Source organism: Phocoena phocoena, chromosome 9 (assembly GCF_963924675.1).
Source record: "Phocoena phocoena chromosome 9, mPhoPho1.1, whole genome shotgun sequence".
Lineage (NCBI taxonomy): Eukaryota > Metazoa > Chordata > Mammalia > Artiodactyla > Phocoenidae > Phocoena > Phocoena phocoena.
This window is the reverse complement of record NC_089227.1, coordinates 6,955,745-7,020,488: the sequence shown is the minus strand read 5'-3', so window position 1 is coordinate 7,020,488 and position 64,744 is coordinate 6,955,745. Positions and strand designations below refer to the sequence as shown.

General features: G+C 38.3%; 1 pseudogene; it reads left to right on the top strand.

Moving 5' to 3' along the window:
• Positions 1-34,143: 34,143 nt before the first annotated feature.
• Positions 34,144-34,690, top strand: LOC136128088 (ADP-ribosylation factor 4-like; annotated as a pseudogene).
• The last annotated feature ends 30,054 nt before the right edge of the window (positions 34,691-64,744 follow it).

The following is a 64,744-nucleotide window of genomic DNA, read 5'->3' as shown; positions in this document are numbered from 1 at the left end:
AATTTTGCTGCCAGTGTTTCATTATTATAAAGAATGTGGACAGTAAATATTCTTATAGCCAAAACTCCGCATATACATCCATGAGTATTTCCTTAAGCTGAGTTCCCAGGAGTCAGATGATACTAGTATTTTAAGTCTTTTCAGATACATATATAATCTCTGTATGTGTTTGTGTACTTATACACACATACACAAACACACATATACTAATATACATATATACATATACTTACATATATACATACATGTATACGTATACACACACGTATATATACACACACATAGAGACTGCTGTCCCAGTACGGTCACCAACACTGATGATAGTGCCAGTTTGCCAAAAGTCTCAATAAATTTCACAGTTTCTTTATCACTGCAAATTTGATAGGTTAAAAAACCGTATTTTGGCAAAATGGCAGGCTAGGAAGTTCCAAGCTCACCTTTTCCCACGGAAACATGAAGAAAACAACCAGAAGCTGTCTGAACTAATTTTGTAGCGTCTCTAAAAAAGTTAAAGGTTTACAGCAACCAAGCAAACATTCAAGCAAGAAAAAGCCATCCTAAAAGTGACAGCAAAGTTTTGTGGCATTTTCACTTGCCATCGCCCCACTCCGTCCCCAGTGTGGCAGTGGTCCTGTTCTTGAGAAGGTAGCATCCTGTTTCCCAGTCCCCACATTCCTGTCACCTTGAACTGGAGGGAGCAGAGCAGACCTTATTTGTATACTACCTGACCTGTAAGAAATGGTAAAGGTAGTCCTTCAGTTTGAAAGGAAAGGATGCTAGACAGTAACTCAAAGCAGTATGAAGATGGAAAGATCTGACAAAGAAATACATGGGCAATATAAAAGGCAGCATTACTTTAATTTTGGTAGCAACTCCACTTTTTTATTTCCAACAGGACCTAAAGGACAAATGCATTAAAATACTTATAAGTTATAAATCTATACTATTGGACACACAACATATAAAGGTATAATTTGTGACATTAATAACATGAAGGGGAAACAGAAATGTATAGGAGTAGTAGAGTAAAACATGTCATTACAAAAAAAAAATCAGCTGAACACAAAAGAAGGCAGTAATAGAGACAAATACTGTAAGACTTTTTTATTAAGTAGCAAAGTGACAGTAGTAAGTTCTTCCTTAAGTGTAGTTACTTTAAATGTAAATAGATTAAACTGTCTGATCAAAAGGCAGAGAAAGGCAGAATGGATTAGAAAAATGATCCAAATATATACAGTCTATAAGAGACTCACTTTAGCTCTAAAGACAGAAGATTGAAAGTGAAAGGATGGAAACATATTCCCTGTAAATATTAACCAAAAGAAAGCTGGGTAGGCTATACTAATTCAGACAAAATAGACTTCAGTTTAAAAACTTACAAGAGATAAAGAAAGACATTATATATTAAACAAAAGTTAATCCAACAAGACAATTATAAACATGTATGTATCAAAAAGAGCCCCAAATATAATGAAGCAAACATTCACAGAATTGAAGGGAAAAATCATTCCACAAAAATAGTTGAATACTTCAATAATCATTTTCAATAGTAGATAGGAGAACCAGACAAAAGATCAATAAGAAAATAGAGAACCTAAACAATACTACAAGTCAATTGTACCTAACAGATGTCAACTGAAAAAAATGCACATCCTAAAAGCTGACAGTTGTGTTTTATTAGGACTTTCTGAGGACTTAAGCCCAGAAGACAGCCTCTCAGATAGCTGTGAGGGGCTGCTCTGAAAGGGTAAAGGAGGAACCAGGATACATAGAAGTTTTGCAACAAAAACCAGGTAGTTGGAACATCAAAAGATTACTGTTAATTAAAGAAAATCCAGACATCTCAAGTTAATGAATTTAGCACTTTTCTATGTATGGCAAGATGCAAGACTACAGACTCATTGAAATCATTCCTTTGACATTCACCTTAACTATCTAAGGCCAGTATCCTGTTTTTAACAATCCTGAATTTCCTCAGGGTACACAGTCTGGGACGGCTGCAGGGGCTGATGGCTTGGTGGCTGCAACACACTTTGTTTACTGTTATGGCAGTCCACACAGACATATACAGAACACTCCACTCAATAACAGTAGAGTACACATTCTTCTCAAGTGCACATGGTACATTGTTTGGAATAGACCATACGTTAGGCCACAGAACAAGTCTTAATAAATTTTAAGAGACTTAAATCATCTTTAAAGATCTTTAATGATACTACAAAGTTACTTTTCTGATCACAGTGGAATGAAACTAGATACCAAAAAAGAAGGAAAACCAGAAAATTCACAAATATGTGGAAATTAACACACTCTTTAAAATCCAATGGATTAAAGAATAAATCATAAGGGAAATTACAAAATACCTTGCTAAAAATAAAAACAATATATCAAAGCTTATGTGATGCAGCAAAGTCAAGGCTAAGAGAGAATTTTATACCTGTAAACATCTATGTTAAAGATGAAGAAAGATCTCAAATTAATAACCTAATTCTACGTCTTAAGGAACAACAGCAACAACAACAAAATGAAGGCAAACCAAACTCAAAGCTAGCAAAATGAAGGAAACATTAAAGTTTAGAGCAGAGAAAAAATAGACTAGAGGATAAACAATAGAGAAATATCAATGAAGTAAAAAGTTGATTCTTCGAAAAGATCAGCAAAATTAACAAATCTTTCGCTCAACTCACTAAGAAAAAAGGAGGGAAGACTCAAATTACTAAAATCAGAAATAAATGTGAGGACATTACTACTGATTTTACAGAAACAAAAATAATTTTAAGAGAACATTATAACAGGTGTACACCAACCAACTGGATAACCTAAATGAAAAAAAATAATTTCCTGGAAACACACTATCAACTATAACTCAATAATGAAGAAAGAAAAAATCTGAATGAATCTATAACAAGTAATGACTTTGAGTTGGTAGTCAAGAAACCTCCCAACAAAGAAAACTGTTGACCTGGTGGCTTCACTGGTGTATTTCACCAAATATTTAAAGAAGAACTAAGTCAAATACTTCTCTAACTCTTCCAAAATGTTAAAGAGCACCTCTGATTTTATGAGGTCAATATTACCCTGATACCAAAGCCTGACAAAGAAACTATAAGAAAACTACAGATCAATATCCCTTATGAATATTGATACAAAAATCCTCAACAAAATACTAGCAAACAGAACACAGAAACATAGAAAAGGATTATACATCATAACCAAGTGAATTTATTCCTGGAATGCAAGGATGCTTCAACACATGAAAATCTATCAATGTAATATATCACATTAATATGATGAGGGAAAAACACCACATGATCATCTCAATTCATGAAGAAAAAAAAATTTGACAAAATTCGACAATCTTTCACAACATAATACACTAAAACTAGGAATAGAAGAAAACTTCTTCAGTATGGTAAACGTCATATATGAAAAACCCAAAACAATGATGAAAGTCTAAAAGTTTTTCCCTAAAATCAGAAACAAACAACAACCACCAAAAACAAGAATGCTCTCTTTTGCCACTTCTGTTCATCATAGTGCTATAAGTCCCAGAAAGAGCAAATAAGCAATAGGAAGGGGAAAAAAAGGCATCCAAATCAGAAAGGAAGAAGTAAAATTATCTCTGTTTGCAGATGACATGATCTTCTATGTAGAACATCCTAAAGACTCCACCCAAAACTGTTAGAACCAATATATGAATTCAGTAAATTTGCAGGATACGAAAGTCAACATAAAAATCAGTTGCATTTCAATACACAAATAAAAACCTATCCAAAAAGGAAAGTAAAAAAAAAAAAAAATCTCATTTATGATAGCATCAAAAAGAATAAAATACTTAGGAATAAGCTTAATCAAGGAGGTGAAAGACTTGCACACTAAAAACTATAAAACATTGGTGAAAGAAATTAAAGAAGACACAAATAAATGGAAGGACATCCCATGTTCATGGATTGAAAGAATATTGTTAAAATATCCATACTACCCAAAGTGATCTGTAGTTTTAATGCAATCCCTATCAAAATCCCAATGGCATTCTTTACAGAAATAGAAAAATAATCCTAGAATTCACTTGGAACCATAAAAGACCCTGTATGTCCAAAGCAATTTTACACAAGAAGAACAAAGCAGGAGGCATTACACTTCCTGATTTGAAAATATATTACAAAGCTATGGTACTGGCAATAAAACAATGGAACATAGTAGAGAGCTCAGAAATAAGTCCACACATCTACAGGCAACTGATCTTTGAGAAGTGTATCAAGAATACTGGGAATTCCCTGGCAGTCCAGTGGTTAGGACTCTGTGCTCTCACTGCTGAGGGTCAAGGTTCAATCCCTGGTTGGGGAACTAAGATCCCACAAGCCAGGTGGTGCAGCCAAAAACTAAATAAATAAATAATACAAAATTGGGAAAGGATAGTTTCTTCAATAAACAGTGATGGTAAAACTGGATATACACATGCAAAAGAATGAAGTTAGATCATTGTCTCACACCGTATAGAAAAATCAACTCAAAATGCATTGAAGACATAAACGTGAAACCTTTATACATAAAACTCTTAGAAGAAAACATGAGAAAAGCAAAATATTGGACTTTGCGATGATTTATTGGATATGACACCAAGAGCTCAGGCAACAAAAGCAAAAATAGACAAACAGAATTATATCAAACTAAAAAGCTACTGCACAGCAAAAGAAATAAATAACAAAATGTAAAGGGAAACTATGGAATGGAAGAAATATTTGCAAAAGACATATCTGATAAGAGGTTAATACCCAAAATATAGAAGGAACCGTTAAAAATTGGGCAAAGAACCTGAATAGACGTTTCCCAGAAGAAGACAAACAAATGTCTTCTGTTATACAAACAGGCATATGAGAAGGTGTTCATCAGGGAAATGCAAATAAATTAAAAAATGAGATATCACTTCACACCTGTTAGAATGGCTATTACCAAAATAAATTAAAAATGAAAGATAACAAGGATGGTGAGGATGTTGGTGAGGATATTGAGAAATGGGATGCCTTGTACACTGTGGCTGGGTATGTAAATTTTTGTAGCCACTATGGAAAACCTATGGAGGTTCTTCAAAAAGCTAAACATAGAAATACCTTATGATCCAGTAATCCCACTTCTGGGTATATATCCAAAAGTATTGAAGTCAGAGTCTCAAAGAGATATCTGAACTCCCATATTCATTACAACATTATTCACAATAATCAGGATATGGACACAGCCTAAATGACTGTCAATAGATGAATGGGCAAAGAAAATGTGGTATATAAATACAGAATATTAGCCTTTAAAAAGCAGCAAATCCTGCCATTTGGAACAACCTGGATGTAACTGGAGGATGTTATGCTAAGTGAAATAACCAGACACAGAAAGACAAATCCTGGGACCTCCCTGGTGGTCCAATGTTTAAGAACCCACCTTCCAACACAGGGGAAGCAGGTTTGATCCCTGGTCAGGGAACTAGGATCCCACATGCCGCGGGGGCAACTAGGCCCGCACACTGCAACTACTGAGCCCGTGTACTCTGGACCCTGTGTGCCACAGCTACTGAGCCCACACTCTCTAAAGCCCGCACACCACAACTAGAGAGAAGCCCGCGTACCAAAACGAAAGATCCAGCATGCTGCAACAAAGATCCCATGTGCCGCAACTAAGACACGACGCAGCCAAAAAAATAAAAATAAAAAGACAAATATTACGTTATCTTACTTTTATGAGGAATTTAAAATAATCAAATTCAGAACCAGAGCATAGAATATTGGTTACCAGGGGCTGATAAGAGGGAAAAATAAAGAGGTGTTGGTTGGTGAAAAGGCACAAAGTTTCAGTTACAGAAAGTGAGTAGGTTCTGGAGATCTGCTACACAACTTAAGGCCTAAGTAAACAATAATATATGGTATACTTAATCTGCAAAGAAAGTAGATCTTACGTTAAGTGCTGTTACCACAAAAGAAAAAGAAATGTATGATAGGGCTTCCCTGGTGGCGCAGTGGTTGAGAGTCCGCCTGCTGATGCAGGGGACATGGGTTCATGCCCCAGTCCGGGAAGATCCCACATGCCGCGGAGTGGCTGGGCCCATGAGCCATGGCCACTGAGCCTGCGCGTCCAGAGCCTGTGCTCCACAACAGGAGAGGCCACAGCAGTGAGAGGCCCGCATACCGCAAAAAAAAAAAAAAGTATGATAAATATATAAGTAAACAAATAAATAAATAATAAAATTAATAAATGAATGGAGTGAGAGGAAACTTTAGGAGGTGATGCATAAGTTTATGGCCTTGATTGTGGTGATGATTTCACAGGTGTATACTTATCTCCAAGCTGATCAAGTTGTATACATCAGACATATACGGCATTTTTAAGACAATCATACTCAATCAAGAGGTTAAGAAAAGGTCAGCTGCATTTCCATACACTAACAATGAGTAATCACTAAAATTGAGAAACCAATTCTGTTTATATTAGCATCAAAAAGAAAAAATATTTAGAAACAAATTTATCCAAAAAGGCAAAACATGTGAACACTGAAAACAACAAAACAATATTGAAAAACATTAAAGAAAATATAAATGGAAAGACATCCCATTTTCATATTGGAAATCTTAATATTGAGATGTCAGTACTAACAAAGCAATCTACAGATTCAATGAAACCCCTATGAAAATTCCAAGCATTTTCTACAGTAATAGAATAATCCACCCTAGACTTCATAAGGAATCTCAAGGAACACTGAATAATCAAAACCGTTTTAAAATAAAGTACAAAATTGGAACTCACACATCCTGATTTGAAAACTAATTACAAATCTACAATGATCAAAACAGTGTAGTACTGGCATATAGGACAATGGAATAGGATAAAGAGTCCAGAAAATCTCAAATATATTGTCATATATATAATTGAAATATATTTGATTTACAGTATTGTGTTAGTTTCAGGTGTACAGCAAAGTGATTCATTTATATATATATAATAATCATTTATATATATATTATGTATAATATATTTTTTTCTGATTATTTTCCATTATAGGTAACTACAAGATATTGAATATAGTACCCTGTGGTATACAGTAAATCTTTGTTGCTTATCTATTCTATGTAGAGTAGTTTGTATCTGTTAATCCCATACTCCTAATTTATCACTCCCCCCTTCCCCTTTGGTAAATATCAGTTTGTTTTCCTATGTCTGTGAGTCTCTTTCTGTTTTGTATATAGGTTCATTTGTATTATTTTTTATATTCCACATGTAAGTGATAGCATACAATATTTGTCTTTTTCTGTCTGACTTACTTCACTAAGTATAATATTCTCTAGGTCCACCTATTTTGCTACAAATGGCAATATTTCATTATTCTTTATAGCTGAGTAATATTCCTTTATATATATATATATATATATATATATATATCACATTTTCTTAAGCCAATTGTCTGTTGATGGGCACTTGGGTTGTTTCCATGTCTTGGCGTGGGGTGCATGTATCTTTTTGAATTATAGTTTTTGTCTTTTCTGGGTATCTACCCAGGAGTGGGGCTGCTATATGATAGCTCTATATTTAGTTTTTTAAGGAACCTCCACTGTTCTTCATAGTGGCTGTACCAATTTACATTCCCACCAACAGTGTAGGAGGGTTCCCTTTTCTCCACATGCTCTCCAACAGTTGATATTTGTAGACTTTTTGATGATTGCCATTTTGACCTGAGTGAGGTGATAACCCATTGTGATTTCGATTTACATTTCTCTAATAATTAGCGATTGTGAGCATCTTTTCATGTTGCCCATCTGTATGTCTTCTTTGGAAAAATGTCTATTTAGGTCTTCTGCCATTTTTTTCATTGGGCTGTTTGGGTTTTTTTGTTTTATATTTAGTTGTATGAGCTGTTTGTATATTTTGCATATTAACTCCTTGTTGGCTGCAACATTTGCAAATATTTCTCCCGTTCTGTAGGTTGTCTTTTCATTTAGTTGATGTGCGAAAGCTTTTAAGTTTGATGTAGTCCAGTTCGTTTACTTTTGCTTTTATTTTTTTGCCTTGGGAGACTGATCTAAGAAAATATTGCTACAATTTATTTATGTTCAAGAATTTTATGCCTGTATTCTCTTCTAGAAATTTTATGGTATCATGTCTTGTACTTAGGTCTTTAAGCCATTTTGAGTTTATTTTTGTATATGCTGTGAGGGAGTGTTCTAATTTCATTGATATACACGTAGCTGTCCAGCTTTCCCAACACCACTTGTTGAAGAGACTGTCTTTTCTCCGTTGTATATTCTTGCCTCTTTTGTCACAGATTAATTGACCATAGGTGTGTGGGTTTATCTCTGGGCTCTCTATTCTGCTCCATTGATCCATATATCCCTTATTGTACCAATATCACACTGCTTTGATTACTAGAGCTGTGTAGTATAGTCTGAAGTCCAGAGGACTATGCCTCCGGCTTTATTCTCTTTCCTCAGGATTGCTTTGGCAACTCTGCGTCTTTTCTTGGTCCAAATAAATTGTAGGATTATTTGTTCTATTTCTGTGAAAAATATCATGGGTATTTTGATAGGGCTCACATTAAATCTGTAGATTGCTTTGGATAGTATGGCCATTTTAACAATATTAGTTCTCCCCATCCAAGAGCATGGGATATCTTTCCATTTCTTCGAATGGTCTTCATTTCCTTTATCAATGTTTTAGACTCTTCAGTGTATAGTTACTTCACTGCCTTGGTTAAGGCAGTGAAGTAACTTCCTCAGAGAGGCCTCGCCACCCCCTGCCCACTGTGGACCCGCTGGTACATGTGAGGTGATGCTCTGTCCTTTCCCACAGCGCTCACCACCTTGGCAATGACTGGATCTCCACTTCTGCCTCCCCAACCAGGTGGTGAGCCCCCGGAGGGCCAGGCTGGCTGTCTTGTTGACAATTGTGTCCCCAAAGGCAGTGAAGTAATGAGTAATAAGTATTTTATTTTTTTGGACATGATTTTAAGTGGGATTTTTTTTTTTTGGCTGTCTCTTTCTGACATTTCATTGTTAGTGTAAAGAAATGTAACAGATTTCTGCATATTAATCTTGCATCCTTCTACCTTGCTGAATTCATTTATTCTAATAATAGTTGTGTGGACACTTTAGGGTTCTCTATATGGAGTATCATGTACTCTGCAAATAGTGACAGTTTTACCTCTTCCCTTCCAAATTGTACTCATTTTATTTCTTTTTCTTGTCTGATTTCTGTGGCCAGGACTTCCAGTAGAAGTTGAATAGAAGTGGTGAGAGTGGGCATCCTTGTATTTTTCCTGAATTTAGCATAAAGGCTTTCAGTTTTTCACTCTTGAGTATTATGTTGGCTGTGGGTTTGTCATAAATGGATTTTATTATGTTGAATTATGTTCCCTCTATACCCACTTTGGTGAGTTCTTAATCATGAATAGATGTTGAATTTTGTCAAATGTTTTTCTGCATCTATTGAGATGATCGTATATTTTTTGTCTTTCCTTTTGTTAACGTGATGTATCACATTGATTGATTTGTGTATGTTGAACCATCCTTGTGAACCTGGGATGAAACCCACTTGGTTGCAGTGTATGATCATTTTGTTTTGTTGGCTTCAGTTTGCTAATATTTTGTTGAGAATTTCTGCCTCTATAATCATCAAGATATTGACCTATAATTTTCTTTTCCTTTTTTATTTTGTTTTTGTTTCTTTAGTGTCTTTGTCTGCTTTTGGTAACAGGGTGATGGTGACTTCATAGAATAAATTTGGGAATGTTCCCTCCTCTTCAATTTTCTGGAATAGTTGGAGCAGGATAGGTGTAAATTCTTTGTATGTTTGGTAGAATTACCCAGAGAATTTGTCCAGTCCTGGAATTTTGTTTGTAGGGAGTTATTATTATTATTATTACAGAATCTATTTCACTTCTAGTGATTGGCCTGTTCAAATTACCTGATTTTTCTTGACTCAGTTTTAGCAGGCTATATATTTCTAGAACCTTGTCCATTTCTTCTAGGTTGTCCAATTTGTTGGCATATAACAATAGTATTCTCTTATGTTTATTTTATATTTCTGAGGTATATGTTGTGATTTCTCCTCTTTCATTTCTTATTTTGTTTATTTGGGTCCTCTCTCTTTTCTTCTTGGTGAATCTAGCTAGAGGTTTGTTGACTTTACCTTTTGAAAGAAAACCAGCTCCTGGTTTCATTGATCATTTTTATTGTTTTTAATATATATTATTTATTTCCACACTTACCATTATTATTTCCTTCCTTCTGCTGACTTTGGGTGTTGTTTATTCTTCTTTTTCTAATTCTTTTAGGTGGTAGGTTAGGTTTTGTGTTTGAGACTTTTCTTGTTTCTTGAGGAAGGCCTATATCACTATGAACTTCCCTCTCAGAACTGCTTTTCTGCATCCCATAGATTGTGTAATGTTGTATTTTCATTGTCATTTGTCTTGAGGTATTTTCTGATTTCTCTTTGATTTCATTGTTGACCTGTTGGATTTTTTAGTAGTGTGTTGTTTAGTTTCCTTATGTTTGTTATTTCCCCATATTACTTTTTGCAGTTGATTTCTAGTTTCATATCATTATGGTCAGAAAACATGCTTGTTGTAATTTCTATCCTCCTGAATTTGTGAGGCTTGTTTTGTGACCTCGTACGTGGTCCATCCTAGAGAATTTTTCTTGTGTGCTTGTAAAGAATATGTATTTGGATGTAGTGTCCTGTAGATATCAGTTAAAGCCAACTGGTCTATTGTGTCATTTAGGACCTCCATTGCATTATTGATTTAATTTCTGGAAGATCTGTCCATTGGTGTCAGTAGATTGTTAAAGTCTCCTACTATCATTGTATTATTGTCCATTTGTCCCTTTATGTCTGTTATTATTGTTTTAGTATTTAGGTGCTCCTCTATTGGGTGCATATGTTAATGAGTGTAACATACTATTCTTCCCTTTATCATTATATAATGTCCTTCTTTGTCTTTCCTTATGGACTTTGTTTTAAAGTCTATTTTGTCTGATATGAGTATTTCTATCCCCAGTTACCTGTCATTTCCATTTGCATGAAATACATTTTCTCATCCCCTTACTTTCACTCTGTGTGTGTCTTTCGCTGTGAAGTGAGTTTCTTGTAGGCAGCATATTGTAGGGTCTTTTTTTTTTCAGTCAGCCACTCTGTGTCTTTTGATCAGAGCATTTAGTCCATCACCATTTAAAGTAATTATTTATTGGTATATACTTATTGCCATTTTAAACTTTGTTTTCCAGTCATCTTTGTAGTTATTTTTGTTCATTTCTTCTTTTTGTTTTTCCTTTTGTGGTTTGTTGATTTTCTTTTGTAGTATACTTGAGTTTCTTTCCTTTTGTTTTTTGTGAATGTATTGTCCGTTTTTGATTTGTGATTACCATGGAGTTCAAGTATGTTGACCCATACTATATATATTTGCTTTAAACCAATAGTTGTTCAACTTCAAACACATTCTAAAAGATGTACCTTTTTATATACCCCTTTGCCACATTTTGTGATTTTTATGTCCTATTTTACAACTTCATGTTTATTCTTTTGCTGTTAATTGTAGTTATCATCACTTCTACAGATTTTTTGTTTTTTAAGCAATCCTCAATCCTTTCATATGTTTGTCTTACCTATTGTGATTTCCCCTTTCCTCTATTCTTGTTTCTTTTCTTTCTTTTTTTAATATATTTATTTATTTTTGGCTGTGTTGGGTCTTCATTGCTGCGCGCGGGCTTTCTATTGTTGCGGTGCATGGGTTTCTCATTGTGGTGGCCTCTCGTTGCAGAGCATGGGCTCTAAGCGTGCAGGCTTCATTAGTTGTGGCACACAGGCTCAGTAGTTGTGGCTCACGGGCTCTAGAGTGCAGGCTCAGTAGTTGTAGCACATGAGCTTAGTTGCTCCGTGGCATTTGGGATCTTCCGGTACAGGGCTCGAACCCATGTCGCCTGCCTTGGCAGGAGGATTCTTAACCATTGTGCCACCAGGGAAGCCCCTTGTTTCTTTTCTATTTGGAGAAAACCCTTAAATATTTCTTTAGGCTAGGTTTAATATTGCTGAATTCTTTCAGTTTTTGCTTGTCTGAGGAATTCTTTATCTATCCTTCTATTCTAAATGATAATCTTGTTGGGTAGAGTATCCAAAGTTGTAGGGTTTTTCCTTTCAGGAATTTGAATTTATCGTCCGACTCCCTTCTGGCCTGCAAAGTTTCTGCAGCAAAATCAGCTGATAGTGTTATAGGCGTTCCCTTGTGACCTACTCTTTGTTTTTCTCTTGCTGCCTTTAGAATCCTCTTTTTATCTTTAAATTTTGCCATTTTAATTCTGATATGTCTTGGTGTGGGTCTGTTTGGGTTCACCTTGTTTGGGTTCTTCTGTGCTTCCTGTCCCTGGATATCTGTGTCCTTTTTAACACTTGGGAAGTTTTCAGCCATAAGTTCATCAAATACATTTTTGATTCCCTTCTTTCTCTTCTCCTTCTGGAACCGGTATTATGTGTCAGTTGACATGTGTTGTATTATCCCATAGATCTCATATATTGCTTTTTTTTTTTCTTTTGTCTTTCTGTCTGCTGTTCTAGCTGGGTGCTTTCCATTATTCTATCATCCAGATCACTTATTCGTTCTTCTGTGTCATTTAGTATGTTATTCATTGCTTCTAGATTGGTATTTATCTCAGCAACTGAATTATCTAATTTTGGTTGGTTCATCTTTATAGTTTCTTGTTACAATGATATGCATTTCTAATGATAATCTTTCTTAATTCCTTTAGTATTTTTAATACCTCCTTTTTAATTGGGTTCTAGTAAACTGAGGTCTATTTCATTATTTGTTCTTTCAGGGGATTTCTCTTCTTTTTTTTCTTTTTTTTTTTTTTGCGGTATGCAGGCCTCTCACTGTTGTGGCCTCTCCCGTTGCGGAGCACAGGCTCCGGACGTGCAGGCTCAGCGGCCATGGCTCACGGGCCTAGCCGCTCCGCGGCACATGGGATCCTCCTGGACCAGGGCACGAACCCGCGTCCCCTGCATCAGCAGGCGGACTCTCAACTACTGTGCCACCAGGGAAGCCCCTCTTGTTCTTTTAATTGGGAATAATTCCTCTGCCTTTTTATTTTGCTTAACTTTATCTCTATGAATTTAGGAGAAACAGTTGTCTACTGTAATCTTGAAGGGGAACTTCTATGTGGGAGCATCCCTGTGTAGACTGTGTGTGTCCAATATTTTTGGTGCAAGGGCTGGTTTTGGTATGGATACCAGCCACGTCTTTCCTCCGAGTGTGCTGGCTGTTATCCCCTTGATAGGGGGTGTGGTTGGTGTTTCAGTGTCTAGAGCCTGTGCTGGATATGAGGTGGTTCTTTCTCTTTGTTCATGGCTGTCACTGCCCTGCTGGGGGCAGGGTCCATTTCCCAGTTGGAATAGAAGCCTTGAGGGTTGGGTTTCATCAGGCTCTGTTACCCTCGAGTGTGTCATCTGCCCCAAAGTTTGTAATTGCTGAAGTAAGTGAGGCCTGTGTGGTCACAGCTAACCTATGGGTCACCCATGCAGGTGTCCATGGTTCCACTCAGAAGCATCCCAAGGTTCTGTTCCTTTCTCTGTTAAGTTCGTCCCACATTTAGTGAAGGGCTGTGGTGTGGAGTAGGCTGGGACTGGGGGTTGGGGCATTGTGGCTGCAGGAACTGAGGTGGCTGTGCTTCATCTGAGATCTGGGCTGCCTCTGTGGAAGACTTCTCCAAGGACCCGTCTGCCCCAGATCTAGTGCTAATCTGTGGTGTGGAGTGGGTGGGGTTAGAGCACTCATGCTACGACATAAACCACTGTGCACTCCTGCCCAGGACCAGTCTGCCTGAGAGTCAGTGCTTAGCGTTTGTGCATTCTTATGGCATCCCCCAGTGTGTGCACTGACAACGTCTGCCCAGCCAGGCTTGGTGCCCCAGTGCATGTGCTGACAATGGTCTCTGTGGTTCCACCCAGATCACACCCCAGGTGCCCTGGTCTGTCTCTGCATAGCTAGACTGATCTTTGCCCTGATCTTGTGCCAGGCTGTGGTGTGGAGTGAGCAGGAGTGGGGTATTCATCCTTTTGGACTGGGAAGTGTGGCAAGATAGCAGCAGCCAGTACAAAGCTCTCTCCACCCTGATTCTTATCAAGCCAACATGCAGGCACTGCTCACAAGTAGAGTCTAGGCTTTCTCAGCCCTTCTATCTGTCTCAGCGGATTTCCCAGCAGACAAGGGGGCTTGTCTCCTCCCTGCAGGACCCCAGTACTGGGATGCCCATATTTTTAGTCACCCTGCTCCCCAGGGTGAGAATTCACCTATGTGGACTTCTGTTCCTTACAGATCCCTGCCAGGGGTGCACCTTCTGACCCAATGCCTTTTTTCCCCATCCTGCACGGTTACATGGACATCTTTCTTCCAGCTTTGGCTGTATAGGAGGAGTTCTTTTGCCAGTTTCCAGTTAGTTTTCCATGATTATCGTTCCACGTGTAGATGTACTTTTGATGTGTTTGTTGGGGGAGGTGAGCTCCATGTCCCCCTACTCTTCCATCTTGGTCCCCCTTGGCCCAATATATTTTTGACTTAAGTACTAAGGCCATTTAATGTGGAAAGGATGGTCTTTTCAAAAATGGTGCTGAGAAAACTGAATATCCACATACTGAAGACTAAAGTTGGATTCATACCCCACATCATATACAGAATTACTCAAATGAATCTAAGACCTAAACATACAAGTTAAAACAATAAAACTCTTGGAAGAAACATAGGGGAGAAGCTTCAGGGCATTGGATTTAGCTATAATATTTTGGATATGGCACTGCAAGCCCAGGCAACAAAAGAAAAAATAGATAAATTGAGCTTCATCAAAATTAAAAATTTTTGTGCATCAAAGGACACTTTGAAAAGAGAGTGAAATGGCAACCTACAGACTGGGAGAAGATGTTTGCAAATCACATACCTGATAAGGCATTAATATCCAAAATTCATAAGGAAACCCTACAACTCAACGACAAAAAAACAACCCAATAAAAAATGGGCAAAGGGCTTGGCGAGCATTTCTCCAAGGCAGATATACTTATAGCCTCCGAGTATATGAAAATATGCTCAACACAATTAGTCATTAAAGAAATGCACATAAAAACCACAATGAGATCCCACTCCCCACGTACTAAAATGGCTACAATCAAAACAACAGAAAACCCCAAGTGCTGATGAGAGTGTAGAGAAATTGGGACCCTCGGACACTGTTGGTGGGAATGTAAAGTGGTTCAGGCACTGTGGAAGACAGTTTGGCAGTTGTTCAAAAAGCTAAACATAGAAATTCCATATGATCCAACAGTTCAGCTTCTGGGTATATGCTCAAAAGAATTCAAAAGAGGGACTCAAACAGATACACACACACCAATATTCACAGCAGCAATTAATCACAATCGCTAAAAGGTAGAAGTAACCCAAATGTCCATCAACAACTGAGCGGATAAACAAAGTATGATATAAATATAAAATGGAATATTATTCAGTCATAAGAAGGAATGGAATTCTGGATCATGCTACCACATGGATGAAGCTTGAAAACATGCTAGGTGAAGTAAGGCAGACACGAAAGGATAAATATTGTATGATTCCACTTAGATGAGATAACAAGAACAGGCAAATTAATAAAGAAAGTAGATTAGAGGTTACCAGGGCAGAGGTATATGGGGAATGGGGAGTTATTGCTTAATTGTTACAGAGTCCCTAGAGATGATAAAAAGTTTTCTTTGGAAATAGATATAGTGATGTTGTGGTTGCACAACCTTATGAATGTAGTTAATGCCACTGAATTATACACTTAAAAATGATTAAAATGGTACATGTATATGTTACCACAAAAAAAATTATAAGAGAATCAATTACATATCTCAGAGTCTTTTAAATATATTGTTGAAATTAAAGGCCTGAAAGAGTGGATTTTAATCATCCGAAAATGCAGGCTAATAAAAAGAAACGAAATTGAGTTATTTGTAGTGAGGTGGATGGACCTAGAGTCTGTCACACAGAATGAAGTAAGTCAGAAAGAGAAAAACAAATACCGTATGCTAACACATATATATGGAATCTAAAAAAAAAAAACCAAAATGGTCATGAAGAACCTAGGGGCAAGACGAGAATAAAGACGCAGACCTACTAGAGAATGGACTTGAGGACACGGGGAGGGGGAAGGGTAGGCTGGGACAAAGTGAGAGAGTGGCATGTACATATATACACTACCGAACATAAAATAGATAGCTAGTGGGAAGCAGCTGCATAGCACAGGGAGATCAGCTCAGTGCTTTGTGACCACCTAGAGGGGTGGGATAGGGAGGGTGGGAGGGTGGGAGGGAGGGAGATGCAAGGGGGAAGAGATATGGGAACATATGCATATGTATAACTGATTCACTTTGTTATAAAGCAGAAACTAACACACCACTGTAAAGCAATTATACTCCAATAAAGATGTTTAAAAAAAGAAAAAAGAAAATGCAGGCTATATATTTGCTTTGACCCTAGTGCTATAAAGAATTTTAAAACTCTGGACAATTTAAAAAATATTAAACCTCTCCAACGAGTTTGTAAGAAAGTTAGGAATTCTCGGGTTCGAAACAAAGAAGTGAACCTAGAGAGCAACTTCAGCCTCCTTCTCTTTGGGGATCTTTGCCTTACCAAGTGAACATGAGTTTGGGTTTTCATAGGCTCAGGTGTTTGAGAAAGAGAAAACAAATCTCAGGACCCACCCAAGGCAAGGACTGTAAAAGAAAAGCCTCCATCCCTAAAGCTGCAATGCCAAAGGGCCACACACATAGTATTGGGAGTGAAATAGAAGTAAACTGGCCTCCACCTCAGAGGAGAGTTGACTGTCTCCAATTTGGCTTAGGAGGATAACCTCTGAGAATATCAAAGTGATAAGTGATCCTCACATGAGTTTACAGCCTGAATTCATACTGTCTGGGTAATCTGAAAATTGAGAAGTAAATTTAGAGTAATCCTGGACTGGGAGTCCTTCCAGGAGCCTGGAAGACACAAACAGAAATCCTCTCTGGAAGAATACACATTTATTCCAGGCCTCAAAGAATTTCTGAAATAAAATTCCAAGAAAAATGAGCATCTGATAGTCAAAAATAAAACAAACAGAAACAAGGCCCCATGAATGCAAAAAAAAAAAAAAAAGCTGGAACAGACCTTCAAGAATTTTAAATAAATGGAATTATTAGACACAGATTTTACAGTAACTATGTTTAACACTTTGAAAGAAATAAAAGATAATCTTGAATATATATACAAAAAATGACGAATGAGATTTGGAAGAGAATCAAAACAAAATATAATTAAAATCACAAGTGTAATGGATGGGTTTAACTGCAAATTAGACACACTGAAAAGAAACTGGTGAACTGGAATATAGAACTGAAAAGATTATCTAGAATGGAGCAAAAGGTCAAAGAGATGGAAAATATGAAGAAGGGTTAAGAAACACAGAAGATGGAGAAAGTTTAACATATATGTAATTGTGGACCCAGCTGGGAAGGAGGAGAAAATGGAGAAGCAATATCTGAAAAGATAATGACTAAGAATTGATGAAATACAACAACTCACAGATGCAAAGAGCTAAACAAATATCAAGCAGAAGAAACAAAAAAAAAATCCATACCTGGTTAGATAAGAATGAAATGCGTAACACCAAAGAATGTACTCTAGGGAAGAGGAAAATTGGCAGATGGAATATCTGGGCTGCAAGAGTTAGTAAAGAGCACAGAAAATAGTAACTGTGTGGGTAAATTTAAACAAACATTGGCCTTAAAAACAAAAACAACAATAATAATGTATTTTAGGTTAAATAAAACAATTCTAAGGCAAGATTAGTAGGCAAAGTAATGGTGCCCCAAAGATGCCCACATTCTAATCCCTATAACCTGTGAACATGTTATGTTACATGGCAAAGGGAAATTAAGGTTGCAGATGGAACTAAGGTTGGTAATCAGATGATTTTAATATGGGAAGAGGAAATGGATCACTGGGGGAGGAGCAGTGTCCACCACAAGGGTCCTTAAAGGTAGAAAAAAGTTAAAAAAAAAAAAAGAGAAGTTCAGAATGATAGGATACAAGGACTTGACCTGCTGTTGCTGGATTTGAACAATAAGGAAGGGGCCCTGAGCCAAGATATACAGGCCACCTCTAGAAGCTGAAAAAGGCAAGGAAACAGATTCTCCCCTAGGGCCTCTAGCAAGGAATACAGCCTTGCCAACACATTGATTTTAGCTCAATGAGGTCTGAATTGAACTTCTGGCCTACAGAATTGGAAGATAATAAATTGTGTTGTTTCAAGCCACTAAGCTTGTAGTGATTTGTTACAGCAGCAGGAAAAAACTAATACAGAGAGTTAAAATACATGTCAACAATAGCATAATAGTAAGTGGAAGAAAAGTATTCTAAGACCCTTTAATTGATTGAGGGTGTAAATGGTGTGCAGGCAGCTCAATGCCACTTACAAGCCATTTCTGGACATTTCTTTCTGACTCCACATTCAATGATGCTAGCTTGAAATCAGCCATGATGGGAGCACTTACATCACAGAAATAGGCAAATGCTACAAACCAGATTTTTATTTATTATTTTAAAATTTATTTATTTATTACTTCTTGTTAAAGAGAAACAGCATATTTTAATTCTTGGAGTAAAAAAGTATTATAGCCCTAACCCTAACTTCCAGACTAATCTGGGCATGGGGGAGAGGGACATAACAAGGGGAAGATGAGAAAAAATACCGAATATATCCAAAATAGGGCAAGAAAAGGGGAAAATACATATAAAACAGGTGGGAGAATAAAAAGTACAAAGATGATTTTTGTAAATTGAAACATTAGTGATTACAATCATAAAAGGCAAAGGTTGTCAGATTGGATTTTTTTTTAAGTGTACTACGTGCTTTAAAGAGACACTTTTCAAGCACAAGGATGCTGAGATGTTGAAAGTAAAAGGTTAGAAAAAGATATTTAGGGAAATTCTAACCAAAAGAAAGTTGCTAAAGTTACATTGATACCAGACAAAATAGACTTCAAGGCAAAAATCACTACAAGTGATAAAGAGGAAAACTTCATAAAGTATTATTTCACCAGGTAGATACACAATTTTAAATATGCATGTGCCTAGTAATATAGCATTAACTATATAAAGTAAACACTGATACAATTATGAAGAGTAATAGACTAATCTGCCATCATGGTGGAAGATTTTAACACATTCAATACTTGAGAAATGCACAAAAAATCAGTTAAGCACATAAAACATTTTCACAAAAACTTGGCTTAAGGAACATTTTCAATATACAGAAAATTTGCAATGATTGCATAATTCGCTATGTTCTTCACCCAGCATCCCCTAATGTCAACATCTGTATAACCATAATACAATTGTCAAAATTAAGAAATTAACATTGTTGCAATACCACACTAACTAAACTACAGACCTTACTCAGACTTTACCAATTTTCCCACTAATGTTCTTTTTTTTCTTCCAAAATTCAATCTAGGATTCCACTTTGCATTTAGCTGTCATGTTTCCTTACTTTCTTCTAATCTGTGACAGTTCCTCACTCTTTCCTTGCCTTTCATGACCTTGACATTTTTGAAGAGCACAGGTCAGGTATTTCGAAGAATGTCCTTCAATTTGGGTTTGCCTGATGTAATCTTGTAAGTAGACCGAGGTTACAAATTTTGGAGAATACCACAGAAACGTTGCTCAAATTTTTCCAGCTGTGACAATAGGAGCTCTTTCAGGTTGGCTCCTGTGTCTTTCTATGTGCTCCCATTTTTTTCTCTCATCACCATTGGTGTGTCACTGCTTCTAGGTCCTCTCAGCTGGCAGAACAAGGAAATATGTGAATGTTAAGTCATATATACACACATCTGTATTTTAAAATCTATCTGTACAGATATGTATTTTTTCAGCTGAAAACAAGAAGTGTTGGCAAGGATGTGGAGAAATTGGAACTTTTGTGCATTTATAGTGGAAGTATAAAATGGTGTAGTCAGGGGCTTCCCTGGTGGCACAGTGGTTGAGAGTCCACCTGCCAATGCAGGGGACACGGGTTCATGCCTCGGTCCGGGAAGATCCCACATGCCGCGGAGCGGCTGGGCCCGTGAGCCGTGGCCGCTGAGCCTGTGCTTCCGGAGCCTGTGCTCCGCAACGGGAGAGGCCACAACAGTGAGAGGCCTGCGTGCCAAAAAAAAAAAAAAGAGACACTGATGAAAGAAATTAAAGATGATACAAATAGATGGAGAGATATACCATGTTCTTGGATTGGAAGACTCAACATTGTGAAAATGACTCTACTACCCAAAGCAATCTACAGATTCAATGCAATCCCTATCAAACTACCACTGGCATTTTTCACAGAACTAGAACAAAAAAATTCACAATTTGTATGGAAACACAAAAGACCCCGAATAGCCAAAGCAATCTTGAGAACGACAAACGGAGCTGGAGGAATCAGGCTCCCTGACTTCAGACTATACTACAAAGCTACAGTAATCAAGACAGTATGGTACTGGCACAAAAACAGAAAGATAGATCAATGGAACAGGATAGAAAGCCCAGAGATAAACCAACGCACATATGGTCACCTTATCTTTGATAAAGGAGGCAGGAATGTACAGTGGAGAAAGGACAGCCTCTTCAATAAGTGGTGCTGGGAAAACTGGACAGGTACATGTAAAAGTATGAGATTAGATCACTCCCTAACACCATACACAAAAATAAGCTCAAAATGGATTAAAGACCTAAATATAAGGCCAGAAACTATCAAACTCTTAGAGGAAAACATAGGCAAAACACTCTATGACATAAATCACAGCAAGATCCTTTTTGACCCACCTCCTAGAGAAATGGAAATAAAAACAAACATAAGCAAATGGGACCTAGTGAAACTTAAAAGCTTTTGCACAGCAAAGGAAACCATAAACAAGACCAAAAGACAACCCTCAGAATGGGAGAAAATATTTGCAAATGAAGCAACTGACAAAGGATTAATCTCCAAAATTTACAAGCAGCTCATGCAGCTCAATAACAAAAAAACAAACAACCCAATCCAAAAATGGGCAGAAGACCTAAATAGACATTTCTCCAAAGAAGATATACAGACTGCCAACAAACACATGAAAGAATGCTCAACATCATTAATCACTAGAGAAATGCAAATCAAAACTACAATGAGATATCATCTCACACCAGTCAGAACGGCCATCATCAAAAAATCTAGAAACAATAAATGCTGGAGAGGGTGTGAAGAAAAGGGAACACTCTTGCACTGCTGGTGGGAATGTGAATTGGTACAGCCACTATGGAGAACAGTATGGAGGTTCCTTAAAAAACTACAAATAGAACTACCATATGACCCAGCAATCCCACTACTGGGCATATACCATGAGAAAACCATAATTCAAAAAGAGTCATGTACCAAAATGTTCATTGCAGCTCTATTTACAATAGCCCAGAGGTGGAAACAACCTAAGTGCCCATCATCGGATGAATGGATAAAAAAGATGTGGCACATATATACAATGGAATATTACTCAGCCATAAAAAGAAACGAAATTGAGCTATTTGTAATGAGGTGGATAGACCTAGAGTCTGTCATACAGAGTGAAGTAAGTCAGAAAGAGAAAGACAAATACCGTATGCTAACACATATATATGGAATTTAAGAAAAAAGAATGTCATGAAGAACCTAGGGGTAAGACAGGAATAAAGACACAGACCTACTAGAGAACGGACTTGAGGATATGGGGAGGGGGAAGGGTGAGCTGTGACAAAGCGAGAGAGTCATGGACATATATACACTACCAAATGTAAGGTAGATAGCTAGTGGGAAGCAGCCGCATAGCATAGGGAGATCATCTCAGTGCTTTGTGACCGCCTGGAGGGGTGGGATAGGGAGGGTGGGAGGGAGGGAGACGCAAGAGGGAAGAGATATGGGAACATATGTATATATATAACTGATTCACTTTGTTATAAAGCAGAAACTAACACACCATTGTAAAGCAATTATACCCCAATAAAGATGTTAAAAAAAAAAAAAAGAATGGTGCAGTCATTGTGGAAAAAGTATGGCTGTCCTCAAAATATTAAACATAGTCTTAACATTTGATCTAGCCATTTTCCTTCTGAGTATATAACTAAAACAACTGAAAAGATGAACTCAAGCAATTGTCTGTAATCAGTGTTCATAGAAGCATTGTTCACAATAGCCAAAAGGTGGAAACAACCCAAATGTCCATCAATGGATGAATGGATAAACAAAATGTGGTATATATAGTCTTTAAAAAAGAATGAAATTCTGATACATGCTACAGTGTAGATATACCTTGAAGACATTATGCTAAGTGAAATAAGCCAAACAAAAAAATACAAAGATTGTATGCATCCACTTATATGAGGAAGCTTGAAGAGTTAAAAACATAAAGAAATGAAGTAGAACAGAGATTATCAGGGGCTGGGGGAGGGAGAATGGGGTGGCATTGTTTAATAGGTGCAGAGTTTCACTTTGGGATTATGAAAAAGTTCTGGAAATTGATAATGGTGATGCTTTCACAACATTGTGAATGTACTATTTCCACTGCACTGTATACTTAAAAATTATTAAAATAAGGACTTTTATGTTATGTATTTTTACCCCATTAAAAATGCATATAAAAAAAGGTCAAACTAATACCTCAGAATCTAATCCAGGGACTTCTCTGGTGGTCCAGTGGTTAAGAATCTGCTTTCCAATGCAGGGGACGCAGGTTTGGTCCCTGATCGGTGAACTAAGATCCCACATGCCGTGGGGCAACTAAGCCCACACACCGCAACTACTGAGCCCGCACGCTCTGGAGCCCACACACCGCAACTAGAGAAGCCCACGCACTGCAACTAGAGAAGCCCATGCGTCGTAACAAGGAGCATGTGCACAGCAACGAAGCAAAGACCCAGCACAGCTAAAAATTAAAAAAAAAAAGAATCTAATCCAGCACAACAGCATAGAATTTTTCCTTTGTGTATCTGTAACTTCTTTCTCTGACAGTAAGAAACATGACTCTCGTTATCATAATATATATATATATTTACCTGTTTGTCATATATGTAAAGTAGTTTTAGAATTGCTAACCCATTTCCTGTGGGTTAAAGGATGTGAGAAATAAATTTAACAACCCAATTCAGTGTTTATTATACAGTTCTTTTGATTATTAGCCTTACAGTATTCAGTCAGAACACTGTTGTTCAAAGTTATATAGGTTAGCTCTTTTCTACCCTTTTCAAGTGTGGAATGTCATACGTTTGTAATACAGTTAGATTCATTTGTCATACTCTGCTTTTCATCTTGGGTTTCCCCAACAGCACTGTTTCCCCAACAGACAAAAAGCAGTAAGTGTTGGTGAAGGTATGGAGAAATCAGAACCCTCATACACTGCTTGTGGGAATGTAAAATGGTACAGCCACTTGGGAAACAGTTTGGTAGTTCCTCAAAAAATTAAACACAGAGTTACCATAGGACCTAGCAATTCTACTTTTAGAGAAATAAATTTCTACTCAAAAGAAATAAAATCATAAATCCCCACCAAAACTTACAGACTAATGTCCATAGTACCATTATTCATAATAGCCAAAAAGTGGGAAAAAAACAAATTTCCATCACTGAGAAACTATATGTATATATAGTTTATAAACTATATATATAAGCTATATATATAAATTTGGCCATAAAAAGGAATGCAGTACTCATACATGCTAGAAAATGGATGAACCTTAAAAACATTATGGTAAGTAAAAGAAACTAAAGACAAAAGGCCACATATTTTATGATCCATTTATATGAAATATCCAGAATAGGCAAATCTATAGAGACAGGAAATAGATTAGTTGCAAGGGGCTGGTGGGGGGTTGGGCAGTGACTTCTAGTGGGTCTGTGGTTTCTGTCGGGGGTGATGAAAATGTTCTGGAATTACTAGAGGTTATGTTTGCATAATCTTGTAAGTATACTAAAAACAATGGAATTGTATACTTTTAAGTGGTGAATTTTACAGTATGTGAATTTTATATCGATTTTTTAAATTAACCATATATATGTCTATAAAGTCATTCTCAAAATATTTCAGATTAAAACAATATGGACCACATCTCTGACCACAATGTAATTAAATTAGAAATTAATAAGACAACTTAATAATATTTCTATGTTTAGAAATTAAGAAACTCACTTTTTTTAAGTGAGGTTTTTTTTTTTGAAGTTAGTTTCTGATGTACACAAAAGTGATTCAGATATATATTCTTTTTAATAGTCTTTTGCATTATAATTTACCACAAGATATTGAATATAGTTCCCTGTGCTATACAGTAGGACCTTGTTGTTTATCTATTTTATATATAGTAGTTTGTATTTCCTAATCCCAAACTCCTCTAATTCCCTCCCCCTACCACCCCACTTTTCCTGTCGGTAACCACGTTTGTTTTCTATGTCTGTAAGTCTGTTTGTTTTGTAAATAAGTTTATTTGTATCATATTTTAGATTCCACATATAAGTGATATCACATGATATTTGTTTTTCTCTCTCTTACTTCACTTACTATGATAATCTCTAAGTCCATCCGTGTTGCTGCAAATGGCATTATTTCATTATTTCTTGTGGCTGAGTAATATTCCATTGTATATATGTACATCTTCTTTATCCATTCATCTGTCAATGGAAATTTAGGTTGCTTCCATGTCTTGGCTTTTATAAATAGTGCTGCTATGAACACTGGGGTGCATGTATTTAAGAAACTCACTTTTAAATAAAGTTTGCATCAAAAGAAATTATAATGTAAAATATAATATATTGAATTAAATAAAAATGTAAAAATCTATTGATACCCTGTTTTAAGAAATAGAGTTCAAGGGCTTCCCTGGTGGTGCAGTGGTTAAGAGTCTGCCTGCCGAGGCAGGGGACACGGGTTTGTGCCCTGGTCCGGGAAGATCCCATATGCCGCGGAGCGGCTGGGCCCGTGAGCCATGGCCACTGAGCCTGCGCGTCCAGAGCCTGTGCTCCGCAATGGGAGAGGACACAACAGTGAGAGGCCTGCATACCAAAAAAAAAAAAAAAAAGGATTATTTTAGGGTAAGTTAATAAAATTGTCTCACAAAAAGAGAAAACCTGGATCGACCAACAAGTATGGAATAATTTGAAAATATTTTAACCCTAAAAATGATACCAGTTCAGCACTTTATGGAAGAGCTTTTACTACATCGTTTTATTGTGAGATCATTCTCTTACATTATGATCAGAGAATGAGAACAGAGAAAAAATGATGGAAATCTTCCAAACTATTCTTTGATGATAGTGTAACCTTTAATTTCAAAATCAGACAAAAATAGTACAAACAATGAAAACCGGAAACCAGACTTGTGAGCTTAAATGCAAAAATCCTAAGTGAAATCTAGGAATCTATTGTAAAAGAGTAACATATCATGACCAAGCAGGTTTTTCCTAAGCATTCAGGGATGATTAAATATTATCTCAATGTAATAATCTACCTTAACTTTAGCTACATCCCACAAACTTTGAAATACTGTGTTTTTATTACTAGTCAGTTAAAAATAATTTTGAGTTTTGATTTTTACTTGTGCATTATTTAGAACTGTGTTAACTTCCAAATATTTGTGCTTTTCAAGTTTAACTTTATAATGGTAAAAAAAACACAGTCTGTGAGAACTCAGACTTTTGAATTTTATTGTTTGATGGCCCAGACCAGAGTCTGTCTTAGTCTGTTCAGACTGCTATAACAAAATACCATCAGCTGGGTACCTTATAAACCGATATTTACTTCTCACAGCTCTAGAGGCTGCAAAGTCCAAGATCAAGTCTTCAGCAAGGCCCCATTCTGGTGAAGGCCCTCTTCCTGATTCACAGCCAGTGCCTTCTCACTGTGTCCTCACATGATGGAAGGGAGCTAGGAAGCTCTCTAGGGTATCTCTTTATAAGAGCACTAATCTCATTAATGAGGATTCCACCATTATGACTTAAGCACTTTCAAAAGGCTCCAAGTTCCATCAGCATTATATTGGGCTTCAACATATGAATATGTCAGGGATACAAACATTCAGACCACAGAGTGGTCTATCTCAGTGAATGTTTCCTGTGCACTTGAAAAGATGTGTATTCTGCAGTTATTGGGTGAAGTGTTCTATAAATGTCAATTAAGTCAAAGTCATTGGTGGTGGCGTTCAAGTCTTGTATTGTACCTGACTTTTTGCCTAGCTGTTCTATCAGTTACTGAAAGAGGGGAGTTAAAATCTTCAACTCTTGTTGTGGATATGCCCATTTTCCCTTTCATTTCTGTTAGTTTTTGCTTTATATATTTTGAAGTTCAATTATTCGGAGCATAGACATTTATCATTGTTATAGCTTTCTGACAGATTAATCCTTTTTCCACTACTAAATGCTCTGCTTTAATTCTGGAAATACTGAAGTGTGGATACTCCAGCCTTCATATGTTTAGAGTTTGCATGATATATCTTTCCTATCCATTTGCTTTCAACTCCCTGTGCGGTTTTATAAAACTATGGCTTTATTGAAGTATAACTGACATACAATAAATAAACTGCATGTAAAGTATGTAATTTCATGTTTTGATATATGCATAAACACACAAAACCACCACAATCAAGATAATGAACATATCACCTCCAAAGTTTCTTCATGTCCCTAGTAATCCTTCCCTCTTCCCTCTCCCCCATCTTCTTCAAGCATTAACCTGCTATCACTATAGTTTATTTTGCATTTCCTAGAATTCTGTATACATTGAACCATTTTCATATAAACAAAAGCAGATTTCTTGAGCCAAAAAGACAAGAAGCCAACAGTTACTGAGGTCCATAGGAAGGCTGGGTGCTACCTCCAGAATGTCCCCCACGCAATGGGCTCGATGCAGCCTAGGCCCCAGGTCTCAGCTATCCAGTGAGAATCTGGGAGTAGTTTATATACAGTTTGGGGATTCACTCCCTCAGCATGGCCCTACCCCAGGATTTCACCATGATTTCTGGACTTCTGTCCATTGACACTTCAGCTTTCAGCTTCCCTACAGGCAAAGAGCCAGGGTAATGTAAACCCTGCCCTGGGCTGTTCAAGGGTAGACTTCCCTCCAAGTTCTACCTGCTTTTGTTTGTCTCCAGAGCCTTCAAATAATTTTTTTGAATTTTCCCCATATTTTGTAATTATTATCTGTGGGAGGGTTTTGGTTCAATCAAGCTACTATGTCAATTACCAGAAGTCACTGCCATCTGAACATTTGATTCACGGGTATACCTCAGAGATATAGCAGACTTGGTTCCAGACCACAGCAATAAAGTGAATATTGCAATAAAGTGAGTCACACAAATTTTTTAGCTTCCCAGTGCATATAAAAGTTATGTTTACTATACCATAGTCTATCAAATGTGCAGTAGCATTATGTTTTTTTAAAAAAACAATGTCCATACCTACATTAAAACATGTTTTAGGGACTTCCCTGGTGGAGCAGTGGTTAAGAATCCACCTGCCAGTGTAGGGGACACAGGTTCGATCCCTGGTCCAGGATGATCCTACATGCCGTGTTGCAACTAAGCCCGTGCGCCACAGCTACTGTAGCCCACTCTGTAGACCCACGAGCCACAACTACTGAAGCCCATGTGCCACGACTACTGAAGCCCATGCGCCTAGAGCCCGTGCTCTGCAACAAGAGAAGCCACCGCAATAAGCCCACGCACTGCCATGAAGAGCAGCCCCTGCTTGCTGCAACTAGAGAAAGCCCGTGTGCAGCAACAAAGGCCCAATGCAGCCAAAAATTAATTAATTTAAAAAATATAGCAAAGATGTCAATTCTAAAAAAAAATACTTTATTGCTAAAAAATGCTAACCATCATCTGAGCCTTCAACAAGTCATAATCTTTGTGCTGGTGGAGGGTCTTGCGTTGGTGGCTGCTGACTGATCAGGGTGGTGGACGCTGAAGGCTGGGGTGGCCGTGGCCATTTCTTAAAATAAGACAACAATGAAGTCTGCCACATCGATTGACTGCTCCTTTCATGAACAATTTCTCTGTAGCCTGCAATGCTGTTTGAGAGCATTTTATCCACAGTAGAACTTTTTTCAAAATTGGAATCATTCCTGTCAAACCCTGCTGCTGCTTTATCAACTAAGCAACATTCTAAATCTTTTGTTGTCATTTCAACAATCTTCAGAGTCTTCACCACAAATAGACCCTACCTCAAAGAAGCATTTTCTTTGCTCATTCATAAGAAGTAACTCCTCATCTGTTAAAGTTTTATCATGAGATTGCAACAATTCAATCATATCTTCAGGCTCCAGTTCTAATTCTAGTTCTCTTGCTGTTTATAACACATCTGCAGTTACTTCCTCCACTAAAGTCTCTAACCCCTGAAACTCATCATGAGGGTTAGAATCAAGTTCTTCCAAACCCCTGTTAATGTTGATATTTTGAGCTCTTCCCATGAATCACAAATGTTCTTAATGGCACCTAGAATGGTGAATCCTTTCCAGAAGGTCTGCAATTTACTTTACCCATATCTATCAGAGGAATTTCTATGGCAGCTATAGCCTTATGAAATGTACTTCTTAATAAGACTTGAAAGTCAAAATGACTCCTTGATCCACGGGCTGCAGGATAGATATTGTGTTAGCAGGCATGAAAACAATATGTATCTCATTATACATCTCCACTAGAGCTCTTGGGTGACCAGGTACATTGTCAATGAGCAGTAATATTTTGAAAGAAATCATTTTTTCTGAGCTGTAGTTCTCAACAGTGGGCTTAAGATATTCAGTAGACCATGTTGTCAATAGACGTGCTGTCATGCAGGCTTTGTTGTTTTGTTTATAGAGCATAGGCAAAGTTGGTTTAGCAAAATTCTTATCGGCCCTAGGATTTTCAGAATGGTAAATAAGCATTGGGTTCAACCTAAAGTCACCAGCTGCATTAGCCCCCAGCAAGAACATCAGCCTGTCCTTTGAAGCTTTGAAGCCAGGAATTGACTTCTCCTCTCTAGCGTAAAAGTCCTAGATGGCAACTTCTTCCAATATAAGGCGGTTTCCTCTACACTGACTCATTTGTTGTTTAGTGTAGCCACCTTCACTATCTGAGCTAGATCTCCCAGATGAGATGCGGCAGCTTCCGCGTCGGCACTTGCTGCCGTGCCTTGCTCTTTGAAGTTATGAAGATGACTTATTCTCTTAAATCTCATGAACCAACCTCTGCTAGTTTCAACTTTTTCTTCTGCAGCTTCCTCGCCTCTCTCAGCCTTCACAGAATTTAAGAGAGTTAGGACCTTGCTCGGGTTTAGTTGGCTTAAGGAAATGTTGTGGCAAATGTTGTGATCTGATCTTCTATCCAGACCACTAAAACCATCTCCATATCAGCAATAAGGCTGTTTTGTTCACATGTTCACTGGAGTAGCACTTTTAATTTCCTTCAAGAAAGTATCTCTTGGAGGAGGAGGAGACAAGATGGCGGAGTAGAAGGACATGAGCTCACTTCTTATGGAAACATCAAAATCCCAACTGACTGCTGAACAACAATCAACAAAACAAACAAAAAACAAACAAACAAAAACACTGCAGCCTACCAGAAAAGATACCCTACATCCAAAAACAAAGGAGTCACAGGGACTTCCCTGGTGGTCCAGCAGTTGAGGACATGAGGCAGGGGAAGGGTAAGCTGGGACGAACTGAGAGAGTGGCATGGACATATATACACTACCAAACGTAAAATAGCTAGCTAGTGGGAAGCAGCTGCATAGCACAGGGAGATCGGCTCGGTGCTTTGTGACCACCTAGAGGGGTGGGATAGGGAGGGTGGGAGGGAGACGTGAGAGGGAGGAGATATGGGGATATATGTATATGTATAGCTGATTCACTTCGTTATAAAGCAGAAACTAACACACCATTGTAGAGCAATTATACTCCAATAAAGATGTTAAAAAAAAAAAGACTCTGTGCTCCCAATGAAGGGGGCTCAGGTTTGATCCCTGGTCAGGGAACTAGATCCTGCATGCCACAACTAAAAGATCCCACATGCTGCAACTAAAGATCCCGCACACAGAAACGAAGATCCCATGTGCCTCAATTAACACCCAGTACAGCCAAATAAACAAATAAATAAAAATTTTTTTAAAGAAAGAAGAAGCCAGGGCTTCCCTGGTGGCGCAGTGGTTGAGAGTCCGCCTGCTGATGCGGGGGACACGGGTTCGTGCCCCGGTCCGGGAAGATCCCACATGCCGCGGAGTGGCTGGGCCTGTGAGCCATGGCCACTGAGCCTGCGCGTCCAGAGCCTGTGCTCCGCAACGGGAGAGGCCGCAACAGTGAGAGGCCCGCGTACCACAAAAAAAAAAAAAAAAAAGAAGAAGCCACTAAATAGTAGGAGGAGCAAGACTGCAATAAAATGAAATCCCATACACCCTAGGTGGGCAGCCCACAAACAGGAAAATAATTATACCACAGAAGTTCTCCTATAGGAGTGAAAGTTCTGAGCACCACTTCAGGCTCGCCAGCCTGGGGGTCTGGCAATGGGAGGAGGAGCCCCCAGAGAGTCTGGCTTTGAAGATGAGTGGGGTTTGAGTGCAGGAATTCCACAGAACTGGGGGGAACAGAAACTCCACTCTTGGAGTGTGCACACAGGGTCTCATGTGTGCCAGGATCCAGGGAAAACAGCAGTGACATCATAAGAGACTGGGCCAGATCTACTTGCTAGTATTGGAGGGTCTCCTGCAGAGGTGGGGGGGGGGTGGCTGTGGCTCACTGTGGGGACAAGGCCACTAGCAGCAGTAGTTCTGGGGAGTACTCATTGGGGTGAGCCCTCTTGGAGGCTGCCATTTTCTCACCAAGACCTGGTTCCCCCCGCAACAGCCTGAAGCCTCCAGTGCTGGGATGCCTCAAGCCAAACAACCAACAGGGTGGGAACACAGCCCCATGCCTCAGCAGACAGGCTGCCTAAAGTCTTCTTGAGTACACAGCTGCTGGATAATGAACACACACCCAGACATGACCCTGCCCACCAGAGGGACCAGACCCAGCTCCACCCACCAGTGGGAAGCTACCAGTCCCTCCCACCAGGAAGCCTGCATAAGCCTCTTAGACAGCCTCATCCACCAGGGGGCAGACAGCAGAAGCTTGAAGAACTAAAACACTGCAGCCTGCGGAACAAATCTGCAATCACAAAAATGAGACAAAATGAGATGACAGAGGAATATGTCCCAGATAAAGGAACAAGATAAAACCCCAAAAGAACAACTAAGTGAAGTGGAGATAGGCAATTTATCTGAAAAAAAGAGTAATGATAGTGAAGATGATCCAAGATCTCAGAAAAAGAATGGAGGCACAGATCGAGTAGACATAAAAAATGTTTAACAAAGACCTAGAAGAACTAAAGAACAAACAAACAGAGATGAACAATACAATAACTGAAATGAATAATACACTAGAGGGAATCAATAGCAGAATAACAGAGGCAGAAGAACAGATAAGTGACCTGGAAAGCAGCATGGTGGAAATCACTGCCACAGAACAGAATAAAGAGAAAAGAATGAAAAGAAATGAGAACAGTCTAAGAGACCTCTGGGAAAACATGAAATGCACCAACATTTGCATTACAGGGGTCCCAGAAGGAGAAGAGAGAGAGAAACGGCCTGAGAAAATATTTGAACAGATAATAGCTGAAAACTTCCCTAACATGGGAAGGGAAACAGTCACCCAAGTCCAGGAAGTGCAGAGAGTCCCAGGCAGGAGAAACCCAAGGAGGAACACACTGAGACAGATAGTAATCAAACTGACAAAAATTAAAGACAAAGAAAAAATATGAAAAGCAACAAGGGAAAAGCAACAAACAATATACAAGGGAGCTCCCAAAAGGTTGTCAGGTGATTTCTCAGGAGAAACTCTGCAGGCCGGAAGGGAGTGGCACAATATACTTAAAGTGATGAAAGGGAAGAACCTACAACCAAGAATACTCTACCCAGCAGGGCTGTCATTCAGGTTCAACATAGAAATCAAAAGCTTTACAGACAAGCAAAAGCTAAGAGAATTCAGCACCACCATCCAGCTTTGCAACAAGTGCTAAAGGAACTTCTCTAGGTGGAAAAGAAAAGGCCACAACTAGAAACAAGAAAATTATGAATGAAAAGCTCACTGGTAAAGGCAAACATACAGTAAAGGTAGGAAATCATCTGCACACAAATATGATATCAAAATCAGCAACTATGAGAAGAGGAGAACACAAATGCAGGATATCAGAAATGCATTTGAAATGAAAAGACTAGCAACTTAAAACAATCTATATTGTTGTTTATATACAGACGTCTATATCAAAACCTCATGGGAACAGCAAACTGAAAATCTACAATAGGTACACACAAAAAGGAAAAAGCAATCCAAACACAACACTAAAGTAAGTCATTGAATCACAAGAGAAGAGAATGAAAGAGGAAGGGAAGAAAAAAAACAAATCCAAAACAATTAACAAAATGACAATAAGAACATACATATCGATAATTACCTTAAACGTAAATGGATTAAATGCTCCAACCAAAAGACATAGACTGGCTGAATGGATACAAAAACAAGACCCGTACATATGCTGTTTATAAGAGACCTGCTTTAGATCAAGGGACACATACAGACTGAAAGTGAGGGGGTGGAAAAATGTATTCCATGCCAATGGAAATCAAAATAAACCTGAAGTAGGGCTTCCCTGGTGGTGCGGTGGTTGAGAGTCCGTCTGCCGATGCAGGGGACACGGGTTCATGCCCTGGTCCGGGAAGATCCCACATGCCGCAGAGCGGCTGGGCCCGTGAGCCATGGCTGCTGAGCCTGTGCGTCCAGAGCCTGTGCTCCGCAACGGGAGAGGCCACAACAGTGAGAGGCCCGTGTACCGCAAAAAACAAAAACAAAAACAAAATAAACCTGGAGTAGCAATTCTCACATCAGACAAAATAGACTTTAAAATAAAGACTGTTACAAGAGACGAAAAGGACACTACATAATGATCAAGAAATCAATCCAGGAAGATATAACAATTGGAAATATATATGCACCCAACATAGGAGCACCTCAATTTATAAGGCAAATACTAACAATCATAAAAAGAGAAATCAACAGTAACAATATATATAATAGTGGAGGGCTCTAACACCCTACTTTTGTCAATGGACAGATGATCCAGGCAGAAAATCAATAAGGAAACACAAGCCTTAAATGACACATTAGACCAGATGGACTAAATTGATTTATAGAGCGTTCCATCCAAAAACAGCAGAATACACGTTCTTCTCAGGTGCACATGGAATATTCTCCAGGATTGATCACAAGCTGGGCCACAAAGTGAGCTTCGGTAAATTTAAGAAAATTGAAGTCATATCAATCATCTTTTTCCGACCACAACGCTATAATATTAGAAATCAACTACAAGAAAAAACTGTAAAGAAACTGAGTCTTAGCCTAGGAAGCTTTACTTGTTCACTTCCGATACTAAACCTATTAAATATTTTTTAAGGATAAAAGGAATCTTTAATAAAATCATTATAAGGCTCAAACAGAAATTTAGAGTTCAGAGAGAAAACTACCATGTATGGCAATAAAGCTGAAAGAATTTTTAGCAACAGAAACATAACTGTAGTGCCAGAAAAAGAGTTCAAAAGCTTTTTTCATGAAATGATCAGATACGGGCAAATAGATTTATGTACCAAGAGGTTCATCAAGGTATTTTGTATAATTGCAAAATCACTGGAAACAACCTAACTTTTTAAAACTAGGGGAGGGGGAGGTGGTGGCGGTGACGCGATTCTTTCCACGTTGGAGGGGCCGGGCTGCTGCCGGAGTCGCCGCGGCTGCCACGTGACATGGCACAGCTAAAGATTTAGCACCAGAGCCAGAGCTGCCCCGCCAGTCGTCGAGCAGGTCATCACCCGCTAATTCCTGTCCCGGAGGGCAGCTCCAGCCTGCACAGCAGTTAGTGAGCTGTCCCTGCCAACCTCATCTCCTCTTTCCTCCCTGAGTTTGCCAGAAGCATGAAAGAAGGCCCAGGGACGCCCTAAACCCCTTCTGCTCCTGCCCATTGCAAGTGCCACTACCACCATGGGCCTCACCTTCTTCTCCCTCTTCTCGCATCTCTTCGGCAGGAAGCAGATGTGTATTTTGATGGTTGGATTGGATGCTGCTGGCAGGACGACCATTCTGTATAAACTGAAGTTAGGAGAGATAGTCACCACCATTCCTACCACTGGTTTTAATGTGGAAACAGTAGAATATAAGAACGTTTGTTTCACAGTATGGGATGTTGATGGTCAATATAAATAAAATTAGGCCTCTCTGGAGGCATTACTTCCAAAATACCCAGGGTCTTATTTTTGTGGTAGATAGCAATGATCGTGAAAGAATTCAGAAAGGAGCAGAAGAGCTGCAGAAAATGCTTCAGAAAGATGAGTTGCGAGATGCAGCGTTGCTGCTTTTTGCAAACAAACAGGATTTGCCAAATGCTACGGCCATTAGGGAAATGACGGATAAATTAGGTCTTCAGTCTCTTCGTAGCAGAACATGGTATGTTCAAGCCGCTTGTGCTACACAAGGAACCGGTCTGCATGAGGGACTTGACTGACTGTCAAATGAGCTTTCAAAACGTTAAATGAAACTAGATATCTAACCAAGGACACATTTGATAGAACTGGTCTAGGCTTGTTACAACAAAATTAGTTTGCATCTTGGTTATTAAACAGTATCTGGGACTGGTTTGGGCAGAATATTACAGCATTTAAACGTATTTTGTTGCCAGCTATTGTTTACCAAGTATAATGTTGCCATTTAGCAATATGCTTGGTTTTAAAGAGATTCTCCTTAACTTGGGGGGAAAATGGTGTCCTCTTTTAATTTTACTTCCCTTAAGCCTAAACGCCTGGACATAGCTAATGTGACACCTTTAAATCAATCCATTTTGAATGTGTTTCTGAGCCCAGAGTAAATAATGTTTTAAAGTTGTCCCCTTGCTATTTTATTGATACCTTTATCATTCCTGGGACAGTCTGCTGATTTAAAAAATGTAGTATTCCATGTGTATTTATTTTTCTCCCTTGCCAAAAAGATTTTTTAATACTGCTTGTACCAGCCAGGGAAATGCTCCAAAACACTGTCCAGATCTTTTGCACTGAGGAATTTATATTTCGCCCCCATTATTGACCCCTGGCTTCCATCAGCAAAGCTTACCTTGGTGTGGTTTGGATTTGTTAGCTAATTAATTCCATGCTAGTTGCAAAGAGTTCATATTGAGATGATTTTTAGTACTCAGCAGGTTGTCTTCCTTTACGTTGGATCTTTCTGATGTTGCATGTTGCTTTGGGTATCTGCCGGACTCTTTGCTCAGTATATGATAGCTCTGCTGCGTGTTTTATTGTTTATTGGTGAACATGTCTCCATTAAGGGTTTTTGGAAAAGTCATCAAACTCAATGAATAAGTTTTCTCCATAACCCATTTGGAATTCTTCCTAATAAAATGATAAAACATGAAAAATAATTAATTAATTAATTAAAAAAATAAAACTAGGGGATTTGTTAAGTAAAATAGAAATTATTATATGGCCATTAAAAACTATATTTTGAAACCTACTTAGTTATGTGGGAGAATGTTAATAACATCATTAAAAAGTGGTTTCTAATATGGTATACTTTTTAATAACAGATTTATTGAGATATAATTCATATATCATGCAATTCACGTATTTAAAGTGTACAATTCAATGGTTTTCAGTACATTTAGAATTGAATAACCATGACATCAACCAATTATAGAACGTTTTCATCACCTCTAAAAGAAATCTTACATCTACTAGTAGTCATTTTGTATGATAGTTTTTATTAAAAGTATATAGTTGTGGCATATCCACAAAATGGAATATTATTTGGCAATTTAAAAAAAGTATGACACATGCTGCGACATGGATGAAGCTTGAAAACATGCTAAATGAATTAATCCAGTCACAAAAGACCATATATTGTACAATTCCATTTTTATGAAATGGCCAGAACAGGTAAATAGAGAGAGAGGGAAAGTAGATTAGTGGCTGTCCAGGACTGAGGGTGGTGGTTATGAGCAAATGGGGGGGTACTCGCTAATTGGGGTTTCTTTTTTGGAGTCATGAAAATGTTCTAAAATTGGTTGTGGTGATTTTCATAATCTTGTGAATATACTAAAAAACCACTGAATTGTACACATTAATGGATTAATTGCATGATGTGAGAAATGTCTCTCAATAAGCTGCTTTAAAAAGTACATAGGTTTATAGAGAAAAAATCTGGAAAGATATTAAAAAGGTTAATATTATTTTCATGCAAAAGAATTAGATGATTTGTTTTACTTATTTTCTAATTTTTCTATAGTAATCACATATTAGTTGCATATTAAACAATTATTTTTAAAAAGAAGAAAAAAGAAAGTACTCTATGCATTCACAACTTGGCTAACTGTTTGGTGCAACCGTTTGCTTTCAGCCTATCTTGGATTTTGACATGCCTTCCTCACTAAGCGTAATCATTTCTAGCTTTTGGCTTAAAGTGAGAGACATGCAACTCTTTCCTTCACTTGAACACTTAGAGGCCATTGCAGGTTATTAATTGGCCAATTTCAATATTGTTTTGCCTAAGGGAATAGAGAGGCCTGAGGAGAGGGACGGAGATGACGGAACAGCTGATAAGTCGAGCAGTCAGAACACACACAACATTTATTGATTAAGTTCACTGTCTTATATGGGAGTGGTTTGTGGCACTGCAAAACAATTAAAATAGTAATATCAAAGATCGCTGATCACAGGTTACCATAACAAATATAATTTATCTTTTTAATAACTGCATAATAAATAATCCATAGTAAAGAGGTACTATAGTTTAGTCAAACATTCTATTGATTGGCATTCAAGTAGCTTTCAGTTGTTAATTAATTGTGTATATATTTATGCCCCTAGAAACCTGACTGTGGAAAATATCTGTGTTTGTTTGTGTGTTTTTGTATGCTTTATTTCCACAAGATATATCCCCCAAAATGAAATTTCAAAGAACATATGTATTTTTCATCTTAACATCTATTTCCAGGCTTTTCTTCCCAAAGAATGGAGCAATCCATACTCCCATCAGGAGCATCTGAGGCCCTGCTCTGAAGTATTATGGTTATTGGCTAAATGAAAAAGAATATCGCTTTGCTGTTTTCCATTTCATTTTCCGTGATCACCAGTGAGGCTGGGAATCTTTTCAAACTGTCTTTAGTCATTGGATTTCCTCCAATGTACATTGTTATTCATACCCTTCACCTGCTTTTTCCACTGGACCTTCTCCTTATCAATTTTTATAAACTCTGCATATTTTTAAGGAGGAGGAATAAAAACACTGGTAAACAAGGATCTTATAATTTTGAAAAATAATATTTCTTCCAAAAGGGCAAGCCTTAAGCAATAGAGAGATTTCTACTTCCTTCTGGACCTCTGCTCCTGATAATTCATTTTTTATAATTCCAGTGCTTAGAGTCTGTTTTGATTATCTTTTCGTTTTGCTACTTCTCACCATGGTACCAGTTATCATGCTTAAAAAATTAACTAACTTGAGGCCTTAGATGACAACACTGTCCTCCACAGAGGATCTGCATTTGCTTCTGTTGAGCACCTGGAAGTATTATCAGTTTAGAATTATCTCCACCAAATTCAAGGTTTGAGGTCCCCCCCCAGACCACCCAGCAGTACAAACCTAGGCTGAAATTTAGTAGAGTTACTTCATGTTGCCACTTCATCTAGGGCCATAGCACTTTGGGATACAAATGTATTTAGACTCTAGTACAGGTGTTGAATTTGATTTTTGAGCCCATTACTTACAAGGCTGTCAAAACTGTCAGGATGAAAGATTAAGTTTGCTGTGATCATGGGCTCAATTGTCTTTTTTTTTTGTTTTTTTACTGTGATGAAATACACATAACATAAAATTTACCATATTAACTATTTTTAAGTGCACAGTTCAGTGGTGTTAGGTACGTTCATATTGTTGCGCTACCATCACCATGACCCGTCTCCAGAACTCTTTTCATCTTGCAAGACTGCAATTCTGTCCTAATTAAACAATAACTCCCCATTCCACCCTCCCCCTAGCTACTGGCAACCACCCTTCTACTTTCTGTCTCTATGATTTTGTCTACTCTAAGTACTTCATATAAGTAGAACCATACATTATTTGGCTTTCTGTGATTGGCTTATTTCACTTAGCATAATGTCCTCAAGTTGCATCCATTTTGTAGTATATGTCAGAATTTTCTTCCTTTTTAAGGTTGAATACTATTGCCTTGAATGCATATACCACATTTTGCTTATCCATTCATACATCACTGGACACCTAGCTGGTTTCGACCTCTTGAGTTTTGTGAGTAACGTTGCTATAAACATGCGTGTACAAATATTTCTTCCAGACCCTCTTTCAATTATTTTGAGGAAAGTGGAATTGCTGGATTAAATGGTAAGTCTATGTTTAATTCTTTGAGGAACCACCATTCTCTTTTCCCCAGTGGTTGTACCATTTTACGTTCAATTCTCACCACCAGTGCACAATTCCAATTTTTCCTCATCCTCACTGACACTTGTTATTTACCATTTTTTTGATAGCAGTCATTCTAATGGGTGTGAGGTGGTATCTCACTACAGTTTCAATTTGCATTTGCTGAATAACTAGTGATGTTGAACATCTTTTCATGTGTTTATCAGCCATTTGTGTATCTTCCTTAGAGAAAAGCCTATTCAAGTCCTTTGCCCACTTTTTAATCAGGTTGTTTGTTCTCTTGTTTAGTTTCAGGAGTTCTATATATATTCATATTAATCTCTGATTAATATTTGATTTTCAAATATTTTCTCCCATTTTGTGAGTTTCCTTTTTACTTTGTTGATGTCTTTTGATGCATAAATTTTTAAAATTTTCATGAAATCCAATTGGTCTATTTTTATTTTTTTGTTGTTGTTGTCTGCGATTTTTTGGTGTCATATCCAATAAATCAAGGCCAGATCCAATGTCATGAAGCTTTTGCCCTATATTCTAAGAGTTGTATAGTTTTAGGTCTTATATTTAGGTCATGGATCCATTTTGAATTGCTATAGATTGAATTGTGTTCCCCCCAAATTCATATTTAAGCCCTAACCCCCAATGTGAGTGTATTTGGAGACGGATCTTTAAGAGGTAATTAAGGTTAAATGAGGTCATAAGGGTGGGTTCCTAATCCTACAGGATTAATGACCTTATAAGAAGAGGAAAAGAAATCAGAGTGCCCCCTCCACCCTCTGTCCATATGTACTGAGGAAAGGCCAGATGAGCACACAGCAAAAGGCAGTCATCTGCAATGCAGGAGGAAGGCCTTCACCAGACACCAACTCTACTGGCACCTTAATCTTGGACTTCCCAGGCTCCAGAAGTGTGAGAAAATTAAATTTACATTGTTTAGCTACCCAGTCTGTAGAATTTTGTTACAGCAGCCCGAGCTCATACATGAGCTTGTTTTTGTATATGGTGTGAGGGTCTAACATCATGTTTGCATGTGGATGTCCAGTTTTCTCAGCACCATTTCATGAAAAGCCTGTCCTTTCCCCATTGAATACTCTTTGTCCCCTTGTAGAAAATCATTTGACTATTTATGTGAGGGTTACTTCCGGGCTCTCTATTCTTTTCGGGCAGTCTATATATGTAGGCCTTTTGCCAGTATTACACTGTTTTGACTACTATGGCTTAATACTAAGCTGTGAAATCAGGATGGCAAGTCCTCTAGCTTTGTTCTTTTTCAAGATAGTTTTGGATATTCAGTGTTCCTTGAGATTCTATATGTATTTCAGAATGGGTTTTTCCATTTGTGCAAAAACTGTCACTGGGATTTTGATAACGACTTCATTGAAATGGTAGATTTCTTTGGTAATACTGATAATCTTAACAATATTAAGATTTCCAATGAGAACATGGAATGTCTTTCCATTTGCTCATGCATTCTTTAATTTCTTTTAGCAGTGTTTTGTAGTTTTCATTGTACATGTCCTTCACCTCCTTGCTTCCTAAGTATTACTAAGTATTTTATTCTTTTTGATGCTAATGTAAATGGAATTGTTTTCTTAATTTCCTTTTGGTTCACTGTTAGTGTGTAGAAGTGCAACTGACTTTTTGTGTTGATTTTATATCCTGTGACTCTACTGAAATTGTTTATAAGTTCTAACAATTTGTGTATGTGTGTGGAATCTTTAGAGTTTTCTACCTATAAGATCATATCATGTGTGTACAGAGATCATTTTACTTCTTCCTTTCCAATTTGGATGCCTTTCATTTCCTTTTCTTGCCTAACTGCTCTGGTTAGAATTCCCAAGACTCTGTTAAATAGATATGGTGAAAGTGGACCTTTTTGTCTTGTTCCTGATCTTAGAGGAAAAGCTTTCAGACTTTCACCTTTGAGTGAAAGATGTTCACTGAGGGGTTTTCATATACAGCTTTTATTATGTTGAGGTATTCCTCCTATTCATAGTTTGTTGTGTGTTTTTTTAATCATAAAAAGCTGTTAAATTGTGTAAAATGCTTTTATGCAACCATTGAGATAATCATGTGGTTCTTTTCCCTTTCTACTGTTAATGTAATGTATTACAACGATTGGTTTTCCTATGTTGAACCATCCTTAAATTCCGGGGATAAATCCGATTTGGTCATGGTATATAGTCCTTTTCCTTTTGAGAAAACTTGGCACAAAGCAAATATTATTTTACCTTTACGAGTTACAAAAAGGGAATCCATCTTTTGTGTTTCCACACAAATTGCGAAATTTTTTGTCCTAGTGCTGTGAAAAATGCCAGTGGTAGTTTGATAGGGATTGCATTGAATCTGTAGATTGCTTTAGGTAGTATAGTCATTTTAACAATGTTGATTCTTCCAATCCAAGAACATGGTATATCTCTCCATCTGTTTGTGTCATCTTTAATTTCTTTCATCAGTGTCTTATGGTTTTCTGCATGCAGGTCTTTTGCCTTCTTAGGTAGGTTTATTCCTAGGTATTTTATTCTTTTTGTAGCAATGGTAAATGGGAGTGTTTCCTTAATTTCTCTTTCTAATCTTCCACTGTTAGTGTATAGGAATGCAAGAGATATCTGTGTATTAATTTTGTATCCTGCAGCTTCACCAAATTCATTGATTAGGTCTAGTAGTTTTCTAGTGGCATCTTTAGGATTTTCCATGTATAGTATCATGTCATCTGCAGACAGTGAGTTTTCCTTCTTCTTTCCCCAATTGGATTCCTTTTATTTCTTTTTCTTCTCTGATTGTCATGGCTAGGACTTCCAAAACTATGTTGAATAATAGTGGTGAGAGTGGGCACCCTTGTCTTGTTCCTGATATTAGAGGAAATTCTTTCAGGTTTTCACCATTAAGAATAATGTTTACTGTGGGTTTGTCATATATTGCCTTCATTATGTTGAGGGAGGTTCCTTCTGTGCCCACTTTCTGGAGAGTTTTTATCATAAATTGATGTTTAATTTTCTCAAAAGCTTTTTCTGCATCTATTGAGATGATTCTATGGTTTTATTCTTCAGTTTATTAAGATGGCGTATCACATTGATTGATTTGCATATATTGAAGAATCCTTGCATCCCTTGGATACATCCCACTTGATCATGGTGTATGATCCTTTTAATGTGTTGTTGGATTCCATTTGCTAGTATTTTGCTGAGGATTTTTGTGTCCATGATCATCAGTGATATTGGCCTGTAATTTTTTTGTGTGATATCTTTGTCTGGTTTTGGTATCAAGGTGATGGTGGCCTCGTAGAATGAGCTGGGCAGTGTTTCTCCCTCTGCAATTTTTAGGAAGAGTTTGAGAAGGATAGGTGTCAGCTCTACTCTAAATGTTTGATAGAATTTGCCTGTGAAGCCATCTGGTCCTGGGCTTTTGTTTGTTGGGAGTTTTAATATCACAGTTTCAATTACAGTACTTGTGATTGGTCTGTTCATATTTTGTTTCTTCCTGGTTCAGTTTGGGGAGGTTGTACCTTTCTAAAAATCTGTCCATGTCTTTTAGGATTTTATTGGCATATAGTTGCTTGTACTAGTCTCTTATGATCCTTTGTATGTCTGTGGTGTCCATTGTAACGTCCCCGTTTTCATTTTTGATTTTATTGATTTGAGCCCCCTCCCTCTTCTTCTTGATGAGTCTGGCTAAAGGTTTATCAATTTTTTTTTCTTTTTTTTCGGTATGTGGGCCTCTCACTGTTGTGGCCTCTCCCGTTGCAGAGCACAGGCTCTGGACGCGCAGGCTCAGTGGCCATGACTCACGGGCCCAGCTGCTCCGCGGCATGTGGGATCTTCCCAGACCAGGGCACGAACCCGTGTCCCCTGCATCAGCAGGCGGACTCTCAACCACTGTGCCACCAGGGAAGCCCTAAAGGTTTATCAATTTTATTTATCTTTTCAAAGAACCAGTTTTTACTTTCATTCATCTTTTCTATTAGTTTCTTCATCTCTATTTCATCTATTTCTGCTTTGATCTTTATGATTTGTTTCTTTCTACTAACTTTGGGTTTTGTTCTTCTTTCTCTAGTTGATATAGGTGTAAGGTTAGGTTGTTATTTGAGATTTTCCTTGTTTCCCGAGGTAAGTCTCTATTGCTATAAACTTCCCTCTTAGAACTGCTTTTGCTGTGTCCGATAGGTTTTGGATTGTCGTGATTTCATTTTCATTTGTCTCTAGGTATTTTATGATTTCCTCTTTGATTTCTTCAGTGATCCATTGGTTGTTTAGAAGCTTATTGTTTAACGTCCAACATGTTTGTGTTCTGTACACTTTTTTTCTTTCTTGTAGTTGATTTCTAATCTCACAGCATTATTGTCATTAAAGATGATTGTTATGACTTCAATTTTATTAACACGTTATTGACCAGAGACATATTAATACATCTTTTGTTACCCAGATGTTATTGACCAGAGATGTATCAATATGTTCTTAGAGAGTGCTACAATTAACATCACTGTGCAATTCGTTAGAGCATAAATTGATCAAGGTTCTTTATACAACTTACAATTGTCATTATCATTCACATTTTGCTCCATTAAGTTTTTGTTCCAACCTTGTATATATTATATACATAAAATCTTCCAAAATGACGCATCGCAAAATTTTGAGTGAAGAAGAATTTTTCAGTCAGTTTTATGCACATACTCTCTGATTGTCTGATTGACACATGTTCTAGTGTCTCAGAAGATGACAGTTTTTCAGAATACGGTTGTGATTCAGATGATGTGCATATTAGACCAATAAAAAGATTTTTAAAAATAGTGACTGATTCTGATACAAAAAGTGAAAATGAAACTCAGGGTGCCAGAGAATGCACGTTTGCTTCTACAGAAGAGTGAATTGAAAACAACATTTCATGAAAATTAGAAGATTTTACAGGTATGTCAACTGTCTCTATTGAAGGCAATAACCCACAAAGTGTTAGTGAAATAAAAGAATTAATTTTGGGCCATCCAAAATAAAAATCACCAGCTAAAGGCATTACTTTCTGCAAAAATCCCTGGGTCGATAATCAGTAAAATTTACCGAGGCTCACTTTGTGGCCCAGCATGTGATCAATCCTGGAGAATATTCCATGTGCACCTGAGAAGAATGTGTATTCTGCTGTTTTGGATGGAACGCTCTATAAATATCAATTTAGTCCATCTGGTCTAATGTGTCATTTAAGGCCTGCGTTTCCTTACTGATTTTGTCTGGATCATCTGTCCATTGATGAAAATAGGGTGTTAGAGTCCTCCACTGTTTTTGTGTTACTGCTGATTTCTCCTTTTATGGTTGTTAGTAATTGCCTTATAAATTGAGGTGCTCCTATATTGGATGCATATATATCTACAATTGTTATATCTTCTTCTTGGATTGATCTCTTGATCATTATGTAGTGTCCTTTTTGTCTCTTGCAACAGTCTTTATTTTAAAGCCTATTTTGTCTAATATGAGTATTGCCACTCCAGCTTTCTTTTGACTTCCATTGTCATGGAATACATTTTTCCACCCCCTCACTTTCAGTCTGTATGTTTCCCTGGATCTAAAGTGGGTCTCTTGTAAACAGCATATATACAGGTCTTGTTTTGTATCCATTCAGCCAGTCTTTGTCTTTTGGTTGGAGCATTTAATCCATTTACATTTAAGGTAATTATCATATGTATGTTCTTATTGCCATTTTGTTAATTGTTTTGGATTTGTTTTTGTGTTTTTTCTTCCCTTCCTCTTTCATTCTCTTCTCTTGTGATTTGATGACTTACTTTAGTGTTGTGTTTGGATTGCTTTTGCTTTTTTGTGTGTATCTATTGTAGATTTTCCGTTTGCTGTTCCCATGAGGTTTTGATATAGACGTCTGTATATAAACAACAATATAGATTGTTTTAATACAATAAAGACAATATAGATTGTCTATAATTTCAAATGCATTTCCGATATCCTGCATTTGTGTTCTCCTCTTCTCACAGTTGCTGATTTTGATATCATATTTGTGTGCAGATGATTTCCTACCTTTACTGTATGTTTGCCTTTACCAGTGAGCTTTTCATTCATAATTTTCTTGTTTCTAGTTGTGGCCTTTTCTTTTCCACCTAGAGAAGTTCCTTTAGCACTTGTTGCAAAGCTGGATGGTGGTGCTGAATTCTCTTAGCTTTTGCTTGTCTGTAAAGCTTTTGATTTCTATGTTGAACCTGAATGACAGCCCTGCTGGGTAGAGTATTCTTGGTTGTAGGTTCTTCCCTTTCATCACTTTAAGTATATTGTGCCACTCCCTTCCGGCCTGCAGAGTTTCTGCTGAGAAATCACCTGACAACCTTTTGGGAGTTCCCTTGTATATTGTTTGTTGCTTTTCCCTTGTTGCTTTTCATATTTTTTCTTTGTCTTTAATTTTTGTCAGTTTGATTACTATCTGTCTCAGTGTGTTCCTCCTTGGGTTTCTCCTGCCTGGGACTCTCTGCACTTCCTGGACTTGGGTGACTGTTTCCCTTCCCATGTTAGGGAAGTTTTCAGCTATTATCTGTTCAAATATTTTCTCAGGCCGTTTCTCTCTCTCTCTTCTCCTTCTGGGACCCCTGTAATGCAAATGTTGGTGCATTTCATGTTTTCCCAGAGGTCTCTTAGACTGTTCTCATTTCTTTTCATTCTTTTCTCTTTATTCTGTTCTGTGGCAGTGATTTCCACCATGCTGCTTTCCAGGTCACTTATCTGTTCTTCTGCCTCTGTTATTCTGCTATTGATTCCTTCTAGTGAATTATTCATTTCAGTTATTGTATTGTTCATCTCTGTTTGTTTGTTCTTTAGTTCTTCTAGGTCTTTGTTAAACATTTCTTATGTCTTCTTGATCTGTGCCTTCATTCTTTTTCTGAGATCTTGGATCATCTTTACTATCATTACTCTGAATTTTTTTCAGGTAAGTTGCCTATCTCCACTTCGCTTAGTTGTTCTTCTGGGGTTTTATCTTGTTCCTTTATCTAGGACATATTCCTCTGCCATCTCATTTTTTCTAACTATCTGTGATTGCAGTTCCTGTTCCACAGGCTGTAGGGTTGTAGTTCTCTTGCCTCTGCTGTCTGCCACCTGAGGCTGTCTGGTGGGAGGGACTGGTACCTGCCCACTGGTGGGTGGAGCTGGGTCTGGTTCCTCTGGTGGGCAGGGTTGTGTCTGAGTGTGTGTGCATTATTGGGTGGCTGTTTATTAAGGAAGACACTAAGCAGCCTGTCTGCTGATGCATGGGGCTATGTTTCAGTCCTGTTGGTTGTTTGGCCTGAGGTGTTCCAGCACTGGAGCCTTCAGGCTGTTGCATGGTGCCAGGTCTTGGTGAGAACATGGCACCCTCCTAGAGGGCCCACGCCAATGAGCACTTGCCACAGCCACCACCACCAGTGTCCCTTTCCCCACAGTGAGTCACAGTTGCCTCCTACCTTGCAGGGTACCCTCCAACAATAGCAGCTAAGTCTGGCCCAGTCGCTTATGAGGTCACCGCTTTTTTCCCTGGGTCCTGGTGCACATGAGACCCTGTGTACACCCTCCAAGAGTGGAGTTTCTCTTTCCCCCAGTCCTGTGGTCAAACCCCAGGGGCTTTCAACATCAGACTCTCTGGGGGGCTCTTCCTCCCATTCCCAGGCCCCCAAGCTGAGGAGCCTGACATGACGTTCTGAACTTTCACTCCTGTAAGGAGAACTGCTGTGGTATAACTATTTTCTACCCAGTGTGTATGGGATTTGATTTTATGGTGATTGCACCTGTCTTACCATCTTTTGTGGCTTCTTCTTTGCGGCTTCTTCTCTGCCTTTGGATTTAGGATTTAGGGTATCCTATCTTTTTTGGTAGGTTCCAGCTTTTTTTTGGTCAGTGGTTTTTCAGCAGTTAGTTGTGATTCTGGTGTTTCCATAAGAAGGGGTGAGCTCACATCCTTCTACTCTACCATCTTGCCTCCTCTCCTTCCATAAACTCTTTTCAGGGACATATTTTGTTGATATATTTTTTTCCTTTGAATGGGCCACACTTTCCTGTTTTTTTTGTATGCCTTGTAATGTTTTTGTTGAATACTGGACATTTGAATCTAATAATGCGGTAGCTCTGGAAATCAGATTCTTCCCCCTTCCCCAGGGTTTGCTGTTGTTGTTGTTTTTGATTGCCATAGGCTGTCTCTGTCCTGAGAATCAGCCTAAGGTGTAAAGTTAAGGGCTTATGTCTTTTCTGAGACTCTTCTTAGGCATGCGTAATCACTTTCTAGTTTTACCCATATATGCAGTTGTTTTTTAATCGTCTAGCCTTTAATGTCTGTCTCCCAAAAGAGGAAAAGCAAAAAAGGAAGGGGGGACGAAGAGTGCTGGCCTTTAAATATCTTGAAAGACACTTGAGCCAGATGGGGTAGGGGCTTGCAATAATGGGAGGAGGTACAACAACAATGGCTCCCCTCTAGCTCTATTTGTCTGCACCTCTGTGATCTGAAGCAGCAATCAACAATCATATAACAGATCCCTGATATTTGAAAGAAAAGGTACTTGTTGCCCACCCTGACTCTCACAAGCTGGGTGCAAGTTGCTCCAGGAACACAGTCACACAGATTGTGTGTTGGGAATTGGTAGCTGCTACTGTGCCAAGTGCTGATTATTGACAGAAGTTTACCATCCAAGGGTTCCCCTAAAAGTTACCTGTGTTCAACAGACTCCAGAGCTCCAGAAGTTACATCAGATGATTCTGCTGGTGCAATTTTTGCCTAGTTGGGTAGACAGGTTCCTGGTGTTTCTGGCTCCACCATCTTCCCAGTAGCTTCCTTTTTAAAAAAAAAAACAGTTTTGTTTTCATTCATTTTCTCTATCATTTTTCTAATTTATATTTCATTCATCATCTCTGTTCTAATCTTTATTATTTATTCCTTGTGCTGGCTTTTGGTTTAATTTCTCCCTCCCTTCTAAGGACAGTTTGGGGCAGATTTAGGATTCTTGATTGACACTTTTGGGTGTTTTTCTTTTGGCACTTTGAATATACCAGCCCACTGACCTCTGGCTTCCAAAGTTTCAAGTGAGAAACCTGCTGATAATCTTACTGAAGATCACTTCTATGCGATGAATCACTTCTCTCTTGCTGCTGTCAAGATTTTCTTTTGCTTTCAACAGTTTCTGTGTCTCAGTGTGACCTTTTTTGAATTCATCTTATTTGGAGTTCATTAAGGTTCTTGAGTGTTTATGTTCATGTCTTTCTTCAAATTTGGGAAGTTTTTAGGCATTATTTCTTCAAATAATCCCTTTGCTCCTGTCTGTCTCTCTCTTCTTCTGGGACTCCCACAATGCATGTTGATACTCTGGGATCTAGTGAGTTTTTCATTCAAGTTACTGTACTTTTCAGCTCTAGAATCTTTTTTTGGTGTGTTCTTATACATTCTCTTTATTCATAGTTCCATTTTGTTCATACATCATTATCTTGACTTTCTCCGTGTATTCCTTTAGTTTTTTGAGCATCTTTAAGACAGGTTTTTTTAATTCTTTGTCTATTGGGTCTGCCGTATGGCCTTTCTCACCAGTTTCTGTTGATTTTTTTTTCTTTGCATGGAAAAAATTTTTTTCCTGTTTCTTTGCACATCTTATAATTTTTTCCCTGAAAATTTAATATTTGAATCTAACAATGTAGTAAGTCTGGAAGTCAGATTGTTCCATTTCTCAAGGGTTTCCTTTCATTTTGTTTACTTTATTGGTATTTTTATTGGTATTTTTATTGTTATTGGTATTTTTATTGTTTTATGCTCTCTCTCCCAGGGATAAGCCTGAGGTAAAACTTAAGGTCTTATCAGGTCTGAGTCTGTGTTTTTCCTTAGACATGTATGGTGATCTGTACATGGGTTGCTTTTGAATGTCCTAGTCCTTAAATGTCTCCCAAAATAAGGAGAAAAGATAAATAAAGATGGAGAGAAAAGTGCCAGCTCTTTAAATCTCCTAGAAGTTGTTTCAGCTGTAGGGCTCGGGGCTTGCAACAATGGGAGGGGTGGTGCAGCAATGACTGCCCAGTTCTGTGTCTGTACTTCCATTATCAGAAGCAGCAATCAACAATCAGAAAACAGGTCCCTGATATTTGGAGGACAGGGTCCTTATTGCCCACCTTGGGTCAGCAAGCTGCATGTAAGCTGCTCCTGGTCCAAATGCACAACTGACTGTCTCAGAGCTGAAGTTGGGGGATGGGTAGCAATTGCTGAAATTGACCAAAATTAACTGCAATTTCCCGTTCAAGCCTTCTCCTTGAAGTTGCAAGTCTGAATAGACTTCAGAGTTCCAACATAGCTATATCAAGCAGATTCTGCAAGTATAATTGTCCAGGAAAGAAGACAAGTTTCCCGGCACTTCCTACTCTGTCTTCCCAGAATCCCAAAGCTCTTTTTATATATTGCTGAATTCCACTTATTAATGTTTCATTGAGGATTTTTTGCATCTTTATTCATGAGAGATATTAATCTGCAGTTTTCCTTTCTTGCATGGTCTTTGTATGGTTTTGGTATCAGGATAATACTGGTCTCACAAAATGAGTTGGGGAATTTCTCTTTTTCTGCTTTCTGGTAGATAATGTGTAGAATTGCTTCTTCTTTTAATGTTTGGTAGAATTCTCTGCTGAAAACATCTGATTCTTTCTTTGGAGTTTTTATGTTTTATTTATATTTTATTTATTTATTTATTTGGCCACACTGCATGGCATGTGGGGTCTTAGTTCCCTGACCAGGGATTGAATACATGCCCCTTGCATTGGAAGCATGGAGTCTTAAACACTGGACTGCCAGGGAAGTCCCTTCTTGGGAGGTTTTTAATTAAAAACTCAATTTCTTTAATATTTATAGAACTATAAAAAATTTATATTTCATATTGGATGACTTTTGAGGAATTAGTCCATTTCACTTTAGTTGTCAAATTTATGTATGTAAAATTATTTATATTTCCTTATTACTCCTTTGAGATCTACAAGATTTGTAGTGGTATCCCACTTCATTTCTGATATTGCTAATTTGCGTCATTTGGCAATGTTATTGATCTTTTCAAAGAACCATCTTTTGCTTACTTTCTCTATTGTTTTTCTACTTTCAATTTCATTATTTCCCTACTTCTGCACTGGATAGGATCCTAAAGTGAGAGCTTACATGATTTTCTTGAGAATTTCTCTTTTTTCTAATGTAAGAATTTGGTGCTATAAAATTTTCTCTAGCACTACTTTAGTTATAGCCCACTCATCTTGGTATGTTTTAATTTCATTTTCATTTAGTTCAACGTGTTGTTTTTATTTCCCTTGAGAGTTCCTATTTGACTCAAGAGATTATTTAGCAACTTGTTTCCAACTGTTTGGAGATTTTCCTGTTATCTTTCTGTTACCGATTTTTAGCTTGGTTCATTTGTGGTGAGAACACACACAGTATGATTTCAATTATTTTAAACATGTTGAAGTTTGTTTTATGGCCCTATCATGGTAAGTGGTCTATCTTGGTAAACTGCCCACGGGAACTTGAAAAGAATGTGTATTCTGCTGTTGTTGGGTGAAGTGCTGTGTGTGTGTGCATGCTGCATCCTGTTAATTTATGGTACTGTTGAGTTATTATATAACCTTGCTGATTTTCCATGTAGTTCAGTCAATTATTGAAAGAGGGGCATTGAAGTCTCCAACTATAATCATGGGTTTGTCAATTTCTCCTCTCAGTTCTGTCCGTTTTTGCTTTATTTTGCAGCTCTGTTGTTTGGTACATACAAATTTAGGATTGCTATGTCTTCTTGATAGCCTGACCCTTTTAGTATTATGAAATGCCCCTCTCTGACCCTAGTTATTTTCTTTGCTCTAGAGTCTACTTTATCTGACATTAATGTAGCCACTACAGCTTTTTTCTGATTAATGTTTGCATTGCATATCTTTTGCCATCTTTTTACTTCCAGTCTACCTATACCATTAATTTTGAACTGAGTTTCTTGTGGGGAGCATATCGTAGGGTCTTGTTTTTTATCTACTCTGTTCTTCTCTTTTAGTTGGTATATTCAGACATTTACATGTAATGTAATTATTGATATGCTAGGACTTCAGTGGGGTTTTTGGTTTCATTTTGCTTCTTTCCTCTGTTTTCTTCTGCCTTTTCTTCTGCCTTCCTTTGGGTTACTTGTACCTTTTTTTCTTTTAGAATTCCATTTTGCTTTATCAATAGTGCTTTTGAATGTATCTCTTTGTATACACATTTAGTTGTTGTATTATATTATGCACATATAACTTTTCATAGTCCTCTGCTGTCAAGATTTCACCAGTTTGAGTGAAGTGTAAAAACCTTTCAATCCTTTCAGTTCCTTTACCCTCTGTCATTTATAATACAATTGTCCTAAATATTTCCCCTACATGCTTTGAGATCCATAGACAATGTTACAATTTTTGCTTCAATCACCAAATGTAATTTAGAAAACTTAAGAAAAGAAAAAATTCCATTGTATTTAACTAATATTTTTACTCTTTCTATTGTTCTATCTCCTTTCCTGATGTTTCAAAAATTCTTCTTCTTCTTTTCCTTTCCAGTTCAAGAACCTCCTTCAGCCCTTTTTTAAAAATATAGGGTGGGCTACTGGTGACAAACCCTTCTAGTTTCCTTCATCTGAGAATGTCTTGATATCTATACACTTTATTCCTGAAGAATATTTTCACTGCATATAGAATTCTTAGTTATAGTTGTTTTCATCACTTGGAAATGTGATGCCCCTTCCTTCTGGCCTCTTTGGTTTCTGATAAGAAACTTGCTGTAATTCAAATTGTTTTTTACTTATAGGTAAAGTATTATTTTTTTCTTTCTGCTTTCAAGATTTTTCATCTTTAGTTTTCAGAATTTTGACTATGATGTATCTTGGCGTGATATTTTTGGGGGTGCATCCTATTTTGGGTTAGCTCAGCTTCTTGAATCTGTAGTTTTATGTCTTTTGCCAAATTTTTTTTTCAGTCATTATTTATTCAAATATGTTTTCAACCCCACCCTCTTTCTCCTCTCCCTCTGGGATGCAGATGAGATAAATATTAGATCATTTGTTATACTACCACAGGTCCCTGAGCCTCTATTCACTTTTTTTTTTCCAATCTATTTTTCTCTGGTTAATTTCTATTGTTTTATCTTTACTTTCACCAATCCTTTCCCTATCATTTCCACTCTGCTGCTGAATCCTTCTAGTGAGTTTACTATTTCATTTATTGTAATATTCAGTTTTTAAATTTCCATTTGGTTCCTCTTTATATTTTGTATTTCTTTGCTGAGACTTTCTAGTTTTTTGTTTCAAGCATTTTCAGAATTTTTTAATTAAAGTGTTTTTATCATGCCTGCTTTAAAACCTTTGTCAGAAAATGCCCATCTCTGTGTCATTTCTGGTTTGGTGTCTAATAATTACCTTGTCTTTCTCAAGTTAAGATAGTCTTGGTTCTTGGTATAATGAGTGATTTTCAGTTGTACCCTGGACATTTTGATTACTGCATTGAGACTCAGATCCTATTTAAATCTTCTGTTTTGCAGGCTCCTCTGACATCACATCAGCACAGAAAGGAAGACCCCACCTCAATTCTGCCAAGTGGGGGTGAAATTCCATCACCCTGGCTGGGAGGGTATGATGATTAATTTTATATGTCAGTTTGACTGGGCTATAGAATGCCTTGATTGTAAAGATTATTTCTGGATGTGCTGTGAGAGTGTTTCCAGAAGAGGTTAGCATTTGAATTGGTGGACTGAGTAAAGCTGATGGTCCTCCCCAAAGTGGGTGGGTATCATCCAATCTATTGAGAGCCTGAACAGAACAAAAGCTCAAGTGCAAATGCTTGAGCTGATACCAATCTTCTCTTGCCCTTAGTGTTCCTGGTTCATCTCTTCTTCCCACCTCCCTCTAGTTTCTCAGGAGAACCCTAATACGAGGCATGGGCAGTGGGGGGAAGAGGGGAGAGTGCCTTGTAACTGCTCCCTACATGTTCATGACTTTCATGAACACTATGAAGGAGGAAAGGTCTCATTATTATTGGGTGGCCATGACAATCCCAGCTTCTCTTGGTCTTTTCTGAAATCATCCCAGCAAGACAATCATGGAAGTCTAGGTTCCCCACTTAACCTTTGCTGAGGGGGATGACGGCCCATTTTGTTCCATGGTGTCTGGCTGCAGTAAAGCAGTTATTGTCTGTAAGTTTTCTGTCTTGCTAAGTTGCCTCTTTCCTGGTCCTTGTTTATTTCCCCCCCAAATTCATATTTTGAAGCCCTACCCCTGAGTGTGGCTGTATTTGGAGATGGGGCCTCTAAGGAAGTAATTATGGTTAAATGAGGTCATAATGTTGGGCTTTGATCCAATAGGGCTAGTGTCCTTATAAGGCACACCAGAGAACTAGTGTTCTCCCCATGCAGCCCCACTCCCTATGTACGTGCACCAAGGAAAGACCATGTAAATATATAGTGAGAAGGAGGCCATCTACACACCAGGAAGAGAGCCCTCACTGGAAACCAAGTCAGCCAGAACCTTGATCTTGGACTTCTGACCTCCAGATCTGTGAGAAAATACATTTCTGCTGTTTAAGGCATCCAGCCTGTGGTACATATGGTAGTCCTAGCAAACTAATACAGATTCCCTTGGCTCAAGGTTTTAAATGGGGTTGCAGACAAGCTGTCAGTCAGGATCATCCCAAGGCTTAAATAAGGAAGGATGAATTTCCAAGCTCATTACTATGGTGTTGGCAGGATTCAGTTTCATATGGGGTGTTGGGCTGAGGGCCTGTTTTTCACTAGCTATTGCTAGGAGGCCTGTCTCAGTTCCTTGGCAAAGGGGCCTCTCCACAGGGCAGCTCACAATATGGCAGCTGGTTTCCAACACAGTGAGGAAGTGAAGGAGCAAGGGAACAAGAGAATGAGAAAGCAAGAGTGTCTGCTCAAGAGAGAAGCCAGTCTTTTACTTAACCCTAATCTCAGCAGTGACATCCCATCACCTTTTCGATTCATTAGAAATGTCACTATATCCAGCCCACACTCAAGGAGAGATTAAGAAAGGGCCTGAATACTAAGAGGTAGGTATTGTCAGAGGCCATCTTAGAGGCTCCCTACAAGCTTTCAATGGCCAAATTTGGGACAATTTGAGCAGCATAATAAATGACACTAATGGATTAAAACTGATAGAATAAACATCCATGAGTCCACACTGTTATAAACAAAATAATTGAGTAAATAAATACAGATCTTCAAAATATGGTGGGGTTATGTCCTGATAAACCCATAAGTTGAAAATGCATTTAATACACCTAACTTATGGAACATCATAGCTTAGCCAAGCCTATCTTAAATGTGCTCAGAACACTTACGTTAGCCTAAAGTTGGACAAAGTCATCTAACACAAAACCTACATTATAATAAACTACTGAATATCTCATGTATTTTATTGAATACTATGATGAAAGTAAAAATCTAGAATGGTTGTAAGGGTACGGAATGGTTCTAAGTGTACTGGTTGTTTACCTCCCTGACTGTGTGACTGACTGGTTCACTGCCACTGCCCAGCATCACAAGACAGTATCATACTACATATCACTAGCTCAGGAAAAGATCAAAATTCAAAATTCGATGTACAGTTTCTACTCAACTTCTATTGCTTTCACACTGTCGTAAAATCAAAAAATTATAAGTCAAACCACTGTAAGTCAGGGACTGTCTGTAAATAAATGGAGGGGAAAGGACAGCTCTTCCTTAGAGTAGAATTCCATTTAACAAAGGTAGAAAGAAAACAGGAAATAGAAAATCACCATTTGGTAAATACCACAGTAATAATTGCTGTGAGCAAGAATGAAATCTAAAATTACTGGATGAAACTCTGATTTAAAAAATAAGGTAAATGCAAAGTCTTAAAGTTTCTCCCCACAAGCTACTTATTAATTTAAAAAGAAAATTTTTTAACTTTACAGTGGAGAAATCTGATAAATAACAACTTAACAGAATGATCAGACTTAACCATTAATGACTTACCAATTTCACGTACCTCTAACATGATGCACCAAGAAGGGCACATCACTTCTGTAATCGTCTTGCCAAAAATGCATCAATCAGAAAACCCAAATTGATTGATTTCTCATCAATCAGAAAACCCAAATTGAGGGACATCTTACAAAATAATTTTCCCATACTCTTCACGTGTCAAGATCATCAAAGATCATCAAAGACAAAGAAAGACTAAAAATTGTCTAAGATTCCACGAGGCTAAGGCGACAGGATAAACCAACACAACATGGGATCCTAAATCGGATCCTGAACCAGAAAAAAAGACATTGCTTGGATAATTTTTTTTAAGAACCATCTTTTATTGAACTATTTTATTTTTAAAAATTTTTATTGGAGTATAGTTGCTTTACAATGTTGTTAGTTTCTACTGTATAGTAAAGTGAATCAGCTATATGTATGCATGTAACCCCTGTTTTTTGGATTTCCTTCCCATTTAGGTCACCACAGGGCACTGAGTAGAGTACCCTGTGCTATACAATAGGTTCTCATTATTTATCTATTTTATACATAGTATCAATAGTGTATATTGACCCCAATCTCCCAATTCATCCCACCCCCCTTTCCCCCTTGGTATCCATGTTTGGATAACTAATGAAATTTAAATGGAGTCTGTAAATTAGTAAAGAGTATTGTATAGATGTTAATTTTCTCAATTAAATAATTACAGTTATGTAATATACTAACATTAAAAGCTGGATGAAGGGTATACAAGAACTCTGAGTATTGTTATATTTCAAACAACTTTACAGACGTATAATTTACTCACTAGCAATCCTGCTCTCCCTCAGCCCTAGGCAACTACTAATACACTTTGTCTCTAGAGTTGCCTATTCTGGACCTTTCACATAAATGGAATCATACGGAAATGGAAGCTTTTTGTAACCGGCTTCTTTCTTTCAGCATAATGTTTTCGAGGTTCATCCATTGTTATGTGTTGAATTGTGTACCCCCAAAAGATGTTCAAGTTCTAATCCCAGTACCTGTGAATGTGCCTTTATTCGAAATTTTGATCTCTGCAGATGTCAAGTAAAGATGAGGTCATTAGCTGTATTGGGCCCTAATCCAATGATTGAGTCCTCATAAAGAGGGGAAATTTGGACACAGCGATAGATACACTTAGAGGGAAGATGAGATCAAGACACAGGAAGAACACCATCTGCAAGCCACAGAATGCCTGAGGCTACAAGAAGCTAGAGGATAGGCAAGGAAAAGATTTTCCTTCACACCCCTCAGAAGAAACCAACCCTGCCAATACCTTGATTTCAGACTTCCAGCCTCCAAAACTATGAGACAATAAATTTCTGTTAAGCCTCCCAGTTTCTGGTACTTTGATATGGCAACCCCAGAAATTGAATATATTCATGATACAGCATATTATCACTACCTCATTCCTTTTTATTGCCAAAATTATTCCACTGTGTGGCTGTATGACATCTGGCTTATCCACTCAACATCTGGGTTATTTTGACCTTTTGGCTAGCATAAAAAATGTTGCTGTAAATATCTGCATACAAGTTTCTGTGTGGACATGTTTTAATTTCTCTTGGGTATATGCCTAAGAATGGAATTGCCAGGTCATATAATTCTATGTTTACCTTTTTAAGGAACTGCCAAACTATTTTCCAAAGTAGCTGCACCATTTTATATTCCCACCAGTGAAGTGTGAGGGTTTCAACTTCTCCACATCCTCACCAACACTTGTTACCCTCTGTCCTTTTGAACATAACCAAGAGAGTATGAAGTAGTATCTAATTGTGGCCTTGATTTGCATTTTTGTAATGACTAAGGATGTTGAGCTTTTTTTGTTTTATGTGCTTATTGGCCATTTCTATATCTTCTTTGAAGAAATTTCTACTCAAATCCTTTGCCTAGTTTTTTTTTTTTTTTTTTTAAACATCTTTATTGGGGTATAATTGCTTTACAATAGTGTGTTAGTTTCTGCTTTACAACAAAGTGAATCAGCTATACATATACATATGTTCCCATATGTCTTCCCTCTTGCGTCTCCCTCCCTCCCACTCTCCCCATCCCACCCTTCCAGGCTGTTCCAAAGCACCGAGCTAATATCCCTGTGCCTTGCGGCTGCTTCCCCCCAGCTATCTACCTTACTACGTTTGTTAGTGTGTATATGTCCATGACTCTCTCTCGCCCTGTCAAAACTCACCCTTCCCCCTCCCCATATCCTTAAGTCCGTTCTCCAGTAGGTCTGCGTCTTTATTCCTATCTTACCCCTAGGTTCTTCATGACATTTTTTTCCCTTAAATTCCATATATATGTGTTAGCATACGGTATTTGTCTTTTTCTTTCTGACTTACTTCACTCTGTATGACAGATTCTAGGTCTATCCATCTCATTACAAATAGCTCAATTTCATTTCTTTTTAAGGCTGAGTAATATTCCATTGTGTATATGTGCCACATCTTCTTTATCCATTCATCCGATGATGGGCGCTTAGGTTGTTTCCATGTCCTGGCTATTGTAAATAGAGCTGCAATGAACATTTTGGTACATGACTCTCTTTGAATTTTGGTTTTCTCAGGGTATATGCCAAGTAGTGGGATTGCTGGGTCATATGGTAATTCTATTTGTAGTTTTTTAAGGAACCTCCATACTGTTCTCCACAGTGGCTGAACCAATTCACATTCCCACCAGCAGTGCAAGAGTGTCCCCTTTTCTCCACACCCTCTCCAGCATTTATTGTTTCTTGATTTTTTGATGATGTCCATTCTGACTGGTGTGAGATGATATCTCATTGTAGTTTTGATTTGCATTTCTCTAATGATTAATGATGTTGAGCATTCTTTCATGTGTTTGTTGGCATTCTGTATATCTTCTTTGGAGAAATGTCTATTTAGGTCTTCTGCCCATTTTTGGATGGGGTTGTTTGTTTTTTTGTTATTGAGCTGCATGAGCTGCTTGTAAATTTTGGAGATTAATCCTTTGTCAGTTGCTTCATTTGCAAATGTTTTCTCCCATTCTGAGGGTTGTCTTTTGGTCTTGGTTATCGTTTCCTTTGCTGTGCAAAAGCTTTGAAGTTTCATTAGGTCCCATTTGTTTATTTTTGTTTTTATTTCCATTACTCTAGGAGGTGGGTCAGATAGGATCTTGCTGTGATTTATGTCATAGAGTGTTCTTCCTATGTTTTCTTCTAAGAGTTTGATAGTTTCTGGCCTTACATTTAGGTCTTTAATCCATTTTGAGCTTATTTTTGTGTATGGTGTTAGGGAGTGATCTAATCTCATACTTTTACATGTACCTGTCCAGTTTTCCCAGCACCATTTATTGAAGAGGCTGTCCTTTCTCCACTGTACATTCCTGCCTCCTTTATCAAAGGTGAGGTGTCCATATGTGCGTGGGTTTATCTCTGGGCTTTCTATCCTGTTCCACTGATCTATCTTTCTGTTTTTGTGCCAGTACCATACTGTCTTGATTACTGTTGCTTTGTAATATAGTCTGAAGTCAGGGAGCCTTATTCCTCCAGCTCCTTTTTTCGTTCTAAAGATTGCTTTGGCTATTCGGGGTCTTTTGTGTTTCCATACAAATTGCGAAATTTTTTGTTCTAGTTCTGTGAAAAATGCCAGTGGTAGTTTGATAGGGATTGCATTGAATCTGTAGATTGCTTTGGGTAGTAGAGTCATTTTCACAATGTTGATTCTTCCCATCCAAGAACATGGTATATCTCTCCATCTATTTGTATCATCTTTAATTTCTGTCATCAGTGTCTTATAATTTTCTGCATACAGGTCTTTTGTCTCCTTAGGTAGGTTTATTCCTAGATATTTTATTCTTTTTGTTGCAATGGTAAATGGGAGTGTTTTCTTGATTTCACTTTCAGATTTTTCATCATTAGTGTATAGGAATGCCAGAGATTTCTGTGCATTAATTTTGTATCCTGCTACTTTACCAAATTCATTGATTAGCTCTAGTAGTTTTCTGGTAGCATCTTTAGGATTCTCTATGTATAGTATCATGTCATCTGCAAACAGTGACAGCTTTACTTCTTCTTTTCCGATTTGGATTCCTTTTATTTCCTTTTCTTCTCTGATTGCTGTGGCTAAAACTTCCAAAACTATGTTGAATAAGAGTGGTGAGAGTGGGCAACCTTGTCTTGTTCCTGATCTTAGTGGAAATGCTTTCAGTTTTTCACCATTGAGGATGATGTTTGCTGTGGGCTTGTCATATATGGCTTTTATTATGTTTAGGAAAGTTCCCTCTATGCCTACTTTCTGGAGGGTTTTTATCATAAATGGGTGTTGAATTTTGTCGAAAGCTTTCTCTGCATCTATTGAGATGATCATATGGTTTTTCTCCTTCAATTTGTTAATATGGTTTATCACATTGATAGATTTGCGTATATTGAAGAATCCTTGCATTCCTGGAATAAACCCCACTTGATCATGGTGTATGATCCTTTTAATGTGCTGTTGGATTCTGTTTGCTAGTATTTTGTTGAGGATTTTTGCATCTATGTTCATCAGTGATATTGGCCTGTAGTTTTCTTTCTTTGTGACATCCTTGTCTGGTTTTGGTATCAAGGTGATGGTGGCTTCGTAGAAGGAATTTGGGAGTGTTCCTCCCTCTGCTATATTTTGGAAGAGTTTGAGAAGGATAGGTGTTAGCTCTTCTCTAAACGTTTGATAGAATTCACCTGTGAAGCCATCTGGTCCTGGGCTTTTGTTTGTTGGAAGGTTTTTAATCACAGTTTCAATTTCAGTGCTTGTGATTGGTCTGTTCATATTTTCTATTTCTTCCTGATTCAGTCTTGGCAGGTTGTGCATTTCTAAGAATTTGTCCATTTCTTCCAGATTGTCCATTTTATTGGCATAGAGTTGCTTGTAGTAATCTCTCATGATTTTTTTTATTTCTGCAGTGTCAGTTGTTACTTCTCCTTTTTCATTTCTAATTCTATTGATTTGAGTCTTCTCCCTTTTTTTCTTGATGAGTCTGGCTAGTGGTTTATCTATTTTGTTTATCTTCTCAAAGAACCAGCTTTTAGTTTTATTGATCTTTGCTATTGTTTCCTTCATTTCTTTTTCATTTATTTCTGATCTGATTTTTATGATTTCTTTCCTTCTGCTAGCTTTGGGGTTTTTTTGTTCTTCTTTCTCTAATTGCTTGAGGTGCAAGGTTAGGTTGTTTATTCGAGATGTTTCCTGCTTCTTAAGGTGGGCTTGTATTGCTATAAACTTCCCCCTTAGGACTGCTTTTGCTGCATCCCATAGGTTTTGGGTCGTTGTGTCTCCATTGTCATTTGTTTCTAGGTATTTTTTTATTTCCTCTTTGATTTCTTCAGTGATCACTTCATTATTAAGTAGTGTATTGTTTAGCCTCCATGTGTTTGTATTTTTTACAGATCTTTTCCTGTAATTGATATCTAGTCTCATGGCGTTGTGGTCGGAAAAGATACTTGATACAATTTCAGTTTTCTTAAATTTACCAAGGCTTGATTTGTGACCCAAGATATGATCTATCCTGGAGAATGTTCCATGAGCACTTGAGAAAAATGTGTATTCTGTTGTTTTTGGATGGAGTGTCCTATAAATATCAATTAAGTCCATCTTGTTTAATGTATCATTTAAAGCTTGTGTTTCCTTATTTATTTTCATTTTGGATGATCTGTCCATGGGTGAAAGTGGGGTGTTAAAGTCCCCTACTATGAATGTGTTACTGTTGATCTCCCCTTTTATGGTTGTTAGTATTTGCCTTATGTATTGAGGTGCTCCTATGTTGGGTGCATAAATATTTACAATTGTTATATCTTCTTCTTGGATCGATCCCTTGATCATTATGTAGTGTCCTTCTTTGTCCCTTTTAATAGTCCTTATTTTAAAGTCTATTTTGTCTGATATGAGAATTGCTACTCCAGCTTTCTTTTGGTTTCCATTTGCATGGAATATCTTTTTCCATCCCCTTACTTTCAGTCTGTATGTGTCTCTAGTTCTGAAGTGGGTCTCTTGTAGACAGCATATATAAGGGTCTTGTTTTTGTATCCATTCAGCCAGTCTGTGTCTTTTGGTGGGAGCATTTAGTCCATTTACATTTAAGGTAATTATCGATATGTATGTTCCTATTTCCATTTTATATATTGTTTTGGGTTCGCTACTATAGGTCATTTCCTTCTCTTGTGTTTCGTGTCTAGAGAAGTTCCTTTAGCATTTGTTGTAAAGCTGGTTTGGTGGTGCTGAACTCTCTCAGCTTTTGCTTGTCTGTAAAGGTTTTATTTTCTCCATCAAATGTGAATGAGATCCTTGCTGGGTAGAGTAGTCTTGGTTTCAGGCTATTCTCCTTCATCACTTTCAGTATGTCCTGCCACTCCCTTCTGGCTTGTAGGGTTTCTGCTGAGAGATCAGCTGTTAACCTTATGGGGATTCCCTTGTGTGTTATTTGTTGTTTTTCCCTTGCTGCTTTTAATATGCTTTCTTTGTATTTAATTTTTGACAGTTTGATTAATATGTGTCTTGGCGTGTTTCTCCTTGTATTTATCCTGTATGGGACCCTCTGTGCTTCCTGGACTTGATTAACTATTTCCTTTCCCATATTAGGGAAGTTTTCAACTATAATCTCTTCAAATATTTTCTCAGTCCCTTTCTTTCTTTCTTCTTCTTCTGGAACCCCTATAATTCGAATGTTGGTGCGTTTCATGTTGTCCCAGAGGTCTCTGAGACTGTCCTCAGTTCTTTTCATTCTTTTTTCTTTATTCTGCTCTGCAGTAGTTATTTCCACTACTTTATCTTCCAGGTCACTTATCCGTTCTTCTGCCTCAGTTATTCTGCTATTGATCCTATCTAGAGTGATTTTAATTTCATTTATTGCATTGTTCATCGTTGCTTGTTTCATCTTTAGTTCTTGTAGGTCCTTGTTAACTGTTTCTTGCATTTTGTCCATTCTACTTCCAAGATTTTGGATCATCCTTACTATCATTATTCTGAATTCTTTTTCAGGTAGATTGCCTATTTCCTCTTCATTTGTTAGGTCTGGTGGGTTTTTATCTTGCTCCTTCATCTGCTGTGTGTTTTTCTGTCTTCTCATTTTGCTTACTGTGTTTGGGGTCTCCTTTTTGCAGGCTGCAGGTTCGTAGTTCCCGTTGTTTTTGATGTCTGTCTCCAGTGGCTAAGGTTGTTTCAGTGGGTTGTGTAGGCTTCCTGGTGGAGGGGACTAGTGCCTGTGTTGTGCTGGATGAGGCTGGATCTTGTCTCTCTAGTGGGCAGGTTCACGTCTGGTGGTGTGTTTTGGGGTGTCTGTGGCCTTATTATGATTTTAGGCAGCCTCTCTGCTAATGGGTGGGGTTGTGTTCCTGTTTTGCTAGTTGTTTGGCATAGGTTGTCCAGCACTGTGGCTTGCTGGTTGTTGAGTGAAGCTGGGTGCTGGTGTTAAGATGGAGGTCTCTGGGATATTTCCACCGTTTAATATTATGTGGAGCTGGGAGGTCTCTTGTTGACCAGTGTCCTGAAGTTGGCTCTCCTACCTCAGAGGCAGAGCCCTGACTCCTGGCTGGAGCACCAAGAGCCTTTCATCCACACAGCTCAGAATAAAAGGGAGAAAAAGTAGGGAGAATTAGTAGAAGTATGAGTAAAGAAAGAGGGAAAGGAGGAAAGGAAGGAAGGAAGAAAGAAGCAAAGAAGGAAAGAAAGGAGGGAGGGAGGGAGGGAGGAAGGAAGGAAGGAGGGAAAGAAGGAAAAAAAAGACAGAAAGAAAGATGATACAGTAAAAATAAAATAAAGTATAATATAGTTATTGAATTAAAAAATATTTAGAAAAAAAAAAAGGGATGGATAGAACCTTAGGACAAATGTTGGAAGCAAAGCTATACAGAGAAAATCTTACACAGAAGCATACACATACACCTTCACAAAAAGAGGTAAAGGGGGAAAAATCATAAATCCTGCTCCCTGAGACCACCTCCTCAATTTGGGGTGATTCGTTGTCTAAAGGAGGGAGGGAAGGAAGGAAAGAAAGAAAGAACGAAGGTAAAGTATAATAAAGTTATTACAATTAAACTTAATTATTAAGAAAAGGAATTTTTAAAAAAAAGTCATGGACGGATAGAGCCCTAGGACAAATGGTGGAAGCTAGAGTATACAGACTAGATGTCACACAGAAGCATACACGTACACATTCACCAAAAGAGGAAAAGGGAAAAAAATCATAGATCTCGCTCCTAAATTCCACCTCTTCAATTTGGGATCATTCCTTGTCTATTCAGGTATTCCACAGATGCAGGGTATATCAAGTTGATTGTGGAGCTTTAATCCGCTGCTTCTGTGGCTGCTGGGAGAGATTTCCCTTTCTCTTCTTTGTTCTCACAGCTCACAGGAGCTCAGCTTTGGATTTGGCCCTGCCTCTGCGTGTAGGTCGCTGGAGGGCGTCTGTTTTTTCGCTCAGACAGGACGGGGTTAAAGGAGCCGCTGATTCGGGGCCTCCGGCTCACTCAGGCCGGGGGTTGGGGGATGGCGGAAGGAGGGGCACTGCGTGCGGGGCCGGCCTGCGGCGGCAGAGGCAGCGTGACGTTGTGGCAGAGGCCGGCGTGACGTTGCACCAGCCTGAGGCCCGCCGTGCGTTGTCCCGGGGAAGTTGTCCCTGGATCCCGGGAACCTGGCAGTGGCGGGCTGCACAGGCTCCGCGGAAGAGGGGTGTGGAGAGTGACCTGTGCTCGCACACAGGCCCCTTGGTGGCGGCAGCAGCAGCCTTAGCGTCTCCCGCCCGTCTCTGGGCTCCGCGGTTTTAGCCGCGGCTCGCGCCCGTCTCTGGGGTTTGCGCTTTCAGCCGCGGCTCGCGCCCGTCTCGGGGGCTCGCGCCCTCAGCCGCGGCTCGCGCCCGTCTCTGGGGTTTGCGCCTTTAGCCGCGGCTCGCACCCGTCTCTGGAGTTCCTTTAAGCAGCGCTCTTAAACCCCTCTCCTCGCGCACCAGGAAACAAAGAGGGAAGAAAAAGTCTCTTGCCTCTTCGGCCGGTGCAGGCTTTTCCCCGAACTCCCTCCCGGCTAGTCGTGGTGCACTAACCCCTTCAGGCTATGTTCAAGCCGCCAACCCCAGTCCTCTCCCTGAGCTCCGTCCAAAACCAAAACCCGAGCCTCAGCTCGCAGCCCCGCCCGCCCCGGTGGGTGAGCAGCAAGCCTCTCGGGTTGGTGAGTGCTGGTCGGCACCGATCGTCTGTGCAGGAATCTCCCCGCTTTGCCCTCCGCACCCGTCGCTGTGCACTACTCCGCGGTCCCGAAACTCCCCCCTCCGCCTCCCGCAGTCTCCGCCCGCGGAGGGGCTTCCTAGTGTGTGGAAACTTTTCCTCCTTCACAGCTCCCTCCCACTGGTGCAGGTGCCGTCCTTATTCTTTTGTCTCTGTTTTTTCTTTTGCCCTACCCAGTTACGTGGGGAGTTTCTTGCCTTTTGGGAGGTCTGAGGTCTTCTGCCAGCCTTCAGTAGGAGTTCTGTAGGAGTTGTTCCACGTGTGGATGTATTTCTGGTGTATCCGTGGGGAGGAAGGCGATCTCCGCGTCTTACTCTTCCGCCATCTTCAAGGTCCCCCCCTTTGCCTAGTTTTTAATGAGTTTATCTTTTTTATTGACTTGCAAGAGTTTATATATTCTGGATACTGAATCCTTATCAAATATATGATTTGCAAGTATTTTCTCTCATTCTTTTTGCTTTCTTGATGGTGCTGTTTGAAGCACAAAAGTTTTACATTTTTATGAAGTCCAATTTGTCAACTTTCATATCTTTTATTATATTTGCAAGACTTCAGTACATCTAAAATTACTTCAACATAAAAAAACTATAAAAATCTATGTAAAAAGTTTAGAAGACTATGTTCTAGACTATCAAAAGGAAGGAGAAGTGGAATTTTTCATTTGCTATTCAACACAATTCTGTTTCTTTTCTTTTTTCTAGATTATACAAGTGATGCAAATTCTCTGGAAATTTTAGAAATTAACATTATTAGTAAATCTCACACAAGCTTATAAACACTCATAAAAATTAAGGATCATTTGTTCTATGAGGGGCGAGCCATGTAAACAATGTGGGGATGGATGACTCATGGACTAACAGGAATTTGTGTTGCCATGCTACACCAAGGAGAGGTGGTGCCCAACCAGGGCCATTCAGCGGGCAATGATTTGAACTGGCTTTACAAGGTGAATGATGCCTGTGCTTTAGGGGAAAAAGA